Raw genomic sequence first — 72,089 nt, 5'->3', positions numbered from 1 at the left:
CAAGTCTGAAGAAAATTATAAGTACAAACAAGCAAGATATTTGCATGTGCCCAAAGAAACAGAGACCTGTTATAATTTATGCTCTGCTTGACTTTGACGAGTGATCAGTTGGTTGTAGCAGGAAAATGATGATAGATTAAAACCAGAGAAGTCACATGGAAACCTTATATCAGGTAAACAAAGACGCTTCAATTCAGAAATTTGATGAATCAAGCTATCAAACGCACTAGAACAGTGGATCACAGACTGTCGTGTGCATCAGAATCACCTGGAGGGTTTCTTCAAACACAGGTTGCTGGGTCCTGTCCCCAGAGTTTCTGATTCAGTAGGTTTGGAAGTGGGGCAAGAATTTGCATTTCTAACAAGCTCCCAGGTAAAGCTGATGCTGCTGGCCCAGGGACTGTCCTTTGAGAACCGCTTTTCTGGGACATCTCCAGGCTTTGCTATTTATAGACATCACATCTGTGCCACATTGTGTTTAAATTTACTTAAAATTCATCAAGTCTTCTGGTTTATAAATGACTAAAGCTGACGTATGCTTTTGGACTACTGGACTGAAAGTCTGGCATTCGTTTTGTGAAAACAGAAGATGTGCTGGTCCAAGCAGGAGAGATTATTTATTAAATACAGCCCAGGTTGTCTGTTCTCTTTTAGATGCTGTTGTCTCATTCAGGCTGGACTGGTGATGTGCTCACCTGGTAGCATCAATATCTTGATTATCAAGGTATTGACTATTCCCCTCCTGTGCTGTGCCCTGTGACATGGGGGCTGGAACTCGGCAGGCTGCCTCTCTGCTGGGTTCTGCCAACAGGAGGCACTAGAGGGCATCTTTGAGGATGGAGGAGGAAGGATTTGCTCCTTCTGGTCTACTCCTGTTCCTGTCAGTGTTGTCCCAGAAATGGTTGTTCATTCTGGCCATGGCAGCTGGGTCCAGTGTCCAGTTTTTTCCCCACTCTCAGAATCATGCTCACTGAAGTCCCTCAGGGACGAGCTCCAGACAGCCGGTGCCATTTCCCTCAGAGATCTGGGCTCTAGCTCCACGGGGTCCTTTCTCCAAGTTCCAGAGACACCAGCGCTTAGTCAAGCAACACACTTCCTTGGAGGTCTGGGTCCTCACTCTGCAGGGTTACTATTCCAGGCTTCTAGTTTCTAATAATTCCACTTGCTTCTTTTTGTCCCCGCAGCCTGCAGGGTGGCCACTGCCTCCTGCAGTAACATCTCTGGGTTACCTCAGGGTTCCCTTTGCTTTTTCAGTCCTTCCATATTTAAACAACTCCCTGTATTAAATTCTGTGTGTTGAAAGAGCACCTTTTGGGTTTTTGCTTTTCTGACTGAACCCTGATACCAGCCGTGTCCATCTCACTGTGACATTTGTAATATTAGTGATATTAGCACTCTGCTACGGCTTTCAAATCCCAGAATGTGGGTATTATCATTTTCTTTAAAAGCTATCCAGGAAGCATATAAACTACTGTCTTTCTTTCGCTGTAGTTCGACAGAGCACTTGAATCGGAATCACTTGGAGTGCTTGCTTAAGATGCACATTCCTGAGTCTCACCCCCAGACAAATTTGCATTTCAGACAAACTTTCTAGGTGACTGTCCATGATGGCTATGATGATTAATTTTGTGTCGACTTGGCAAGGCTATGGTGCTCAGTTGTCTGGTCAAACACCAGTCTAGATGTTGGCTGTGAAGATATTTTTAAGATAGGATTTACATTTTAAAAAATACTTTATTTTTTTAAACAAAAGAAGAATTTATGGGTTACTTTATATTAACAGTGATCACAAAATATTGGCTACATTCCTCATGTTGTATAGTACATCCTTGAGCCAACTTACACCCAATAGTTTGTACTTCCCAATCCCCCTCCGCTATATTGCGCCCCCATTTCCCATAGCTAATCCTTAGTTTGTTCTCTGTGTCTGTGAGTCCACCTCTTTTTTGTTGTGTTCACTAGTTTGTTGTGTTTTTTAGATTCCACATTTAAGTGATATCATATGGTAGTTGTCTTACTTTGTTGTGATTCACATTTAAATTAGTAGACTTTGGGTAAGGCAGATAACCCTCCATAATGTGGGTGGGCCACATCCAATCAGTTGAAGGTCTTAAGACCAAAGACCAACATTTCCAAAAGAAAGGATCTGGCCTCAAAGCTGCAACAGAGGAAACATGCCTGAGTTTCCAGCCTGCTGGCCTGTTCTGTGGATTCAACTTTTACCTGACTTTCCAGTCTTCTGGGCTTGCAAGCAACCATAATCTTGTGAGTCGACTCGACTCCTGAAAATAGATACCTTTGTCTCTACCTTTCTCTCTCTGTATATGTGTGTGTGTGTGTGTATGTATTTAATTGATTCTATTTTTTCTGGAGGACCTGAGGTGGGGCTTAGGCATCTGCATTTTAACCAGCACTCTAGGTGATTATGATGTGCTGGACAATGCAGTTTTCTAGTGAGAGCTTTAGAGAGCAGAAAACTCTGTCAAAGTGGTCACCAAGTGCTTTGAAACAAATGGTTTATTTGTGCATTCATCCAACAGGTATTTCTCATGGGTATACCATGGGCCTAGGAACTATTCTGGCATGCACTGGGCATACTGTATTGTATGAGATAAATCTCAGCAACTTTCCAGAGGAGTCCTCACTCTACAGGATTCTTAAGGTGGATCTTCTTGGCCAATTTGAAAAAATTAGGCTTGTCTACATTTTAAAGTTCTACATCTATCCTCTTGCCCTTCTTGTGTACTAAAATTTTGACTTTAGCCATAATAACTATGCTTTTATGGTGATTCCATGCTTTAAGAAAATTTTCTTTAGTCTTAGAGTCAGGCCTTTTGGCATTTAATTGTTAAAGCCCTATTTTTTTTTTTTAATTTTTAGCGAAGATATTGTAAATTAAATTCAAGAAGTACTTACTATGTGCAAGGCATTATATTAAATATTTCCCCCTTTGGGGGTTCACAGTTTAGGTAGGAAAAGACTAGGATCCTAAACTAGCCATTAAAACACAGCAAAGTTGTCCTAAAGGCGTGTGTGCAGTGTCCTGGGAGGACAGAAAGGGTTCCATCCTGGAGCTGGCTGTAGGAGACAACCTCTGCTCTGGCTTAAGTAAGATTTCTTGAATTGAGAGTTACAATGTTGTGTATAAGCACTGAAGAATCAAGCTACAGGGCTCCCTAACGTTCCACTCTGCACCATAGGTCCTGACTTTAGTTTCTGCTGCCTTCTGTTTACCTGGTATCAGACTCATTGCTGGGGGTGGTGTGTGTGGAGCTGAGGGGAAGGTACTGAAAATAAAGTTGTTCGGGGGAGATAACACTGAATCTTAATCCTGCATTTTTTTTGATCTTCCATTATCTTCTGGGTTTCCTTTGGCTCTAGACTCCAGACATTTGAGAATGAATCTTAATCACCATATGAAGTAAAGTTAAGGTAATAATGATTTTTATTGATAATAAGGCATTTTTCTTTGAATGTTGTATTTGGTAAATGCTAGGTTCCAAGTTTCTCATAAGGAACGAATTTTCCAAGAGACCCCAAAGGAATGTGCTGCATATTTCACGCACAGACCAGGAAGAGCTGGAGTAGATTAGTACCCAAGGAATCCGTGTATCCTGAAATACAGATTCATTCAACATATTCAAACACAGGTTTCAGTTACTAGATCCTGCTTCAAACTATCCTTCTGAAGATAATTTTTGAAATGACATGGTCCATGTTCAAATTAATGAAGGTGAAAGGAAAGGTCATGTTTGATTGAGTCACCAATGAAAACAGGAGAATTTCTGCATCATAAATCTTTTATGCCACATCATTTTAATCACCCTTTGTGAAGATGATGCCAATAAAGGCATCCAAAGTTTTGATCCTTCAGTCATTTCGTTTTACTAAGGAAAGAAGCCCAAGTCCTTATCATTTTGTATTTGGACTCTTTATTGAAGGTGCACATGCACAGACACACAATGTGCATATAAAAATTACATGCACACACACGTGATGATACAGTAGCCTCAAAATACATGACAGGAAGCACAGCCCCTGTCACAGAGTTGGGAAGAGTTGGGGAGTGCTCACTCACGTTTAACTGATCTGTTACCAGACTCAGATTTGGCTGCTCATGGCCCGAAAGCCAATACTCAAGAGATGAGTGTTGGCTGGAAAGGGAAAGTTGCTTTATTCAAGAGTCTGGCAACCTGGGGAGATGACAGTCTTGTGTCCAAAAACCAACTCCAAAGATTCTGCTTGACCATGAAAATTTTAAAAGGGAGAATCATTTGAGGAGGGGTGAACTTTCTCCTGATTGGCTGGTGGTGAGGTAGCAGGGTGATGCTCCAGGAATCTTGTGCTCTACTGGAAGTAACCATCCTCTGCCTGGGTGGGAGCCTTAGTTCCTACAGAAGGACTCAAAGGTATTGTTATGTATATTCCTTGAGGAGGAACCGGGACCCTGCCCCGAGGCTGCACTGTTGTTTCTTGACTGCCCCTCCTTTGTTTCTGCCTTCCCTCCCTTCCCTGATGAGCAGTTGTTGGAATCTGCCCTTTGGAACTCAGGGAAGGTCAAGGAGGCTGAGTGAAGCCTATTTCCTACAAACAAGAAACAGGGGACACAGAAAGGATCTGTACCAGTGAGACAGGAAGGAAGGGGGCAGGGCACAGCCATTCAAGGAATGACACAGCAGTTAACACCAAAAAGGCAGAAGATTCAGTTCCCAGCAGTTCTTGAGGCCCAAGATGGTGGGAGATCTGACTTCTAGCAGAACTTGAGCTTCATTATATGTTCAGTGTAATACATTAACATGGTAAATAACATGCCCACAGGCGCCATGATAGTTCCAAGGTTAACCACAAAATGTCAAAGAGTGGGCAGTGGCCAAATTCCTGGGAATCCCAGCCTCTTCCCCAGGGTGGTTGGAATGATCCTCCCACTTGTTAGCACATGAAGCTACCAAGCCCATAAAAAATGGCAGCATCACACCTCGCGGAGGCCTCTTTTGCTCCTCATCTTCAGAGACGGCCCACACTCTGTCTATGGAGTGTGTATCTACTTTTACTTTAACCTGAGCACCCAACTCCCACACTTCATGGCCTTTCTCTTGCCTTTGAGACAGCCTACACTCTATGCAGTACTTATTTCTCTAAATAAATCTGACTTTACTTAACTGTCGCTTGCACTCAAATTCTTTCCTGCACAAAGCCAAGGACCCACACTTGGCGGGGCACGTCCCAGGGGCTCAACTGAGACCTGGGACACAGCCCTCCTCTAGCCCCACATTTGTTTTTTTGTATCACCAGGGAGGACCCCACAGGGTCCTGCTCTGTTTCAGATTCTCTACATTAAAAAAGACACTTCAGTCACCCCTGAGCCATTCAAATTGGGTTAAATAGAGAACTGGTGCTCTGGACATAGAATCCATGAACATATTAGCTTAAAAATTGTGCTCAATATATTTTACATATTCTCAAGGGTTCCTGAGGTCAAAACCATTTACAGGAGGCCCTATAGTTCCAAGACATAATTTGCCCTTTTAAGTCCCCTTGTACACGAGTGTACAGTGGAGTTTTCCCGTGGCTGCCCAACATGTGTTATCACACAGATTGAGGGCAGAAGCAGATGCGAAAAGTCGGCTGCTTTTGATTAAGTCAGACATTAAAGAGACTTGCAAACATGAAAACAATGCTACTTTCTCACTCATTTTCTTTTGCTTTGGCAAAGACAGTTAAAGTTTCATCAGTAATGTCATTTAGGTTAACATCTAATGGTTTATTATAGAAATTAAAAACAAATAAATATTTAAAATGTGCATTTCCATTTTGAATTCAGTGAATATCCATCAATGTAGTCAACATGAATTAAAACTTTTTTCAGAGTTTACTGGAGCTCAAAGACCAAAGGGTTTCTTAGCGGAGGTGGTGTCTTGGTTGGGTCTTCAAGAAGGGTGGGGTTTAGAAAGTCAATATGGAGGTTGGTGTTTCAGGCAGACCTGGAGGAGCCTTGTGTGGGGAATGGGAGGGTTGGTATGGTCTAGACTATAGTCAGGATCAAAGAGTAGGTCCAGGACCGTTGTGAGCCCAGCCCTGACCTTCTGGAAGATCTTTCTTTGACAATACAGGAAATGGGAACTGAGGAACGTGCTCTCCTTGGGGGCTGGGTAGCTTTCTTAAATTTTGTCCTTTGCAAGGAAGGGTGATTTGAGCCTCAAACATTCAAAGGCCTTTTCTCTGTTGTTTCTTTGGTAATGCAAATATCTCAAACACTTCATAAAGTTCTACTTACTTCTAATCAGTTCTGTGAGCCAGTAACTGTGCCTAAGTTCTTTGTGAAGCATAGTTTTCAGATGTATTGATTACTTCGCTTCCCACCTCTCTCAGCCTAATGGGGCTACCTCCTGGCCACCTGGAAAATAGATGAGAAGGTCACACCCTTAATGCACTGAACTCTGCCCTGAGTTTGCTGTTTGTTTGTTTGTTTGTTTTCTTTCCCCTCTTTCCATCCCTCCTTTCTTTCTCCCTTTCTCCCTCCCTCTCTTTCTTTCTTTCCTTCTTCCTTCCTTCCTCTCTCTCTTTTTTCTTTCTTTCTTTCTCTCTCTCTCTTTCTTTCTTTCTTTCTTTCTTTCTTTCTTTCTTTCTTTCTTTCTTTCTTTCTTTCTTTCTTTCTTTCTTTCTTTCTTTCTTTCTTTCTTTCTTTCCTTCCTTCCTTCCTTCCTTCCTTCCTTCCTTCCTTCCTTCCTTCCATCCTCCCTCCCTTCCTTCCATCCTCCCTCCCTCCCTCCCTCCCTTCCTTCTTTCTTCTTTCCCTTTTGCTACTAAAAGATTTTATACAGCACCACAGTCTTAGGCTGATCTTTTGCTCTGTGTCACTTTGGGCCCTTCTTGCTCAAAAGCCTTCTTCTTCTCTTGTGATCTGGCATCACGAAAACTGTATGCTTTTCCAATTTTGCACCACCACCTGAATTTCTCAAGAATCAATTTGTAAATCAGGCAGTTTTCTCTAGTTCATCTCTTTCTTTTTAATTCCTTGCTAAACATAATCAATAACAACCAACAGGTAAGACTAAGGTTCTGTTTTCTAGCCCCTCCCTCACAAGGTCATTAGGGACATGGGGGTCTATGTCCCAGGTCACTGCAGGAACAGTGAACCAAATGTAATAACATCACCGATTTCCCAGCCTCTGGTAGCAGTTTTTTCAGTGACTGCTCCTTGACTGTCAATGTCACGTATTTGTTTGTTTGTTTCTTTGTGTTAAACATCAGCATCCCACGCTGGGTATCAATCTACGTGTTTAGTCAAGATAGACAAAAATCATGATTTATTTACAAACCTCAGTGGCTTAACACACTGGCTACTGCCAAATTGCTCTCCGAAAGGGCTGTTCCCACTGAGGGTTCATGAAAGGTTCCTCTGTTTGTCCCCACATTCTCTGCAGTCTCCTGTTGTCCAGCTTTCAAAATGTTGTCAGTCTAATGGGTGTGAAGCGAATGCTCACTGTTGCTTTAATTTGCATTTCCCAGATGGCTAATGAGTTTGCACAGCTCTTCAAAAGCTTGTAGTCCGTTGGGTTTCTTCTCTTATAAATTGTTCATTCATATCTTTTGTTCATTTTTTTTTCTATTAGCGTTCTTTGTTGGTCTGTTTCTGTTGATTTTTAGGGGTTCCTAATATATTCCAATTGGTTTTAGACACACATGTTTTTCCTCTGATTTCTCATCTGTTTGTTAACTTTCTCAATGGTGTACTTTTAAAATTTTTATATAAGTAAATTGCTAACTTATTCTTCTTATTATTTTGGTTTGTGATTTTAGGAGTTTCTTTAATATTTCTTCACTTAGGTTATAAAAATATTTTATATTTTCTTCTATTAAGTTTCTAGAACTTTCCATTAGCTCTTTATCCATCATGAGTCTACCTTTGCTGTAATACTGGATAGGGATTTCATTTTATTTTTATCTGCAGGGTAAGCCAGTTTGTCAAAAGCAGGATTTTGTCTCAGACCTGTTTTTTTTTTTTATATATTTATTCCTCCCATAAGCCTAGAACAAATAATATGCACCCAAGAAATATCTGTTGGTTCACCAAATTAAAAAAATAATAAAAAAAATTATGCTCCCAAATTGTTGCCTCAATTGATGTATTCTGGGAATTACTTATCTTAGATCCTGTCACTTTCAGTGTGGCTGGCCCCAAGAAAGTATTGCAGCCCACAGAGTATCCTTCCAAACTGATGCCTTTGATGACTAGAGTTTAACATTTTGAGCTTTAGAGCTTAAATGGAAGGTTTCTTGTTTCCTGTTAAAAATGTACCTACACCTGGGAGAGAAGAAAGATGGTGAGAGGAGTCCAGGAATGCAACAAGGTTGGAATATAGCCGTCTCTGGTATAGGCATCCATTAAGCCTTATCAGCTTGAATGGGGGAACTGGCAAAAATCCCAATATTTTGACTTTTATTAAATATTTGAATCCCACACATAAAAATGTGCATATCTTCTCTCACTTATCTGTAATCAACTCTCAGTTCGTCTCCCACACTTCCAACCCGTCTCACTCCACGCAAACCCTCATAATCTCACCACCCACTGAGGGCAGATGACTTTGTCTCCTGTTTCACTGAACGTGCTGAGGTCACCCAGCAGAATGTTTCTGTTTTACCTCAACATTCCTGTGGGTCCTTCTGTTATTCTGGAGACACAAGTGCGCTTCCTCCTTTATAAGGCTTAACTCTCCACCTGTGTGCAGACCTCATGCCTTTCTTTCCTCTTTATGATTTTGCTCCATCAGTTATCCTCTCCTTTGTGTGTTCCTTTTCTTTTCCTATAAGCACATTCACGTGGCTCCTAAAGTGAGCCAACCTCACTGCTTCCCTGGGTGGTGGATGAACTGGCTTTTTGCTTAACATCAGCTCCAACCTTCGCCTTGTGTTCCTTCCTGTTCTGTAGAGTTTGGGAGGTTAAAGGCTACATTTGCCTGAGTAACTTGAAACTGAGGTTTTGGATATGATTTAGGTTCTGTCAGTTAGAGGTGCTTGCATGCTTGCATGAGATGTGGGAAATGGAAATTAAAGGAGACATGAGGCGAGAATCACAATTTGGTCTCTTCCCTGGAGAGCCACAGTGCTGGAGGTGTTTGCTTCTCCGGGGGCAGCTGTAGCAGAGGCGTCTGTGTTGCCTGTCTATCTTCCCGGCTATGGAGAGGTGAGGACAGAAGACCCGCTTTGCTGGAGTGGATCGTGGCAGAGATGATGGGCTTCTGTGGCCAGCAGCCAGAGTGATGGCTTCCAGTTTCATCTGGGAACCTCCTGGTTTTACGGCATCTTGGTCATGGCAGGTGCAGCAGCCTCCTTGGTGACCTGGTTTTGTGTCATGGCTTTGGGAGTCATTTCTGGAAACTTTGATTGAATCTGTCCTTTCAAACTTCCCATTTTTTTGCAAGTCAACTCATAATTTGTCATAAAAATGCCCTTTCTACTTAAACTGGCTAGCAGATTTGGGCCTGGTCTTCAGAGGCTTCTGTATGATAGGCTGGCATCCCCTGCAAAGTGGATGGTCACAGCACTGTAGTCCCCTCCTGGGGGGCCATGAGGACAGTGGGGAAGGGAGGGTCTCCTAATGGGCTGACCACTCACTGACCACTGTACGTGGTTGCACATTTGACCTGGAAGAAGAGATGTCCTGATTCACAGAACTAATGGTTTGGTTAGATTCTCGAGTACTTGTAAGGAGCATAATGGGTAAACAGGTGACAGGAAGGTCTGAGGAAGAGATATATGGAGACACTTTCCCAAATAGGCAGAGCCTAAATATATTTATGTCCTACAGGAATACTTAACAAAGAGCTGCCTCAGTAAGCACGATCTAAATAATCGTCGTAGATACGATGGTTGGTTCTATAGAATTCAGTCTGTTTCTTTCGCCGGGCACTTTTGTCCTTGTTCAGTGAACTCATGGACAAGGTGGCTGAAGCAGCAGGCACGGGGTGACGCGTGGTCTCAGCAGCGTGGACGGCCGTGCAGCAGGGACCGACTCCCCAGCCTGCCAGCACTGGAGACCAGCACCCAGCCTTTAGGGCGGCATCCGTCCCCAGGGAATCAGCCTGCCACTGTAGGTAGATTTATCACACTGGACCATGTCTATGAGAGAAGGGGCGGCACTGGTTCTCATGAACATACACATTTACTCTGGATACAAATTCGCCTTTCCTGCTTCTGCCCAAATCACCGTCTGTGAATTTAAGAATGCCTTATTCACCATCATGGCACTCCACGCAGCATTGCTTCTGACTGAAGCCCTCATTTTATGGCAGATGAAGCAGCAATGGGCTCCCCTCATGTGCTTCACTGGTCTTACCAAGGTCTCTGATTCCCCAAAGCAGCAGGCTGGGAGAATGGTGGCCTTTTGACGAGTCACTTGTGGTGCCAGCTGGGAAGAAACATCTTGCCTGGCCTCGGGAATGTCCTCAAAGTGATGACTATGCTCTAATTCAGCACGCAAGACAGGGTGTTTTCTCTCCCATAAGCAGGATTCATGTGTCTAGGCAGTCAAGGAGTGGAAATGGGAGAGGCTCCTTCGCTGCTATCCCTGGCGTTTTGCTAGCAAAATGTTTGCTTCCCATCCCTGAGACTTCGGGTGCTGCCAGTGTAGAAGGCTTAGTTCCCAAAGGAAGAAGGGTCCCACCGGGGGATACAGCAAAGGTTCCATTAAGCTGGAAGGTGAAGGTGCCACCCGGCCACTGGGGTTCCTCATGCCTGTGAATCAATAAGAATTACTATAAGGATTACTGTACTGGTGGGGGGTTACTATCTGGGGGGATTTCTGTATGGGAGGATTACTGTGTGGGGGGACTACTGTACTGGCAGGGGGATTACTGTACTGGTGGGGGGAATACTGTACTGGCGAGGGGACTGGTTCTGACCACTGAGACCAGCTCGTAAACAATAGGGGTAAGGAAGAACACGTCTGGAGTTCAGATGATTCCCTGGGGAGCCTCTTAGGACTCTTATGTTCGGTGATAAAAGTCAGTGGACGACTATGACATTAGGCCAGACCCTCCGGGAAGGAAATTTTGGGTCACCTCACCAGGCAGAGAACTATGAGCAGCTAAGGTGCCTGCTGAGGGTGAAGGGAATGGGGAACAGGTAGTAGCAGAAGAGAGTCATAAATGTCACCTTAGACCACAGGACTAGTTCAGTGAAAAGTATTATAATATTGTGAGTATTTTTCCATATATATATATATATATATAAATACACACAAATTCTTTGCGGCACTTTCGTTTTCTTACCGTATAACCTTATATCTTATATCTCAGTGGTTAAGGGATGGGGTATCAAAGGGGACGTGTGACTCAACTAGAAGAAGAACGAGCATCACCTAAAAGTGGGCAAAGGGACTTTGTGTCTTCTTTTGGGAGAGAGGGTTAGTGTTTTCGATTAGACAAGAGTTGCAGCATGTTAGGTGGAGGCATGCCTTTGAAATTCTCTTTATTTGGAAGTTAAATATAATCAAAAGACGTATGCACTCAAGGCGGACTGTGATGGCTTTGTCGTGTGCCGACTAGGTGAGAACCAAGCTTCCCCGAATTTGTTTCCTCTGTGGTTTGGGGTGAGGACGAGGTTACAGCTGACTGCAGAAGAAGTATGCATGCGATCGGGAAGACGGGAGTCAAGCGATCTGAGGTTGGCGGGGGCGGTGGAGGCACCTGCTGCCCCTGCACAGGGAGGCTGATGTGCTGGTTCACTTTGTGGGCACGGGGCAGCTGCTGGGCCCACATTCCCCCAGCTTCTCTCAGATCTCCAGCTTCAGTCTCTCGGAATTGTAGGTCAGGTGTGTGCACGGCTTGCTAGTGAAGGGCACCAGCTCCGTCTGTCACTGGCGTCATTGAGGTGGGAGGTGGTGAGAGCAGGTACAGCTTCCGGTATGCCTTTGCAGGTTCACAGCTCCACAACCATCTTTTCTTTGCCTGCTGGTCCTCAGACCTGTGGCAATTTCAGGCCTGCACTAGATGCACAGAGGCTGTTGCCTTCCATTGGATTTTTTTTAACCGGTTCTACTGCATAAGGTCTTTTCCTATAATAAGTCAATTTCTCCTGTCACTCACGGTGGTGTTGCTTCTCCGTTAAACCCTGACTAATACAAACGGATGCAATCTTTTTTTTTTTTTTCTCTCAAACCAAACCCTGACCAATATAAATTGCAAGACAGTATTCCATCTTTCTACTTTGTTTCACAGACAGATGTTACATGACGGAATTCATTTAACTGAAGAGTTCATTTTGTGCTTTGTCTTCATGACCAAATACTTGCTTCCTCATCCCTTCTCATGAATTCATACATACTGCATCCATCCGGGGTTTGCCAGACATCGTGTGAATCTAGCAACAGGTAGGTTTTCTGACCTTGAGAGCTTGTGGGAAAAAAAAAATGGACATGTAAATGGCAAATGTGGCTTTTATTGTCACAGCTCCACTAAACTGCTCTTTAAAGGTCACTGAAGATTGACAACTGAAGATTCTCTAATTACCAAACCTGGTAGCTGTTTGCTTATCCACATCCCACTCACCCTCAGAAACAGTGGGCACTGCTCACTACTCCCTAGAAACTGAGCTCTGTTGTATGAGCAGGACTGTCATTTGTCTTGTTCTGTGCCGTGTCCCCAACACACAGAACAATGTCTGGCATGAGGCGGTATTAATAAATATTTATTGAATAAATGATTGAATACGTTTGCTTCTTTTAAAAAACACCTTTATTATGTTATGATTCCTGTACAGTAAATTACATATATTTCAGATGTACAATTTGAAAAAAATTTTTTTGAATTTTTTTTTTTTTTTAGTTTTTTTTGGGGGGTTGGGGGAGGTAATTAGGTTTGTTTATTTACTTTTTTAAGAGGTGATACTGGGGATTGAACCTAGGACTTCGTGCATGCTGAGAATGCACTCTACCACTTGAGCTATACCCTTCCCCAACACTTTGATGAATTTTGATAGATGTACACACCAATGAAACCACCACCATAATCAAGATAGCTATCATTTCTACCACTCCCCAAGAGGTGCAAATTTCAAATCCCCAATTTATTCCTTCCCTGATAAGCATAAATTTGTTCTCTATGTCTGTGAATCTGTTTCTGCTTTATTGTTTTATAGATAAGTTCATTTGTGTCCCTTTTTTATTTTAGATTCCACATACAAGTGATATCATATGGCATTTTTCTTTCTCTTTCTGACATTTCACTTAGAATGACGATCTCCGGGTCCACCCATGTTGCTGCAAATGGCATTATTTTATTCCTTTGCTTTTTAAGGTTTGCTCTTTCCCTGGTTTCTGAGATGTTGTGATCTCCTTGTATTTCTTATTAATTTCCCCCTCCTTTTTTTGGGCATATCTTCTAAATATAGGCCTTCCTCCATATTCATTCTCTGCTTAATTCTTCCTTCTAGATTGTATTTGTTTATTAAACAAATATTTAATGGGTACTGAATACGCACTAGGAATTATGTAGGAATAAGTCATTAATTTTCCTGTCATTCTCTGGTTGCACTTTTTCTGTCTTGCACTATAGTAATTCTTTACTTGTTTACTGCTCCTAGAAATTATGCTGGTTACTTGTAATCCAACAACAGGGAACAAGTCCAGCCTGCTTCTCCTCTGATTTCACCCGACTAACTTCAAACACCATCTCCATGAAGATGAATTCCAACACTTTGACTAGTCATTGGGCAGTTTTTAAAGGATGCTCTTAGCTCAAATTCAATATGTCCATAACAGAATTGGACATCATTCACCCAAATATTCTTACTTATAAGCACCCTTTATCTGGTCACCCTCTGTCTTTCACAGCTCGCCAGTCATCCAGTCTCATTACTCCATTCTCATTTCCATCCCGCTCATTGCTCCTGACCTAGTTTAGGACTGGTCGGCTCTCGCCCCGCAAGTACTGTCAGCCATCCAGCTCTGTTCCCTGGAAGACCCCCTCACGCCCTCCTTCCCTCTGCTGCCCTGAGTCGTTGGCCTCAAAATCTCTCAGTGGCTCCACATCTCTTGAGCAGAGTGTCCTGAGCACAGCATCTCCCTCTTCTGTCCTGAAATCTCCTCATCTACATTTATCCATTTATTTCACTATTTACCACCCTCCCTGGACTCTTGGCCATTTCTTGGCACTTTACATGGAAAGGGCTGATGCTGTTTCCTGTCTAGGGTGCCCTTCACGCCTTGTCCAGGTGAAATCCTCTTGATCAGTCATGTACTGGCTGATCACCACCCAAGATAAGCCCAGATTAACCCAGTAGGCGTAAGTCATTTATTTTCCTTTCATTCTCTGCTTGCACTTTTTTTCTGTCTGGCACCATAGTCATTCTTTACCTATTTACTGCTCTCAGTAGACTGTCAGCTCCTTAAAATGCTTTATGTCTCTGCAACAGCATCTAATGTAGGCACTGATGATGGTAGGTGCTCAATAATGTGTATTTAAAAATGGTCAGAGGTGAGAAGTAAAGCACTTTACCAGGGAAGAAGGATGAATACAAAGTAAGGTGAGAAGAGATGCCACCAACTGGGACCAAGCGCAGAGCCCAGGGCCTGGGAGTGGCAGACACAAACTTGCCCCCCCCCCGCCCCGCCCCCGCCCCGCCGGGATGCTGGGGAGTCTGTGTGAGGAAAAGATTGGAGTTCAGCTAGAGAGGTTCGAAACGCTTCTGACCCCAGAAATCGATTCTCATATTGGAGCTTGTGGAAATGATCACGTTTTGAGAGATTCTGGTCTTGACTGGTCCCAGCATCGGCCACTTCTACATTCTATCTTTCTTTATTTCTCCTTGATTTTAGAGCCTTTCGAGCACCAATGAACAAGGTAGCTGACTTGAGGAGGGATCATAAGGGTTGGATGTGCTTGCTACTTGATGCCTGACTTTCTCTAGCATCTCTCTCTGTGTCTTCTCCATCAACAAACACATCCTCCAAGTAGAAATTAAGAATCTTAAGTGTTATTGTCTTGTAAAGGTTATGCATTTGGTGGAATATAATCTCTTTCTCGTTCTGTCTGTACACGCATGTGCTTGCACAGACACACACACACACACACACACACATGCAAGACTTGAGCCAATGGATCTGGGTCTAAATTGTGTTCTGCTGCATCGACGGAAAAGGACACTTTCAAAAGTGTTCATTCATGATCCGGTGACTCACTGAGGAGTGGCTTTCCTGGGCTTGTATACATGATCAGGCCTCTTTGATCTGGTAACTCCATCATTTTGAAAAACTTTAATTTTTTCCAAAACAGAAGAAAAATGCAGTTTGCTTTTTGGAGCAGAGAGAGTGGCGAGGCGAGTTCTTTATGAGTTCTTGCAAAATACAAGGCACAGCAGCCCAGGAAGGAGAGGGCAACTATAGGCCACCTGTTGACAGCTTTCTGGACAAATTGGAAAAGTGTGTTCCAGCGAGAGTTGCGATTGACAATGGATAAAACCACATCCTCTACAGAAAACATGAAACTTGGGAGTGGGAGAGATTTTATTTCCTCGTCCAATCATCAGGATTGCAGAGCTCAAAACCCGAGAGAGCGCAGTGAAGTGTTTGGTGCTAGAAGATGTGTCATTTTCATTCCTGTCTGCTCGTTGCGTAGAGGGCCAACGCATTTTAATTTAGGATTACTAGCACTAGATGATCTTCGCAAAAAGGGGCAATTCTTACTGCACCTATTGTAAGGGGCATTCCGTGGTCATCCTTTTTTTTTTTTAAATAACAACTGATTGTGCCAAAGGGAAAAGGGCAGGGAGGAATAAATTAAAGGTTGGGGATTGACAGACACACATTACTATATATAAAATAAATAAACAACAAGGACCTAATGTAGAGCACAGGGAACTATATTCAATTTCTTGTAATGACATATAATAGAAAAGAATCTGAAAAGAGAAAAATGTGTGTGTATGTATATGTATAACTGAATCACTTTGCTGTACACCTGAAACTAACATTGTAAATCAACTACACGTCAATGAAAAAATCTAAAAAAAAAGTCTACATACCACAGGACAGGAACTACTCCTCCCACCATTTCAAGCAGCTCAACAGTGTTGCACTCAGCGGGAGATATTTGGTTATCCAGCTCGAATATTCCACTTTTGTCCAAAGTCTGTGGTGTAATCCATTTGGAGTTTGGTTTGAGGTCTGCCGTGCCTGGCGACTCAGAACTGGGGTCTGATATCACACGTGTGCGTGGCTTGTGCACACATGCTGACTCAACAGTGGGTCTCTTCTTCACTTGCAGGTGGTAACCCTCAGTTACAGGACTCAGCCCTCAGTGGAATCCAGTCTGGTTCCCTGAAGCCCTGTGTCCTTCCCTAGAGTAGTTTGGTAATGACACTTTATAGCTTTGCACCCATGATCTAGCATGACTCTTCACTGAGATCACATTTTGAGTCCCCAAATATGTCTAGAAGAAATAGACTGTATTTCAAAAATAAGTAGGAAGAAAGAGTTAACTCCTGTTGGTGTGTTCATCTATTTTAACAACATTTCTAAAGACCTGGCTTCGTGTTTTAAGCACTGATTTTCCTTTAGCACCCAGCCAATAGTCAGTGCCATCTTCATTTTAGCAAGGAGACTGGTTGCTCAGACACCAGCATCTTACCTCATGGCCAGGACCGGCCCTTCAGCCTGTGGGAGGGTCGGGACTCCTAACCTATAGATATTATTCCTTTAATCACTAACAGTGTATTTTCCATGACCGCCTTCAGTTCACGCTCCACAAACATTAGCCAGGTAACAAACAGAAAATACGACATTGAAAAAAAATCAGAACTTATACTTTTTGGCACATCTGATTCTTACAAGGGGTGGTGGGGGGAGGGGGTGGGAGACCTTTCCAACAGCATCTGGACATAAAAATGAACCGCCTAATCAGAACAAGGCTTTTTGAAAGAAGAAAAAGTATTTCTTATTTACTTTAGGTGCCTGTAGTTTCAAACTTGAGAGTTTTATATAAAATATCTGAAAAAGAAACAGTGGGTGTAATCAATGTGCTATACATCGGGCAGTTACATAACTTTGTTGAAAAGGAAAAGGAAGAAAGCCCTGAGGTCTGATTGTGTGAGACACTGAGTCATGAGAGAAGGAGAAAAGAGAAAGAAGGTAAAAGCTCGTTTTTGCATGTTTTGTTTTTTCCTCCCCAGTCTTGGCAGATGCCGAGGTTAGTTATAAACAAGGCCTATCTGAAATCTTTTTTTTTAACTGAAGTATGGTCAGTTTACAATGTTGTGTCAGTTTCTGGTGTACACCATCATGTTTCAGTCATATATATACATACATATATTCGTTTTGATATTCTTTTTATTATAGGTTACTACAAGACATTGAATATAGTTCCCTGTGCTATATAGAAGAAACTTGTTATCTTTTTTTACATATGGTATTTAGTATCTGCAAATTTTGAACTCCCAATTTATCCCTTCCAGCCCCTTTATTTTGTTTATAATTTAGCAAATTTATTTTTAATATGGATATTGTTATAGCAAAATATAAAATTAAATGATGAAAGTTTCTTCTAAGAGTACAATTTAACTTCATCCTAAAAAAGTTCATCTATTTATTTATTTAATTTTTTAAAATTTTATTTTGTTGAGTTATAATCAGTTTACACTGTTGTGTCAATTTCCAGTGTAGAGCACAATTTTTCAGTCATACATGAACATATATATATATTCATTGTCACATTTTTTCTCTGTGAGCTACCTTAAGATCTTGTGTATATTTCCCTGTGCTATACAGTATAATCTTGTTTATCTATTCGACATATGCCTGTCAGTATCTACAAATCTCGAACTCCCAATCTGTCCCTTCCCACCTCCCTCCCCACTGGCAACCACAAGTTTGTATTCTCTGTCTATGAGTCTGTTTCTTTTTTGTACTTATGTTCATTTTGTCTTTTTCTTTTTTTTTCATCTATTTTTTAAAAACTATACATACTCAGGTGAAAAAAGGTTCTTTGACTTAAACTTACGAATTCAGAGTTAAACTCATGACTTCAGAATTAAACTCTAGAAATAAATGCTATGGCCATCTAAAAGTTTATATTGACAAACTGCATACATTTTCAAATTATAATGCAATATTTGTACACAGAATAACTACATATATATAACTTCACTTACATTGCTGATATATAATAGTTATCCAAACTGTCTTGAGAAATGAGGTTTAATATAGATTCAAACTAAGTAGAAGATCAGTTTCAACTACAGCATTTCTTTCACAACTGGTAAGAGATAATCCAGACATTTGCTGCATATAAAAAAAGCCCCATGCTTCGTCATCTCTGGGAATTTCAACATACTTTAGGTGACCCTGAAGGAGCTCACTGCTGTGCTCGCTGGTCAAGTTGGAGGAGCTCTGGTCCAGAGGAGGGGACTGCCCTCCATCCACTGGCCTCAGCGCAACTCAGGTGGGGATCTGGCTGAGTAAGTGAGTGCAGCCTGGCAGTCTGGGAGGCCTGAGTGGAGGGGAGGGGACAGCACAGCTTTAACACGAGGCCCACTCCTGGGAAAAGGACCATCAGGACTCGATGCTTGGTCCCCTGGCTGGTTTGTAAAAGCCCCTTGTGATGTGCTGATTCTCATGACCTCTTCCAGGAACTTAAGCACTGTTAGCATCTCCGCCATCTCTTCTCATTATAGACTGCAGGGATCTCTCTCTCTTCAGTTCTTGGACGAGAAAATTGATTTCCTTCCTCGAGCTCAGGTTGACCATCGTCAATTTCCTGTAAGTGTCAGCGAGGCTGGGTATGTTTACTGGCTCCTCCTCCAGCCTGGTGTTCCTTACAGTTGTCTCCATCCTGGCGCACTCCTTTTTAGCCACACACAGCTTGTCGATGAGGTGGCATTTCTCCTCAATCTGTGCAGCCAGTGTTTTTGCCAGTTGCTTTTCATGTCTTCCATTAAGTTGACTTCTGATTGAACAAATCTGCAAGTAAATAACACACCCACCAACAAGGTGAGGACAGACCTCAACGTTGTCTCCCAGCGGAGGCTCTGGAACATGAGCTGAGAACACAGGCCATTGGGCAGCAGCAACACCAGGACCACACTCAGCTTCCTAAGGATCAGCCCAAAGCTAAGCTCCACAGAGGATGGCAGCCCCTCCAGGGCACTGACCCACCCAGGGCTCTGCCCAGTTACCGTGGATCCACCGGCCACAACAAGCCCCAGGGGACACCCCAACATTCCACCTGGAACCCAGCCAGCAACTGACATCCTGGATCGGTCAGTTATCCAGTCAGTGTCTGAGCCTTCCCAGCCCCTTCGAAGAAGATTTTACAGGGATCGCTTCACTTGTGCTCACTTTCCTCCTGTCATTAGTGAACCTCTGTCCCTTGAGATGTTGTGTGAAATCAGTGAGTCTCCTTGGCTTTTGCTCCTGCCTCTCGCATCGCACTGCTCCCTGGGAGCACCTTGGGGGCAACCTTTGTGTCCACAGGGCATGATGGTGCTAACAGACCCCGGAAAAAGGGGAGGTGGATAGCATGCTCTTCCATGGGATTTTTGAATAACCAATTTTATCTCTAATGTGTTAATATCTTTGTTCAGTTCATTCATAAAGCCAATTTTTCCTTTTTTAAAAGATGTTTATAGAATACTAACTTGTGGTTGCTGGGGGGAGGAGGGTGGGAAGGGACAGACTGGGAGTTTGAAAATTTGTAGATACTGACAGGTATGCAGAATAGATAAACAAGATTATACTGTATAGCACAGGGAAATGTATACAAGATCTTGTGGTAGCTCACAGTGAAAAAGAATGTGACAGTGAATATACGTATGTTCATATATAACTAAAAAATTGTGCTCTAACTGGAAATTGACACAACATTGTAAACTGACTATAAGTCAATAAAATAAAATTAAAAAAAGGATATTTAATTCATTTAGATAGACTAGAAAATCATTTGCCAGGTGGCACTGAAGGTTAACTTACCTTTTCTGGGTCTCGGTTTCCTCAACTGTAAAAGAAGGATTTGACAAGTTTCTTCCCATCCGGAGACAATACGAGGCTACATTTAGTTTATTGCTAATCCGAACAAATGATCGCATTTTCTCTAGTAAATCGTCAGGGTGACTCTGCTCCTTACCTGGGTGGCCTTGCTAGTTGTTCCGGTCTCATGAGGGCACTGAGCTGTCAGTGTGGAGGTGACTTCTAAGCCACTCACTGTCTTTGTTAAGTGAATTTTCATTTTTATGTATGCACGTATGTATGTATTTTTTTTAGTTACTCATCCCTCTATGAACAATACTTAATAGTTCCCCTAAAGAAGTATTGGGGGAAGTCATGAGATAGTCGTAAAATTCTGCATGGTTTTCAGAGCAGCGGCAGTGAAGGTCGGTTACTCTCAGCAGCAGCTGCTTGCAAAGCTGTGTGATGCCCTTGATGTTAATTGCTTTTGGAGAAGTAACAATGAGTTATTTCTCAAAGTGTATTTTTTTCCTCCAAATTGAGAGCTTTAAGGGAGTTTTATATTTGGTTCCTTAAATCTGAGCTGTCCCTGGTGACTGACAAGGCCCTTGGGCTGACAGATCTGACATCATCGCCCACCACCCCGACTCTACGTGCCAGCCACCCTGCCTTCCCTCTGTCCTACAGAGGCTCCCAGCGGTTCCCACGTTAGAGCCTGAGCATTTCCGCTTGCCTCTGATTGGAATGCTCTGTCCCCAGATTTCTGTGGCTGCCTCTTTCTTGTCATTTGAGGCTCTGCTTAGATGTCACCTTCTCAGAGAGGGCTTCCATGGCCACCTGATTCAAAACCCCCCACCCCCACTTCACCTCCAGTCCGATCATTGCCACCTTATCACCTGGTTTCATTTCCTTCACAGCAACTCATGCTAGGTAAGACAATCTTGTTCACTGATTTGTTTGTTTATTGTTTGTTTCTCCCTTGTAGAATGTTCTTTCCTTGAGCACAAACTTTGTTTTGGTCACTACCGTACTCAACAAATATTTTCTCAGTGGATAAATGAGTGAATACTCTATGCCACTGCTGTCCAATAGACCTTTCTGCAGTGACGAAAATGTTGTATATTTGCACCAACCAATATGGCAGCCACGAAGTCACACGTGCCTCTCACACACTTGAAATGTGGCTTTTGTAACTAAGCAATTGGATTTTAAGTTTCCCTTAATTTTCTTTTATTATTTCTCTTTCTATTTCTTTTTTAAAAGTTTTTTATTGATTTATAAGCATTTTACAATGTGTCAAATTCCAGTGTAGAGCACAATTTTTCAGTCATACATGAACATATATATATATTCATTGTCACATTATTTTCTCTGTGAGCTACCTTAAGATCTTGTGTATATTTCCCTGTGCTATACAGTATAATCTTGTTTATCTATTCTACAAGTTTTGCTTAATTTTAATTAATTGAAATTTTAAATCGCCACATGTGGCTAGCAGTTACCGTATTGGTCAGAGCAATTCTATTCTGCCTTTGGTGTTTAGTGATCAAATCAACAGCAAGATGGGGTTAATAGCAAGAACAGTAGCGACTTTGGAGCGGTTTTTTTTTTTATGATACTTTGTCTTTTTATCTCTCAGTGGAATCAGTGGGGGTAGAAAAACATCCAACAAACTCATGCAAACCCACCTTTTGAAATTCAGTTTTTAGCATCACTGCATTAGCTGCTGTATGCTTTCCAGGGCCAGCCTCTTTATTATACATTTTGCTTCTGTTAATAACCTATGAATTGTGTGGAGTTATATAACTAACAGCTTCTTCAAAGATAGGATAGCAAATGGCTTTCAGTGACAAGAGCCCAAACGCACCACTGAGTTTTAAAAAATTCTGCATCTTTTCCGAGAGAGACAGTCACAGTTACATGGAACCCTTAACTTCAAGGTGCAATTTATGCAGGGAAAGCGAGGGGAACCAACACCCCCATTTGTAGTTCAGTCAGAACAAAGGTCTTTTGTGAAGAGACTGTTTATGCACCCTCGACACTTTCAAGGCATCGTTTGGGGTGTATTACCTCACAGGTGATTTACATTTTCTGTTTAGTATCACTTCTTTCCCTCAGTCTGTGGAAGGGGGTTGAATGGAGAATTTTTTCCAGGTTTGCAGCTTTCCACTGCTGAAGCCTGTAGAAGTGCTCCATGTATTTGGAGGTGGGCTGCTAAGGGAATAATAGTTTTAAGACGGCTGACTCGTCCATCGTTTATCATCATTATATGGTGTCTGTCAACAGAAAACCGTTTCCCAGAATTCCACACGGAGTCGCTCCACATAGAAGCATGGAGTCTTGTGACAAGAAAAAAGCATTGCAATGAACAGTAATTGGAAAGGGGGTGGGGGAGGATAAACAGAAGCTTTTAGGGCTAATTCATGGCTGGCGTCATCTCCATTAGCATTGGGACTATTTGACGTGGAGTTCAGAGAACATGACCAGGGCTGGTTTCCATCTGTCATGGTGATTAATGGGAGTATTGTTAGGTAATAATAGTTTAATAACATAGCTGGAGCCAAAGAGGCACACCAAAAGTGTATATGTAATTCTAAAACCAAGAGGAACTGTGGATAAAATCACAAGAGCCAGGAAATTGGGGTCCTGTTCTCAGCTCTACCACTTAGCAAAGGACAGCGAGGGAGAATTTTTTCTACACTGAAAAGGGTTAAAATAGTCTGTCTACTAATGAATGGGGTGAAGAGAGCTGTCTTAATTCTCAGGAAGGATGGCATCTTGGTGATTTTCAGGTACCTACATCTCAAGGACTGAAGAAGTTTGTTAAACCGTAACTCTTCTGAGATCCAACAGTTGGGATAAGTACAGCCCACACATTGGAGAGGGAAATAGACCCTTCCATGTGTCGACAGATTGGATTCATCTTTTCCAAAAAATATCTCAGTTACAATATATGATATGATCCCACAATCAACTCAATGACTATCTACCATTGATTGCAAACCTAAATAGTTAAAATCGTCTTGCTTTTCTGGGTCTGCAAGAGGCAAAATTGGGTCAGCTAGGAACAACAGATTTCAATGAAGTTGTCCTTTTTCTCAGGTGGCAGCAGCTCTTGAAGGACCAGAGACCCACATGACCCACGTGTATTCAGAGCCTAGACTATGTGGCCTTTTACACTAGCCTGTTGGAACTTTTCAAGGGAGAAATCACTTTCCATAGAGACAGCTGGGACGTGAGACTGTTCACCTGTTGGCTTCCCTTTCTGACAAGGGAAGAGCCACCTGACCTAGCAAAGCGCTGTCCAGTTTTTACTCAGAAGGTTTCCCCTGAATGGAAAGAGCTTTCAACAAGTAAGGGTGGGCTTATGGGAGAGGGGAGGACAGAACCTGGCCACGTGCCTTTCTGGACTGGGCGGCGTGCTCTGTGGGTTATTGCTCAGTGTTTAGTCCTTCGTGGTATCAAGATAGCTTGAACCCCACTGGGAGGGAGGCAGCCCGACACACTGAAGCTAACCAGAGACACCTAACAGTAAGTAAGGGATGGCGATCCAAGGGAAGGAGTTAGAACTTTTGGGGCTTTTGTCCTCAGTGGTTTAGATTACATGTCTTTCCCATTTACTATGGCTGATGCTCAGGGAACTGGAAGGAAATTTAAAAGTCCCAGGCCGAGTGTAGGATTTTATTATATTTTTGGAGTGATGGTGGGTTCCTTCTCTGTGCCCGAGCACAGGTGAATGGCTATCTGTGGGCGGTGGAGGGATCATTTCTACTGACCCAAATCAGGGGACAGGTGGTGCTGGACGTCTGCCGTGGAGGCTTCTATTTAGGTCTGGTCTCATTCGCGATGTGTGTACACTGCACACAGATGAATGGGGGGTTTGATTTTGGTGCAAGTACCAGGTTTTGTGTTTTCTTTTCCTTCTCCTGTGTCCATCCAAGGGAAGGAGTTCTGATCAGAATGGATCAAGGTCAAGGATATCACGTGGCCCACAGTACAAGGCCGTGGTGCTTTGGTGTTAATTGGAGAATGAGTTCAAGGTCTGGACTTGCAGTGGTCTCCTCTTGGACTTGTCCTTCTTAGCTAGCTTGTCCTGCCCTTGAGAGGACGTCAGACCAGCTCTAGGCTCTGTAAAGCAACTCTCACTTTCCCTTCATTTCCCTCAGCACTTTCCTCCACTGACCTTTGCTTGTCATCAGAGTGATAGGATGGAGACAAGCCTTCCATGTGGGCTGGGGGCCAGAGGCCCCACCCTCCCTCTAGCCTTGACATACATAGAAGAACGATCGTGGGGTTTAGAGCAAAGGCCTCTGGGTAACGAGTGCCTTTGCCTGGTTGTCCTCTCTGAACAGGCACTGCTCTCAGAAGCACCGAAGGAACTGGCTGGCTTGAAGGATAACAGGCCCCCAGCCACTATTCAAATTTCAACTTACCAAGACATGGTTTCTAAAGCAAACACTTTCAGTGTCTATTTCAAGGCTGCTCAAGGTACTCCAATAAACTGCCTCCTAGTGTCTACTTCAAGCTGCATGGGCATGGATGGATCTGCCTTGGATCTTAGACTCCAAAACTGTGAGAGGATACAGTGACGTTCCCCTAGTGGTCAAGTCACAGGGATGGACACCTTTTTCTCTCTACTGTTCACTCTCTTTTGTTGGATAATTAAAGCTGTGAATCAGCAGAGTTGGCCTGAAGAGTGCAGTGGGCGTTGGCTTGATGTCAGGTGCTCACCTCTTGGTCCTCCCTCATCAAAGTGCACAGCCATCCAGGTCTTTTCCTTCTAAACTGAAGAGGTTGACGGGGATAACGTCCAAGTTCCCTTCCATCAATGCAAGGCTGAGATAACCAAGCGGAGAGCCGAGGCCATTCGAAAACTAGTAACCAAAGACTCTTTTGTTTGAAAAACCAACATTAGAGTGCACGTGCTCACACACTCACACACTCACACACACACACACACACACACAAATCTCTAGCTGTTTAGTTTAAAAAGTTAAAGTTTAGACTCCTTATTAGGTAAGTAATTGGAAGAGTTTCCTATCTGCCGTTAGCTGCAGCAAAGGCATTTTGGGAATGTGTGTGTGTATATTTTACTTGAAATTGCTAGATATTACTTTAATTCTTGACTTATTTTTTTTAAAACGAAGACCACACCATCCACAGAACTAGGATAGGTTTTTTTTTTTAATATTTTGTAATACATTCATTTAATTTTCATGCTTTTCTCTAGAAGCATACTGTATTATTCTTTATATTAAGTGCCTATTCATTCGTGTTCATCTCCCCAGGTCCTTGTCTCTCTTGATGAGCTGTTCTTCTTACTGCTGTCCTGTGCTCAGTTCTCGGAGACCTCCGGGAGGCCAGTGGTAGCATGTGCTGTTGGGACTGTGGATGTGACCCCCCTTCCGACCTGTTCTTCGGCCAGAGCCAATGCCCTTTCTCCACCACTGGTCACAAGCGAGCCCAGGGGAATATGGATGGCTCTGTGCAAATCCACTGCCACTGTTGGAAACAACAGTTCGAAGTGGGCTTTCCCCTTCTGATGATGGGTGGGTAATAATGAGATCATTGTTGTCAGGCTAAGAAAATATGAGAGTTTGCCAGGAAAAATTGTTTTAGCTTCCCCCAATAACAGTCACATGCAGAGAGCTGGCAAAGGGCAGCAGAGGGAGGCCGCTTCTCTTGCTTCTCTTGTCTGAGTTCCTTCAGATCCACCCTGATTGTTTTCTACCGCTGGACATAGAACAATGTCTAGTCATGGCTAGTGTACCAGAACGGACACTTACCGAGTCCCAGATACTCCTGCAGAGCAAGATGCTTGCTCCCCAGTGTAGCAGTTCCAGGAAAAAAGGCTCCAAATGTGACCTCCATTCTCCAGTTATGACCTATTATTATACTTTACACTATTACAATTTCTTGACTGAAGGCAGTTCTCCCTTATTAGTATGTGATGGTTATTGGTGTGTTATACCATAAAGCTAAGAGTTTGAAAGTTTCCAGAGCTTTATTCCTTTCTGGGCAGGAGTTGCTGAAGATTTTTGATCTAGAATTTTTTGGTGAGAAATTGGTAGAAGAATCTGTTATGGAGAAGAGGGTTCTGGTAACCCCACCACTAAACTCTTTCCCAGAGAGAGAAAATGAACAAGTCAATACTGGAGAATATGATTAAGTATTTTTAAAGCTGTGAAAGTTTAGAGGTATGTGATTAGAAAGAAATTGCCCCCTTTTTCTTTTTTTTCTTTTTTTAAAGTTTAACATTTTTTATTGAGTTATAGTGATTTTGCAATGTTGTGTCAAATTCCAGTGTAGAGCACAATTTTTCAGTTATACATGAATGTACATACATTCATTGTCACTTTTTTTTTTGCTGTGAGCTACGATAAGATCCTATGTATATTTCCCTGTGCTACACAGTATAATCCTGTTTATCTATTCTGCATTTTGAAACCCCAGTCTGTCCCTTCCCACCTCCTGTCCCCCTGGCAACCACAAGTTGTATTCTATGTCTATGAGTCTGTTTGTTTTGTATTTATGGTTTTTTTTTTGTTTTTGATTCCACATAAGTGCAATCTAATATGGTATTTTTCTTTCTGTTTCTGGCTTACTTCATTGAGAATGACATTCTCCAGGAACATCCAGGTTGCTGCAAATGGCATTATGTCGTCAGTTTTTATGGTTGAGTAGTATTCCATTGTATAAATATACCACATTTCCTTTATCCAGTCATCTGTTGATGGACATTTAGGCTGTCTCCATGTCTTGGCTATTGTAAATAGTGCTGCTATGAACATTGGAGTTCAGGTGTCATTTTGAAGTAGGGTTCCTTCTGGATGTATGCCCAGGAGCGGGATTCCTGGGTCATATGGTAAGTCTATTTCTAGTCTTTTGAGGAATCTCCACACTGTTTTCCACAGTGGCTGCACCAAACTGCATTCCCACCAGCAGTGTAGGAGGGTTCCCTTTTCTCCACAGCCTCTCCAGCATTTGCCATTTGTGGACTTTTGAATAATGGCTCTTCTGACTGGTGTGAGGTGATACCTCACTGTAGTTTTGATTTGCATTTCTCTGATAATGAGTGATATTGAGCATTTTTTCATGTGCTTATTGATCATTTGTATTTCTTCCTTGCAGAATTGCTTGTTTAGGTCTTCTGCCCATTTTTGGATTGGGTTGCTTGTTTTTTTCTTATTAAGCCGTGTGAGCTGCTTATATATTCTGGAGATAAAATTTATATGGAACCATCAAAGACCTAGAATTGCCAAAGAATTACTGAAGAAAAAGAAAATGGCTAGAGGAATAACTCTCCCAGACTTCAGACAATACTATAGAGCTACAGTCATCAAGACAGCATGGTATTGGTACAAAAACAGACATATGGACCAATGGAACAGAATAGAGAGCCCAGAAATGAATCCACAAACTTTTGGTCAACTAATGTTCGACAGAGGAGGCAAGAATATACAATGAAATAAAGACAGTCTCTTCAGCAAATGACGTTGGGAAAACTGTACAGCAGTATGTAAAACAATGAAGCTAGAACACTCCCGTACACCATACACAAAAATCAACTCAAAATGAATCAAAGACTTAAACATAAGACAAGATACAATAAACCTCCTAGAAGAAAATAAGGCAAAACATTATCTGACAAACATCTCAAAAATGCTCTCCTAGGGCAGTCTACCCAAGCAATAGAAATAAAAGCAAGAATAAACAAGTGGGACCTAATTAAACTTTCAAGCTTCTGCAAAGTAAAGGAAACCGTAATTAAACAAAACGACTATCTACCGAATGGGAAAAAATTTTTCCAAATGAAACCACCCCCTTTATCTTGTATATTGATTTTTAGTTTTAATCCCAGCCTCTACTTACTTTCCTCTAGGTCAAATTGCCCTCCATTAAAGCAATTTTAATTGAGGCAGAGAACTGAGGTAACAGTTTTGTCCTCAACAGAAACATTTTTTTAATATTGAGACTTAGAATTTCACCCTTCTAAGACCCAGCGACTTCACATGCAGGGGGTACATTGCCTGGAAGTTAACTCCGCATGAACGCGTTGCTAAGAATTTTTCAAACCTCACGTTGTATTCATTTTTGTTGTTGAGTGTGTACCCGCGAATTCTGGCATGTGAAATCGGGAGCACACCGTAAAACATACAGTGTATATAACCTGGCTGAGTGCAAGGGCTTTTGAGAAATTAATAAGCAGAGAGTTTTTACTTTTTGTTTGTCTTTGCATTCTCTGTGGATTATAACCCCAAACCCCCATACTCCCAAAGTTGGCCTGGCCATCATTGCCCTCAGTAAGATCTGCTGAGAATCTGGGCGGCATCTTCTCAGTGTTGAAAGTCTTTTATAACCTGGCTAGGAATTAGGCAGCTTTTAAATTTGTCAGGTCTCCGGGTTCCACTAAGAACTCATTTCAATCTTTTCTCACTTGAACCTGAATTTTCACCAGCCCTTGGTGGATTTCAGTTGGAATTGTTACAGAATTACGTGAGGATGGAAATTAGTTTAATGTGAAGAAACAATGGAAGAGATACCACATTAGATAATCTATGATTCACATTGGATTTTACTGTAGGCATCAAGTCATTATGAATATAGAAACGAATTGTTAACCTGACAAAGCAGGTCACAGATGATGAAATTAGGGCATATTTTGGAAAACTCTAGTAACATTAAAAACAACACAGAGTTTTATGGCTCCGAAACAAATTGCCTGCATCACCTGAAGCCAGGTTTAGTTGAAATAACTAACTAATTAGATAAGAAATCAAGAATGAAAAGAAATATAAAGCTCCAGTTCAGGTGAAGAAAAGCTGTATATAAAATTGCTATGTTACATTTGTATTAAGGTCTTGTTTTAAGGTATGTGAGAAAGGAAATTGCAAATTAAGTCTGGTGCGACATATACCAAAGCCAAAGTTTTCAGACTGTACAGTATTGTTTGGCATTAAAACGTTCTTTTTCCTAAACTCCCTCCCCTCACCCTCAAACACAAAACAAACGCTGTTTATCATCTTGGAGCTGGACTCCTGTCAAAGGTAGGTCATTAATTTGACCCTGCTTGACAGCTATTTTCCAAAAATAATGACTGATTATTCATGCATAGTTCACTTCTCTGGTAGAACACTTAAAATGGGGGAAAAAAAAAAGAATCAACTAAGATCATATAGAAACGTTGAGTTTTCTTTCGTTTGGTGTTTAGTTCCATGAATTTTCCATTTATAGGCTTGTGTTACCACCTCCCCCCAATCAGGTTACAGAGCAGTTTCCTCACTCCTAAAACCTCCCTGTGCTCTCCCTCCCCAGTCACACCCATCCTCCGTCCAGTGGAATATTTTTATAGTTTTTGTGCCAAGGATTGTGTGTCATGGAAACCTGTCCCTAAGCAGTTTCTTCTGGATCATCAAAGAAGTGTGCTCTCTCTCTCTCATCTTGGCAGTTTGTTGGTATGGTCAGTTCATCTTTCTTCTTCTTTTTTTTTTTTTAAATTGAAGTATAGTCAGTTATAATGTCAATTTCTGGTGCACAGCCCAATGTCCCAGTCATGCATATACATCCATACATTCATTTTCATATATTTTCATTTATAGGTTACTACAGGATATTGAATATAGTTCCCTGTGCTATGCAGAAGAAATTTGTTATGTATCTATTTTACATATACTAGCTAATATTTGCAAATCTTGAACTCCCAGTTTATCTCTTCCCATCCCCTCTGCTCCCCCGGTAACTGTAAGTTTGTTTTCTACATCTTTGAGTCTGTTTCTATTTTGTAGATAAGTTCATTAGTGTCTTCTTTTATCTCTCTTTCTTAGATTCCACATATAAGTGATATCAATGGTATTTTTCTTTACCTTTCTGGCTTGCTTAGAATGACAATCTCTAGGTCCATCCATGTTGCTGCAAATGGCATTATTTTATTCTTTTTCATGGCTGAGTAGTATTCCATTGTATAAATATACCACAGCTTCTTTATTCAGTCATCCTTGATGGACATTTAGGTTATTTCATGTCTTGGCTATTGCAAATAGTGCTGATATGAACACTGGGGTGCAGGTATCTTTTTGAATTAGAGTTCCCTCCAGATATACGCTTAGGAGTGGGACTGCTGGATCATATGGTAAGGCTAATTTTAGTTTTTTGAGGACTCTTCAAACTGTTTTCAATAATGGCTGCACCATTGTCAGTTCACCTTCTTGAGTGGGTTATACAAGTAACAAGTTTCTCCCAAACTAAACGGGATTGGATTGAGTATGATCATCTGACCCAAAGGTGAGGTGTGCAGAACATTTGCTAGAGTAGCACTTGAGATCATGGATCTAGCTGCTGAAAGGGAGCAATAGATCTGAGAGCCTGAGACCTGGGGTAGGTGGGATTTAAACCCAGGGAATGGACATGAGAAAAGGACACCCCAAGTTGAGGAAGTGTGTTAGCCCAGTAGAGAGGTTGGAAGGTTCAAGACACTGGTGAAAGCAATGGTGGTCCACGTGGCTGGTGTGACACCTATTAGTGGTGGGGGGCAGAGAGTGGAGCACAAGACTCGAAGGTCTGCCAAAATAAGGATGTTATTTATTGATGGTGGTAGAACATTGACTCATTTCTGAGCTGGTGAGACATGATCTGAAATGTGCTTCCAGAAGAATAATCGTGGAAGACAAACCAGGCTTTGGGGACAATAATACTTGGGGCATCCAGAGAAGGCTCCCAGTGATACCACAAGTGGTCTTTTGGATGCTCTGTAGTGAGGATGAGCCAGATGTTAGTATCCGAACCAAAGTCTCTGCTCGTGCTTTGTGCTTGGGGGTATGGAAGCATGGAGAGTAGCTTGCATATTGTTCTTAAACCATCTTTTGATCATTGTGTTAAGTTTAGAATAAAAAAAATCCCCTTTAGATAGTGTTAGAGAAACATACCAGATGGTATTTACAGGATAATTAGATTCAAGAGTCCAGGGCCTAGAGGAGAAAAACTGTTATCTTCGCAAGTCTTACTCTTGTCTGAGTGGGCTGCACATTGTACATATAAGAAAAAATAACAGACTCATTACTCAGATCTGCAGGAACCCATTTGTTTGTTTGTTCATTCATTCCTTCCCTCCTTCAAAAAGCATGCTTCAAGCACATGTCTTATGTGCAAGATGTGGGCTCTTGAAACCCAGTTTGCAGGTCAGTGTAGCCTTCAGAAAACCATGGCCACCTCCTGGCCAACTCAGCTTAAGCCAGCCTGGCTAGGCTGGCCAGCTCTGATCTTTTTGATAACCAGAGAACTCAGAGGACTAAAAACAGACTTACCAAATGATCCAGCAATCCCACTCCTGGGCATATATCCAGAGGGAAACAATTCAAAAAATACATGCACCCCAGTGTTCACAGCAGCACTATTTACAATAGCCAAGACATGGAAACAACCCAAATGTCCATCAACAGAGGACTGGATAAAGAAGATGTGGTATATTTATACAATTGAATACTATTCAGCCATAAAAAAATAAAATAATGCCATTTGCAACATGGATGGTTCTAGTGATTGTCATACTAAGTGAAGTAAGCCAGAAAGAGAAAGAAAAATACCATATGATATCACTTACATGTGGAATCTAAAAAAAACCAAAAAACAGGACAAATGAACTTATTTGCAAAACAGAAATAGACTCAGACATAGAAAACAAACTTACGGTTACCAGGAGGAGAAGAGGGTGAGAAGGGATAAATTGGGATTTCAAGATTTGCAGATACTAAGTTCATTCTATATAGCACAGGGAACTATACTCAGTATCTTGTAGTAACTTATGGTGGAGAATTATGAAAATGAATATATGTATCTTCATGTAAGACTGAAGCCTTATGCTGTACACCAGAAATCAACACAATATTGTAAACTGACTATACGTCAATAAAAATTTATATACCAAAAAAATTTTTTTTAATTAAAAAAAAATCAGAGAACTTTCCACTATTATCAGTGTCCTTTGGGGCATTGATTCTTTTTGTTTGTTTGTTTATTGAAATGTAGTCAGTTACAATGTGTCAATTTCTGGTGTACAGCACAATGTTTCAGTCATGTATATACATACATCTACTTTGTTACCTTTATTATACGCTTTCTGGGGGAGGGTGTAGCTCAAAGTGCTAGAGTGCATGCTTTGCATGCACGAGGTCTTGGGTTCAATCCCTAGTACCTCCTCTAAAAAAAAAAAAAAGTGAACCTAATTACCTCCTTCCCCCCAAAAAAACCCTTAAATATTATATGCTTTCTTCCTCCATTTCCTGTTAACCTCCAGGTTCCTGAACCAGATTCTTGAACTCTTCCCTCAGCTGGCCTTCTGCCCTTCTGCATGATCTGCCTGGTCCTTTCTTGCCGACCCAGCTCATCACTTAAGCTGGTCCTTCCTCTCACCTACGTCTGAGCTCCTATGGGCTTACCTGGTGCTGACACATGCCCTACTTCCGATGTTACCTAACTGGGGCGTGTTACTCCCGGGGACCTGTGGTCTCATTTATTTCAGACACTGACTTGACTTTGACCAGTGGCTTCAGGTTGCATCTTCCACCACTGTTTGCACTTTTCACTTTGTAACATCAAGTTTTCAGGCCTCTATGCCCCACTCACTCCAACAGAGGAATGTGACACCTGTTTTACTCCAATGGCACCATGAGCTGGTTTTTGGCACATTTGGTTCAAGGAATAGTCTTTTTATTCTAGTTTAGTCCCAGGTTCATAATTAGAAAACTAGATTTAGTTCTGCTTTAGACAGTTTCAAGAAAGCTAAAAAAAAGAAAAAGAGAAAGACTTGACTCAAAATTGTGTTAAAAATGCATTCAGTTCTGGGGTCAGGAAATTAGAATGGGTTCTTCTCATTTTAGACTCCCGATATTATTTGAGTTTTTGCTTGGCTTGAAGAGAAAATAGACGTAATGGATGTGCTAGCTGTTGTGACTAAGTCATGTGTCGCCTGAGGGGCTGGACAAGTGCAGAAATTAAACTGAATTTCTAGTGATTGACTGTGACTCTGGGGGATAGAAATGTTTTACAAGCTGACAGTCTCATGCCCGAGCCCGGGGAGGGCCGGGAAGATACTAACACGTGTGGTCTGACACCACACGTTCTTTTGGGGACAAAGAAGACAGTTAACCTCTGTTGTTCCACACAGGGACCTTAAAAACTCTGCGGAGCATATGTTTTCCTCATTTCTCTGAGGACTACCAAGGAGAGTGGAGCCTTAATTAGGAAACCACTGTGGCTCTGATGCTCCGGTCGAACTGATTTCTTGAAAAGGCTATCATTCTTCCTTATGTCCTTCTCAAAACTGTTTCGTGAGAGTATTGGAAGCTCTCTCAACTCCAGGCACACCCCCTCACACTTCGGCATGATGAAGGATTAAGAGGCTGTTTTCCCCTTTATGAGAAAAGTGACTATTGGAGGGTTTCCCGATGGTAGCAGGGGTATCTTGTCACTTTGGGGATTCTTTCCTCAAGACAAGCAGTTCCAGGAATATTCTGCAAACATGGCAGGGGTTGCGGGGAGGTTGGGAGGAAAACAGGGCTGTGTACAGTTGGAGCTCTCCATGTTCCCGGGACACTGAGGACATCTTCACTCACTGATCACACTCGACCCACTCAAGTTTCATCACTTGTTCTGCTCACATCTGTCCAGCAGGCACAGTGAGATTACAGGGACCAGCCTGGCTCTCCCGGGAGGACTGTGGATGGGGGCTAGGAAAGATGCATGTCTTACACAGCAGTGGCTGCTGGGAATGTCTCTGCCTGCTGTGCAGTTATGGCTTTGCACACAGAGGACCTGATAAAAGGCAGGTGTGCGGGGAGCAGGCTCTGTGCTCGGAGACCCCGGGGGGAGGGAGGGAGATGACTTGGCGTACAAGGCTGCACTTGACAGACATCACACCTGTGCTCCTCCCCTCCCAGCTCAGGCAGCATCGCCCAGCCAAGCTCTCACTCCCTTCTAGGCTCTGGGGGAAGTGTTCTGCGTTCCCTTTTTCATTCCATTCCTTCTGGTGGGCTCCACTAATCTTCCCACTTTGTAGATGGGGAAACCAAGACTCAGAGGTGTTGAATAACTTGCCCAGGGTCACAGAGATAATGCACCTAGAGCCTGAGTTCAAGTCTAGTTCTAGTGAGGGAACCTTAGCTGATAGCCAGAAATTAAGACATTAAATTGCCTGGTACCCAAAATTGTAATGACAGGTGTGAGGTACTTAGATGACAGAAGTGCCCTGGAGTCAACAAGTCAGCTTGCTCTTGGTAGCCGTTCACTTCTCAAGGCCAGGTGCTTGAGGTTGATGTCAATTTATTCCTTCAAATCTAGTGTTTCCTTTCTGATGTCTGTAATTTTTAAAGTATTTTTATTTTGGATGTTCACTTTAGTTATGGGACTACAAACACCAATTAAAAAATGTCTGTGTGAGAGGGTCTAGCTAACTCAGTGGTAGAGTGCATGCTTAGCATGTACAAGGTCCTGGGTTCAAACCCCGGTACCTCCATTAAAAACTAAAATAAGTGGACCTAATTACCTACCCCTCCTTCAACAAAATTCAAATCAAAGAAAAAAGTAAAAATGTAAAAAAGTGTCTAAATGCTTTAAATACTTGGGAAGAGCAACCACAAAGATCCCGCCTTTCCTCTGTCCTTCAGCTCCTAACAGTGTTCACTCAATTCTTGCTTCCGTTTCCGCAGCTGCTGGCTTGGCCGGCAGACTTCTGAGTGCCGTGACATTGAAGGAGGAGAAGATGACGAGAACAGAGTAAACTAACTCGAGAAGCTGTGGATCCTGGTGGCTTCCCAACCGCAGCCGCGGGACGTCCTGGTGCATCGTGACGATGCTCGGAAGGAGCGGTGATGACTGGGTCTCCCCGCCCTCAGCGGCCCTGCTGTCCGGGATTGTCCCCTCGCCGCTGCTGCTGCCAGGGCCCGGTCTGATGCCTACAGTCAATAGCTGAGCCGCTCACACGACTTTGCAGAGCACGATGAAGGCAGCTGGGTCCTCGCCACGAAGACTAGCTAAGCAGACAATGGCACATCCCCGTGGCTCCGCGCATCTCCCAAGATTTGAAACATCTCCAGCTACAGAAAGTGACACAGGATGGGGAAACACAGGTCTGCTGATGTGGGTTTTGAAATCGAACCAATTGTTTAGAGCTGAGGGGCTGAAGTTCTGCAGACTCAAAGGGTGAATTACATTTATTTATTCAACAAACATTCACTGACCATTCAATAGATGACAGGCACTAGGCCAGGTGCCAGAGGCCGACCAGGTCCCAGAGTCATAGAGCTTTCATGGTACTATGGGAGGAGATTAGTAAAGGGAGGTAGCGGAGTGATGATGCAATTTCTATCTGTCATAAACGTGAATAGGAATGCACGGTTATTTTTCAGTGAGACGTTAATTTTATTCATTTTAAATCTTGAGCTGCTTCAACATAGGAGAGACTGTTTTCTCTTGCCTCCAAAAGTCCAGTCCAGTGTGTTCGCATGCACTTACAGGTGTATTATACCCACCACAATATATTGCTATGCTTTAAATCCTCCAAGAGGAACAGCTTTCAATGTGCTGAGATGTTTAGAGTTGGAGGGGTGCTTAGAAAAACCATGAAAAGACATGTGCATCTTGAGAGAGGTGCACATGTGCCAGTTCAGTTGTGTCCCTCCCCACCGGGGTGACGAACTTGAGGAACTACGGGGAGATGCTTGCCCGGAGCCTACACTCTGCTTCTGGACCGCGTCCTGAGGACCCGTAATCTCAGAATTCCCTAGACCAGTGGCCCTGAGCCCACTGCCAGTGCCTGCAAGGGCTTCTTCCATAGGTCTGTCTCTTAGAACAATGACTGTGCTGTCCCCGGGTGCTGGTGTGCGCACCCATGCATACAAGACCCCCTCCAAGTATAGGATGGAGACGGGGGAAGAGGTGGTGGCTGGACCCCTTCAGATGTTAAATATGAACCTACGTGTAGCCTGGTGATTTTCTCATTTGGCTAATGGACAAGAGAAGGCAAGGTGATTTTCTTTGTGTGTGTGTGTGTGTGTGTGTGTGTGTGTGTGTGTGTGTAATCTTTTCAACTTTTTCCATTCCTACCCAGAGTTACCCTTGGACAATTTAGATGGAAGCAAGATACCTTTTGTTAAATAAGTGATTCTATTTATCCTCTATAGTTGAAGACTTTAGAGGAAAAAGAAACTACAGCCCTTATTTTGTGCATCATTGTATTCTTTGAAACAATGGATCATATCTTAATCCTACACAGATTCTTAAAATGAGGACTCCATCTGGAAGGCCTAATCTTCCATGGAAATGTCTGGGTCACACATGTCCATCCAGTCTTCTGCCAAGTGCTTAACAGAGCGTGCAGTGGCTGGTGAGCTCTGCCGGCGTCCTCTGGAGAGACCTAAAAGGCCGAGTAGGCGCTCAAGGGAGACTGACATGCACAACATTTGGGTCCAGGCCTGATCATTCAAGCCATTTGCTTTAAATAATTGCAATTAGACACTCTTCTCTTCTTGCCTTCTTTCTATTTTTAATGCCATTAAATTGGAAATAATTGAGGATATTTTACTCTTTCAGGTATACAGTTTTCCTTTGGGTTTATTCCTGGCATAAAAGTTAAAATTAGACAAGAGTTGCAGAAATCTTGAAATCAATCATCTAGTGACTCTGTCCTCGGATCGCTCTGAGAAATACAGGAAATGCACTCCAGAAAATCTTCCTTTGTAAGTCATATTGTCCTAATGTCACCGCTGAGGGCAGTGTCTCTGGCTTGGAGACCTGATGCGGAATCATGGCCTGTCAAAGCTGATGGGGGTCTGAGGGGTCATGTGGCGTCACTGAGGACTAGAGAGGGCAAATGCTTGTCCGAGGTCATGGGGCAAGTGTATGGCAGGAGGGGACCCTGGATTCCAGGAAGTGCTTTCCCTCTTCAGGTCATGTGACTGCAATCAATGATCAGGTGGTTCAGCCCTGGCCTCTGAAACCCAAATAAAAGCTCAAAACACAATACCTTACCCTGAACCTTGTGAGAGTGTGTAAGGAATCATTCTGAATAAATTAGGAGCTCCATTTAGGGCTGATGTGACTCTTGGCTCATTCTAGCCTCTGGGATATGAAGTCAGCTCTTGTTATTTGCAGTAACCATGTCCTGTAAAGTCACGGTGACACTGAATTGGTGAATACCAAACCACTGCTCCTAAGGGAAATAAGGACTGGGTTCCTGTGAGCCTCTGGTCACATTCTCATCAACTTATGAACACACAACTTGTTTTATGTATGTTTCTGCTTAAAGACACCTTATTTAATATATATTATTGATTAGCCGACATTGAACTCATAGCCAACAGCGGTCTATAGCTCATGCCTGAGTGAAACTTACTTAACACCCACATTTTCTCTGTAAGGCACATCGGGCTTGTGCTCAGAAACACTTGACAACATTTCAGCACTCTGCTTGAAGGCTCTTTTAAACAGCTGAATAACCAGCCAGAAGCACAAACGTGTAAAGACCATGACACCAACTACCTTGAAAAGGACATTTGCTTGTAGTCTGAGAGCTGAAACAAGAAGGCAGAATGTCGGCTGGTTCAGCCTCACCTGGGATCCTGTACGTTGGGGATTCAAATTTTCAACACCCCATGCGTGTTCATAAATGACCACAACAGATGCTGTGAGTATTGATTTGAGGGTTACAAATAAATTTTAGTAGGTGAGTTTGCAAATACAGAGTTTGTGAATAATGAGGACTGATTGTATACCAAAGCTTACATATATCACCACATATCATAATCTCATTCATTATTTTTTAGCTTTTAAATCTGGTTCCACAGGGAGCCCTTTCAGCTCCACATGGGTGGTGTAGTTATGGTGGTAGCCTCTACCCAGGCACCCACAGAAGCCATTCCTTGAAGTGCACCTATTTCCTAACAGCTGTGTTACTGAAAGTCTCCTGCTTTTTTAACCACAGAGCTTTACCAAGAGTGGGGACCCATCCCAGGCATGTGCCCTTTTCTCCCTCCAATTAAGCTCCCTTCTTAAGAGGTGAATATCTATGTATGCCTGCCCCAAGGATGCTGTCTCACATCTTTTCCCCTTAGCCTCACTTAGAAGTACTCAGAGTACCATGGCTAACCACAGCCAAGTCGGTAACCTGCAAAACTTCATCTCTTGTGAGACATTTCTTCTGAGCTCCAGATCTGTTTCTCTAGTTTCCTCTTTGGCGTCTCCACCAGCATGATCCACGGGGATGTCAGCATGTCCGGAAGAGTACTCATTGCTTCCTGCCCCATCCCAATGCCTAGTCCCTCTTCTCTGCCCAACTAGTCACCAGAGCTTGAAATCTACACATTATCCTTAATTTCTTCCTCTCCTTTACCGCTCTCATCAGATATCCTATGAAGTCCCACAAAATCGCCCTTTGTACTGTCTCCCTCATCTGATCATGCCTCTTCAATGTTATTGTCACAGCCCTATTCCAGTCCGCATGGTGTTTGGCTGTCAGTTTTGCATGTCTCCAACCAGGTCTTTACACTGTTCCTAGAGGGATCTCTTGAAAACGCAGATATGACCGTATCACTCTCCTTTGAATCTTTCAGTAACTCTCTATTGACTACTGGATACAATTTAACTTTGATAAGATCTTTCACAATTGAACTTGTTTCCTCTACTGTTTCGTCTCTCATCACCCCTTGTGTACCAATGTAATACAAGATAAAATAAGATATTTCTATTTGGTCTTTGTCCCTGGTTCAAGACACAAGAGTGGATAAAACCCTTTGAATTTCCTGAGTCATGGGGTGAGAGGAGTGTCTTTTGTTATTCACAATCAGCCCCTTTCAACCATACAGAGTTTATGTTAATTAGGTGACCCTTAGTGTGCCCCTAGACAGCTTCTGGTTGGGGGCTTATTGCCAGAGGAACTAACCTGTGATTAGAGGGTTGGAAATTTCAACCCCACCCCTCTGCCTCTGGAGAGCTAATCACCAATGTCCAATGATTTAACCAATTATGCCTACATAAACCCCATAAAACCCCCTAAATAACAGAGAGCGTCTAGATGGTGAACACATCCACAAGCTGGGAGGGGACAGGCACAGCCCAGCTTCACAGGGACACAAGCTGCTGTGCTCCGGACCCTTCCACACCTCACCCATTGTGTCTCTTCATCTGGATGCTTATTTGTATCTTTTATAATATCCTTTATAATAAACTCGTAACAATAAGTACTTTTTTTTTAATTGAAGTAAAGTCAATTACAATGTGTCAATTTCTGGTGCACAGCACAATGTCCCAGTCATGCATATACATGCATATATTTGTTTTCATATTCTTGTTCATTAAAAGCTATTATAAGATAGTGACTATAGTTCCCTGTGCTATACAGAAGAAATCTGTTTTCATCTAGTTTTATATATCATGCTTAACATTTGCAAATCTCAAACTCCCAAATTTATCCCTTCCCATCCCCTTTCTCCCTGTAACCGTAAGACTGTTTACTGTTATCTGTGAGTCTGTTTCTGTTTTGTAGATGAGTTCATTAGTGTCCTCTTTTTTTTTTCTTCTTAGATTTCACATATGAGTGCTATCTTATGGTATTTTCCTTCTTTTTCTGGCTTACCACACTTAGAATGACCATCTGTGAGCCATTCTAGCAAATGGTCAAACCCAGGGATGAAGTTGTAGGAAGCCCCGATTTACAGCTCATTGTTTAGCAGAAGCGCAGGAGGCCGAGGACTTGCATCTGACATCTGGGGTGGGGGCAGTCTTGTGGACTGAGCCCTTAATCTATGGGGTCTGTGCTCATTCGGGGTGGTTGGTGTAAGAATTGAATTGAAATGTAGGACACCCAGTTGGTGTTCAGAGAGTTGGAGGACTGGTGTGAATTAACCAACACGCTTTCACCCCTACTTGGTGCCAGAAGTGAGGAGAAACAGATTATAACTGACTACATTCTTTGAGGTTCTTGAAACACCCCACGCTCTTCCCACCTGCTTGCTTTTACCTGTGCTCTGCTCTCTGCCTGGAATATTCTTCAGGTCCTCCTTCACCTTGTGGGCTCCTACTCACTCGTCAACATGTGGCTGATGGTTTTCTGTGAAGCTTGCTTTGACATCTGCAACGTAATTAGTTCTCCCTTTGAGCTCCTAGACACCCTGGAATAAACCTTAACTCTATTACTTTATATTGGAATTTTAAAATAATGGATCTGTTTTTGGACACGTTGCGTTTTAGATGCCCAAGGTACACACAGGACGAAATACTCAGCAGGCTGTCACACAAAGTCAGGACACCTAAGTCCCATGACATAAAGCAAATGCAACAAATCCAGGGCTTTATGGCTCCCCCAAGAGCTATTATTTCATCTTTGCAGGAGAGATCTCTTTTTTCCCCCCTCCTTCTTCCTGCTTTTTGGTTATTTTCCATTCATATGGCTACACTCATATCTGAGCCACACTGAATTAATTTGACAAATAAATGTCATGAGTTAAATTGTCAAATACCCTTTCCTAAGTCCAGAGTTACAATAATTTCTGAGTGAGTACTGCTGATTTCATGCCTCCTTTTGCCTATTACACATTGAAATTATCCCGCTTTCTCTCCATGAAGTTTCCAGGAGCAGCTTTGAGAAAGCTGTTCTTGGTCTCATTAATCCCCCTGAGAGGACTGCCATGTTTTGTGATCACCGGGGTACCAGAGCTGGAGTCTGGGCTCAGGGGTCCCGGCCAAAGGGCAGAATAAGCGTTTCCGAGCTAGTGATTCAAGCCAAAAGCATTGTGTTCTTAGCAATACTCTTTCCTTGGAAGACAGAAACAGTGCAGGTTGTGGTTTGTCTGATTTTATCTCCATTTCCGGGGTGGGGGGAGGCAAGGGGCAAACTACCTTTCCTGTTGCTCTTTTGTTTTTTATTTTTCTCCTCCACGGAGCCTTGAATTGTGTTATAGAATTTGCTACAGAGTAGGGAATCAAAAAGAAAAAGAAAAAAAAAAAAAAGGAGTCTGTGAAGCTAACCTGGGATGAATTTTTTAAAACTCTGCTAGGCCCCGTTGTCTCACAATGGCAAATTCTTTCTTTGTCACTCCACCCAATGGGACTCCCATCTCATGTCAATATGCCTGTAGAAGATTTCCTAGAAAGAGGTATTTATCCTTCACTTTCATCACACTTCCTTTGCCTGTGATTGAGCAGAAAGAAAGAGAATCTTTAAGTTCCTGCACCGCTGCTGGGAGGCCCGCTGTTGTAAGTCTCCCACACTTGTTTGGAGGAAACAGCTCCATTCTTCCCACCAGCTTTGATTTGTAGCAGGCACTTGCTCCAAAACATCTAGAGGGAAATTCACATTAAAGTTGATCAAGGTCCTCAAGTCAGTCTTTCCCCACCATAATATTCTATATATTGAAACGTTGGTTTTGTCTATGTTTATTGCCACATTGTTCTTAGAGGCTCTTGGTTATAAAAAATTGGGAACCCTCCTACACTGTTGGTGGGAATGTAAATTGGTGCAGCCACTATGGAAAACAGTATGGGGCTCCTTTAAAAACTAAAAATAGACTTACTATATGATCCAGCAATCTCACTCCTGAGCATATATCTGGAAGAAACTCTAATTCAAAAAGACACTGGCACCCCAATGTTCACAGCAGCACTATTTACAATAGCCAAGACATGGAAGCAACCTAAGTGTCCATCAATAGATGACTGGATAAAGAAGCTGTGGTATATTTATACAATGGAATACTACTCAGCCATAAAAAAGAATAAAATAATGCCATTTGCAGCAACATGAATGGACCCAGAGATTGTCATTCTAAGTGAAGTAAGCCAGAAAGAGAAATAAAATATCATATGATATCACCCATATATGGAATCTTAAAAAAATGAGACAAATGAACTTATCTACAAAACAGAAACAGACTCACAGACATAGAAAACAAACTTATGGTTACTAGGGGTGAAGGAGGTGGGAAGTGATAAACTGGGAATTTGAGATGTGCAGATACTAACTACTATATAAAAAACAGATAAACAACAAGTTTCTACTGTACAGCATGGGAAACTATATTCAATATCTCATAATAACCTTTAATGAAAAAGAATATGAAAAGAAATATAACTAAATCACTATGTGTATACCAGAAATTAATACAACATTGTAAACTGACTATACTTCAACTTAAAAAAAGGAGATGCAAAAAAAGAGGGAAAAAAACCCTCTATTCCATTGACTCATCCTTTTGCAGTTTTTCTAGCCAAAGAGAGTAAATAGGTTATCCTTGTGAGTTTACAGGTTAAGCTGAAGTGGAAACATTTTATCGACTTTATTGTCCTGATTGGTCATAAGTGCTAGTCTTAGGCTGGACACTCAGTAGGACAATTCTGACTCATCCCAGAGGATGTTTGGAAGTTACTTGGGTTCCTCCCATGCCCGTGTTCAAATCATGTGCTTGCTTTTAGGCTCTGTAACGTTTTCACCAATATGTGTTGGGTTCTTTCTTGTATGAACAATAAACTCATTCCTCTGGGTATATTTAAAGCAAAATAAATACTAATTTATTTTTCCCCAAATCGAGGTTGGCATTATCAATAGCTAGCTAACGCAGCATTTGATAAGGATCAGATCAGCCGCTCTCAGTTTGTTTACCTTGGACTAAGGCAGTCTCAACAATGAGCTTGGTTTTGAAATAACGGATTTGAAATAAATAGGATATTTTAGTAGAATTTCAAATATAAAAAAAATAAAACCAACTTGGCTTCAGCTCCTGGAAAGGAGATCATATTCTTTTTCAAATGTTATTGTTAAAAGTGCAATGTATTGTTATCTTGTTTGTGACAATCAGGAGAAAGTTTGAAGGGATAATGGTGCATCACTTTTTGAGTTTAGTTTCCTCATATCTGAAATGAGATTAGCAACTAGATGATTTACAAAGTTCCTTTCAGTGATATGAATCTAGTATGGAGCTGTATTTGAGAAAAAAAGCAAAACCAGGAACATCTCCACAGTCATATAGGATTTAAAAGACCATTTTGCCTCTTGAGTGGGAAAAAAAAATAGAAACATTAAGTTATGAGCAGATTAAAGGAATTACAGACATAGATCATTGTCAATAAAATAACTTACATAGGCTTCTGTGTGTGCCAATATTCCATCATATGAATTAAATATAACTACAAGTCTGGCTGAATTTGGTTGTCTCCATGGTCCCAAACACAAGGGATTGGAGAGTTCCATGTTGCTGCCTTTTTTAGGCCAATCTTGATACTATGGTTAATTGCAGTGACCATGTCCTTTGCACAAATACACTGCAGCTGATAGGGACATAGTCTGTCAACCAGTAAGCTGAACGTGTAATGCCAAGAGAGAGACAGTGTATGTTAGGTCTCCAGGATACATCACTAGCGTAACGGGGCTCCATTAACAAGATAAGTCTAGTCCAGACATTCTGAAATGATGGGAACAATTGCCCAGAGGGCTTTTCTCATGCCTCACCCCTACCCCGGCTTTATTAATCAGAAAAAGAGACCCAAGTCCCGACCAAGGACTACGGTTCACATTAAGTGGAAGAATCCTAGTTTTTCCATCTCTAATTTCTACGATTGTGCAAATCTCAAATTAAAAACATTGGGAACATTCAAAATGTTCGTCATGTATTTTTTAAGCCACAATAACAGCTCAATGTAGTACATTATGTACAGAGAAGAGAGAGAAAATAACTTAATACCAGCTTTATGAAATTAACTGACTCCAGATAGAGAACTAGCTACCAGGTCAGGTTCCAAGTTTTTGTCTTAAGTATTAATAGTCTTTTCAAAAAAAAGAAAATTGATTCTTGAAGAGTCAAAGGAGCTCAGCGATGCCCCAAGCACATGCATAGTTTACATGGACACCCTGCCCCTCACAACATGAACATAATTGGACACATGTCTACTTAATGCAATGATTTTTGGAAACAATTTTATTTCTTTCTCAGCGTCTTGTTGAAGTCCAATCCTCCCAATATCTCTTTCTGAATCTCTCTCTCTCTCCCTCTCCCTTTTTAGTAATAAGCTGTTTCCTGTTCTTACTATCTGAACCGGGATCACCCCAAAATTTGATTATGTATTCAGACATTCCAAGTTACCTGTTTTTTTTTTTATGGCAAGCGATGAACAAATACCACAAAATGTGATGACAATGTCACGAGATGTTTGAGAATAACAAACATCTAGAGATTTAAAAGTGAAATGAATAGTGTTTCCATCAAAGCAGTCATCTTTGGAGACAAGATGTTTGGAATACGCTCCAAACAATTTTTGAACTTCCGTTTTTGGAAAGTACTTGAGAGCCAATGAATGAGCAATTCCAAAAATTTGCTCTCATGGTTATACAGTCTATCTTTTGTCCTAAAAGACATGTTACCTAGCTTGATTATCTGCCTTGTGCAGCAGGCTTGACTCCTTTATTAGTCAGGGTTTGGGCCAGAAACATATTACTGATTCACATTGTGTGTGTGTGTGTGTGTGTGTGTGGGTGATTGAGGAGTCTGTAATAAAGGGTCTATTTACAAAAGATGTGAGGATAATGGGAAATCAACAAGAGATAGAGGGGAGCCCTTATGCTCTGTGGAGCTGGGGACTTTGGAGGACGAATGCAGCCACATCTCTGAGCTTACGCTCTTCTTTGACTGCCAATTTCTGATGGTGTTTCCCTTTGGCCAAACTTGAGAGAAAGCCAGAGAGCTGGGGAGCCTTGGGACAGCCCATACGGATCAGCCTCCCAGGACACAGAGCAGAGTGGAGAGGCGTGAAGAGTGGTACTGGAGGGGCAGATGGAGACCATGCAGCCCAGCCATTTATGACTTTCATCTGTTAACAGTAATCCAGCTCACTTCACTGAGGACTTTTGGGGGATCGGGTGTGGCTTCTGAAGGCAGCTCTAAGGGAAGGGTCTCTTACATAAACCAAGAATGTAAACCGTCAGAAGAAATGAATATGTTTTAGTTTATATTTTTTCACAATTCAGCCTTATTCCTTTATGGTCATGATTTGTCTTCTGATAGGAACACATTTGAATGGCTTTTGATACATATAACCTATGACATTTTCATAGTCTGTTAGGTAGAGCAAATATATTCTTTGTTGAGACTTTGCAAGAGGGAATGGAGAAACACAAAATGTCGCATTGAAAGTACACGTATCTCTTCTTTACGGAGTCGTCTGCCTTCATTGGCTTTGTACGTAAGTGAAATAGTCCTGAAAATCTAACTTGGATTTGGCAATACAGGGATTAAAAGCAAAAACTGTATATATGTACCTGTTAATAATTCAAATCTGCCTGCTCTTGGCAGTTTTTGCTTCATTGAACTGATTTCAGTGCATTGGCAGGCTTGAGGATCTTTTATTTTTTGCTGGAAATTAGGAACATGGACGGTGATTAGAATGGCAGAGATAGAAAAGACAAATTATACTGAAGGTGCTTTGGAAAGCACTGGAAGTGTTGGTCCCCAAGGCTTGACTTGCTGGGATTACCTAATTGGGCTTCTAATTCTCTGGTCTGATCAGGTCATCTCTCCTTAAAAACAGGAAATTTTATTCATGGTCATTTTCACTGATGATTGAATAAAAAGTGGTTCAAAAATTTTAAATGGGACACCAAGAGAAGGTGTTTACTGTACTTTCTCTCAGGTGAATTGGGTTAGAATAAAATGTGTTCTCAAAACTTGTCTTTGGCTGTAAGAAATATCCAGGTCCAGAAGGTTGCAGTGGTGAATTTTAGTAAATATTTGAGGAAGAAAGACCAATATTACACAAACTTTTTCAGGAAACAGAGAAGATTTGACTTCGTCCCTATGGGCTTTAGAGACCGACATAACTCTGATGCTAAAATCTGTCAAAATTTTGCAAAAAAGCAAAGAAAACTGCAAGCCAATATCCCTCATGAACATAGATACCAAAGATTTCATAAAATATCAGCATATTAAATCCAATAACATGTAAAAAGAAATGACAAAGTAGGAGTTATCCTAGAAATGCAAGGTTCCTTTAATTCTTGAAAGGCAGTGAATATAATTCACATTTATCAAATATGAAAAAGAAAAATCAAATAATCTTTTAAATAGATGCAAAATTGATCTTTCGCTTTTCTTTACATCTGAACTTATGTTCCTTTATTTTGAAAAGGGAAGGAAAACAGAATAAAGATAAGCTCTCTACTTTAGTTTAATAAACTCTAAGATGATTTGTCCATAAAGATTAGACTTAATTTTTTAAAAGCATATAGAGGAAAGTTTATAAAAGTCCTAATAACTCACATTCTAGGGGTGAATTGGACCTCAACTTGGATCAGGAATAAATTCCACATCCATATGAGCAACTCCCACAGCTGTGTTTTTCCATCCTTATCCTGCCAGAAGTGGGCTTCCACAGTGTCTGTCCAAGATACTGGAATGTGAGGGGCTTTGGATGTGCTGGGTCAACCTAAAAGGTCATAGAGAAGCATCCAAATCAGGAGTGTGGTTCAATGGGCAGTAACTCTCTCCATCCATCCACCCACCCATCCATTCATCCATCCATGCACTTAAATAGTGAGGGCGTACTGCACCCAAGGCACAAAACTGAGGAAAGCCACTTCTCTTATGAGATGTAGATTCTAGTGGGATTACACGTAGTAATAATAAGCTTATCTTTCTCTTAAACTTACTGTTTTAAGATCAGAAACCCAAGGACTAACTGTGGTGGTGGTTCTTGGTCTGCTGCAGGACTGCTGGCTTGTAAGTGGGCCAAAATATAACCCCTAGCCTTGTTTATTTCATTTCTGACCTACGACCATCTACTTCATCTTCCCTTTCCTTTCTCATCTCAGGCCAGGGCTCTGCGTGTTTCAGGAGCTGCCCTACCCTTCCTCCTGGCCTGTTTGATCACAAAGCAACTTTGATAGAACATCTGTTTCCCCATCACAGGGCAACTGATTCCAGATGGTGAAGCCTGATCGTTTAAGAACTATGGATGGAGGTACTTTGGGGAGTAGTTTTGATTTTGTTTTCCACCGCCTTCTCAGAGTTTTAAGCAGAATGCTTAGGCCTGGTTTTCCCTGAACCTTCATATAGTCAATAGCTCTTTTGATTGATCTTACTTGGTGTCATGGAAGAACATGGAATTTCTTTGTTATTGTCTTAGAAAAGTCTCAAATAAAGATTTGAGGGTCTATTAGGGTAGCATCACTATTAAAGCAAGGACAGTAATGTAAATTAAGCTGAATTCTCTAGAAGTTTCTGTAGCTATGTTATTATTTTGCACCTCTTGTGCTATGAGTGATGTGCAATGGTATATATGACATGATACCATGTATCTCCCAGGGGAAATGTTTCTTCTAATGCTGTTTTTTCTTGTTTTGCTTTGGTTGTTAATTCCAGGGTTCCTCTGCGATTTTCTGAAGCTTTTTAAGGTTGAAATCTGAAGCACTGTTATTTCTCAAGTTTTTTGAGATTCAACTGAATATGTGTAGCTCTTGACACCGAATTATTCCTGTATACAATTTCACCATGACGATTAGGCTTCATCTTATCTCAAAGTTCTTTTTACTAAGTGGACATTTGTCTTTATAACATAATACTGTAATGGCTATCTAATGAACTATCTTCATCAACATTGCCTGTGCTGAGTATTGACTTTGTATTAATCACTCTCACCTAAGTTTCATTTTTCGCTCCGTATTTTGGGTTAGCTCTCCTCCATATTCAAGAAGATGATTGGGTTCACAATAAGAAATATGGAGCCTTTTGTTGGGTGGCTACCCTCCTGAGTAGTCACTGCAATTTAATCTTTAATTACATATTTCTATTATACCTTTAGGGTGTGCAAATCAACTACCCTCTGAAAATATTCAGTTTTTATTCTGGAGATAGTTAATATAGTGGTCCTTCAGGATTTTTCTGAGGACTACTTTTTCCTGCATTTCTGGTTGAACAATGGCCAAACTACAAATAACCCAGATTTAAATAACAGGCAGTATCATAAAATAACTGAGGACCAAGTCATTCCAAGGAGATTCTGCAAATGCAACTGCTCTATTGTATATTTTTGGTTATTTATTTTATTTTATTTTTATTGAAGTATAGTTGATTTACAATATTATATTAGTTTCAGGCGTATAGAATAGGGAGTCAGTATTTTTAGAGTTGATAGAAAGTATTAGATGACAATGGCTAAAACTTCCTGTGTTGTACAATATATCCTTGTTGCTGATGTATTTTATATGTAATACTTCACATCGCTTAATCCCATACCCTTCATTTGTCCCTCCTCCCTACCCTTTGATAACCACTAGTTTGTTTTCTGTATCTGTGAGTCTTTTTCTGTTTTGCTATATACCTTCTTTTGTACTATTTTTTAGATTCCACGTATAAATGATACCATACAGTATTTGTCTTTCTTTGTCTGACTTATTTCACTATGCATATGGACTATTCTCTAGGTCCATCCATGTTGCTGCAAATGGCAGAATTTCATTCTTTTTAATGGCTGAGTAATATTCTATTGTGAGTATGTACACCACATCCTCTTTATCCATTTGTCTGTTGATGGGAACTTCGGTTGTTTCCATATCTTGGCTATTGTAAATAGTGCTGCTGTGAACATTGGGGTGTGTGTATATTTTTAAGTTACTGTTTTTGTTTTTTTTTCTGGTTGTATACCCGAGAGTGGAATTGCTGGGTTTGACTATCCTTTAGATGAAAAACATCTTAAAATTCATAAGTGAACCAAGCCAATGTAATTGAATATTATTGATTGAAAGCTGATAGGCAGGTAAGAAACCAGCATTTGCTAAGAGTATGCTATCACTTAACCTTCCAGGAACATTTTTAGGGAAAATTCTATTTTTTTGGTGATAATTTGCTTAAGGTCAGGAATCTCATTAGGGACAAGACTAACATTGTGACTTGGGTTTCTGGAGTGACTTGTTTAGGAATAGCAATCCTGGCTCTCTTTAGGGAATTTCCTTCCACTTGGAAAATTACCGGAAACAAGAGAAAGAGGAAACTACTCGGTCATCATGATTGGAAAAAAAGTTTTATGGAGTTTATCAGTTCTGGAAAAAATTACAACAAACGAGTAATTTTACTAGAGAGGAAGAGCAGAGAATCAAAATTCTCCCCAAGGCCCCTCATTTCACCTTTGGAAGAGGATTAAAGCTGGTATGCAGCAAATAAAACTTCCAGCCTAAAGTCTGCCAAAAAGTCAAAGAAGATTGCATCGTTTTTTTCACTCTTGTCAGTGCAATCTTTCTAGCTCGAGGAAAAAGACTATCAAACCATATGTGGTTCGACATAATTCCTGATGTCACTTGTATGAACTAACAGCATTTCCTGACATGGGTGTTTTACTCTGAAAACAAACTGTGTATTCAGGCTAGAAAGTGACTCTTCTCAAGTGTATGTAGTACTTTTCCTCAGAGCTGGACTCTGCCTTCTCCTTGGTCCTTTGATGGACAGAACTATGTCCTAAATCTGAAGACAGTGGTACCACATCTTTTTCTCTCTTTATCTTTTTGAATATCGTAAACTCTTGTTTTAAATACTTTTTCAAGTGGACCCATCCCCTCTAACTGTTGAGGTGCCATTTCTCCCGTTGTTTGGTGGTTTGCTCCTCAAAGTGTGACTGGTCAGACTTTGTTGTTTGCTGACCTGCCACAGAGGTTGCCTTGGGAGCCTCATGTCCCCTGGGCCATTGTTTCCCTGTTGAGTGGCTTGGAGTTGGTGTGAGTGAGGACCCAACCGACTTCAGTGTTTCAGCCTACTGTTTAGGTTAACGTGTCACTCTTGGACTTCTGTGGCTCTTGGGAGTAGAATTGAGACTTCACTCCTGAGCATGGCCTGGAGTTAAGACCTTGATGCCAGCCCAGGAAGGTGGGCAGAGGTATTTCTTTCTTTATCTTGTGCTTATACAGGGCAGCTCTTTATGCCCCCAGCTTTATTTGGAAGGCACAGTTCAATCCTTCCATTTTTCTCGGGACTGAGTCTTTGTATTTTGTATGTTAAACCCAGACCTCAGCCCTCGAACCCAGATCTGAGACTGATCTTGTGTGGTCATTTGCTTTCAGCTCATCACACTGATTTTGAGTTCTCTCTCTTTTTTCCGTTATATGGAAATTCCTCTTTCCTGTTTGCACACTCAGCCTCATCTTCTTTTGTTATTATTGTTATTATTTTTTTCCACCATGTCTGGGTGTTTGGAGTAGAATGGAGGTTTCCTCTGTGTTGACTCTGTCTACCATATTGGTGGGAAGTTTCCTGTGGTGGAATATGTGATATCTTCATTCTGTTTTAAATGATCTGGTTACCTGTTGACTTTCCTGAACATATGTTATGCTAACGTCTTAGTTACACTTAGGAGATAAATATGTAGAGCGGTAGCAGACTATGTATGTAAAGTGCTGGCTCATTAAGGAATAACTTATTGAATCACTATTGTCATTAAATAGATATGAATTCAGAAACCACTTTAGCCTAGAAGATGATGGGCAATATATTTAAGCTCAGAATTTACAAGAATACTTTTGCAGAGTTTGAAAGCACAATTTGTAGAGTTCCTGTGGGTTGAAAAAGTTACCTAGACTCTTTTGAGCAATGAAACTTTGGCAAAGAATATGTTTTAATGAGGCTTTTTTTTTTTTTTTACACAGAGGGAGAGAAGACTGGCGTTCTACTTGCTGTATATAAACCCCACTATAACCTCTTAACAGGTGTTCCCAGCATAAAGAAAACTACTGTTCTGTTCTCCTTTGAGACTTCTTATATGTCATACTGATTCAGATTCAATCACAAGAGTAGGGTAGCAGATTACACAATTAAATTGGTCCTTTTCACCAGTTTCAGAGTGAGAAAAGAAACTAGATTCCCATTTTGGATCTGTAAGCAAATGGTTTTGAAATTTTAAAAAATATATTTGAGCTTCATAGCTTTCTTCTTCCATGGTCTTGGAAGGAAAAACATTTAATGTTCCTTATTCAGGTCATCTACTTTCAGGTGAAATTTAGTTTTTTAAGGTTGTGTCCAGTGAAAAGGTTTCTTTGGTGTACTTGCTAGAAACACAATGCTAACAATTAAGGAGGGTCAGAACGCTGTGATTCTTTGGAACAGACCATTCCAGAACAGAACTGAAACCATGTGCCTATTTCAAGAATATTTGCAAAAAATGCATGGAACACATTTTTTGACTCATCTTGGGTTTAACGTCAGTGGGATGAAAAAGGAAGGCTAAAATAACTGTCTAAACCTGATTACAACTCTTGACCTGGTAAGTATTTCTCTTGTGAAGCAGGAAATGAGATTATCATCTTTTCAGAGGGGTCAACACTGGGGAAGGATTAGAAGAGCGTGTGGCAATCAAAATAAAAACAAAACATACCCCCTCTTCGGCCCTAACACCTCATAAAAGTGAAGTCCCAACCAAAACACTGAAAACCCAAGAGCTCTAAACAAATCTTAATACACTGCAAGATCCTAATAAAATACGTAGTGCTATGTAAAAATTATCAGGATGTTTTGAAAACTGTGGGACAGCTGGCCAGGTGGGGGCGGGGGATAAAAGGTGGAAAGAGTAAGATTCCGTCATAGTCCTAAGAAGTTTCCCAAAACCTCTGCAAAAAACCTTAAGGCAGGGTCTGTGAATCCACTCCACCTAGTAAAGCATCTTTGCCTGTTTGGGTTCCTTTACTTTCGGGGCTCATCAGTGAGCCTGCTCCACACGAAGACCTTACTTTAAAGCATATAAGAAATCCTTGTATGGGGAAATAAAAACTAAGTTTGGACAAAGTCATGTGGTGAAGATCACAGCTTTCTCCTTTCGTAGCTTGGGATGCATTTTCATGCCTATCAGCAGAGGTTTTTCTCCAATCAGCTGGTCTGATTTCAAGGAGAGGAAGTTTGAATAATAAACTCTTTTAAATGCATGAAATCATTTCATTGTAAAGAAAGAGAGCCATTGATGGTTTTGGCCAAAATTATGGCCAAAGTGATATTATGGATCTAGGTTGGGACATGGCCATATTCTAGGGACTTATAAGGGTACTAGCATGATGTGCCAAATCTTACCGCCTTGAAAAGAAGTAGCCTTGATTGAATCTTCTCGTTTTTCTGATTTGGGAGATCACCTCTTCCTTTTTTTTTTTTCTTGTTTTAACAACAACAACAAAACCAGAAATGAAGTTTCTTGGGGAAACGGGGGGATTTTAGTAAAAGTGAACTAATCTATTTCATACCTTCTCTCCCCAACTCCCCAGGACAGAATTTTAAGATTTCCCTTTTTCTACACTAAATCCTCTTTTTCTCTTCAAAATAACCAACTCATAGGCTTGTCATAGTGGAAGAAAAGCTGTTCCGCTGTGCTATGATAAGAGACAGACACTATATGACCCAAGATTTCCACAGAGAGATTTTTGCTCTCCTGTCTGAAACAGAACACAGTGCCTCTACAAAGCATAGGCAAATCTGAATATAAGAGTATCAAAATGGAAAACACGGTTTCAAGAATTCTTACCATACCCAATATTTTCTATGCAGTGTCTTGGATTTAAAAAACAAAATACAAGCAATGTTAGCATGGGAAGGGGCTGTAGAGGTAAGATAATCTAAGCTTCAACATTTAATGATGAGAAATTGAGGTCCAGATAAATTGAGTTGAGAACCAGTAAGTCTAATGGTTTCTTCTACAAATTCTCCTGGTTTCTATGTTTGATTAATTTTTTGTTTTTGTGAATGAATCCAAAAGATGGTTACTACAAGACAGAAAGGGAAGAAGTGTCAGTCATCCATAGATTTTGTGAATCCCAACCACATCTAAAGTCATCAAGTCAAGAAATAAAAATATACGATGATAATCTAATTAATGATTTGTGTCATCTTTGGAAAGAATTGTGCAAGTTTATTTCTTCAAAAATTACTCTATAGACTTAAATAAACTTAATAAGATTCATTTTTATAATCCTTGTCCCCTGACTCTTGACCCACAGTTCAAATCCTGGGTGTAGAATTTAGCTTCCTTTGATAACAGACATCCAATGTGACAAAAGGTATTTCAAAACGTAACGAAACATCTGGGTTTTGTTGTGGAATGGTATGTATGAATCTCTTGACGACGTTGGGAAAATGGCAAACATGCCAGGATTATTGCTTTGATTTGGTGACTAAACACAGGAATCCTTTCTCCAATATGACAAATATTGAGAAATTTGAATTTCCCAACTTCTTTCGTAAAAAATACAGAAGTGATTATTTTTTGCAAAATATCTTTATAAAAGGAAGATTTCAAGTGATCATCTGTGAGCCTATTTCTATATTCAATGGTTCTTAAGCCAGGAGCAAGTCCCCCCCCACCCCCACCTCTTCGCTCAGCAATGCTTAGAGGCATTGTGGTTCTCATGATGGAGGGGATTTAAGAAGGGCTTTGTGGATGAGGTATTGAGGCAGAGCTTGAAGAATAGAGAGAATTTCAATGGTCTGTGTGTCTGCCTGAGTCAAGACAGACTGGTTGAAATCTGTAGGATGTGTTTGGAGAATGATGAGCAGTTTAATTTGCTCAGTGTCAGAAAAGCTGAGAGGCATACGCACAGAACCCAGGATGGAATCAGAACATCTGATGGTTTTTGAGCAAGCAGGTGGCATGATCAGAACATAGATCACATGAAGGATATGCTGACAAAGGCACAGAAAATGGGCTGGAATAGAAAGCTGAAGGGGCAGGAACAGTTGGAAGGTGTCCTCATGACCTGGGCAAGACTGGCTGAAGGAACTGGGCAAGGGGGCACTGATTGCACAATAGTGCAGAATTAGACTTGATAGGACTCCATGTGAGTTGGTCATTTATTGACTGTGGGGGCCAATAAATGAGGAGGAGTTGGAGAGGACACCAAGGTTTTGAACCTGAGGACTTGGAGGTCATAGAGCTATTCACAGGTTTCACAGGTACAAGGACGTTAAAGGGAGAAGCTGGTTTGTGTCAAGATGATTTCTTTTTGAACAGGTTGAATTAAAGATGCTTGAGGACATCCAAGTGAAATCCCCTAGCTGCTGGTTGGAACCATGGGATCAGGGATTGGGAAAGGAGATATGGGTAAAGGGGCAGAAATGTGGTTGTCTTTTTCACAGAAGAGTGATTAATATGGATAAAGTCTGATCATAGAACTTTGGTTGGAAAAGATTAGTGAATAGAAGCCAAGGATGTTGCTAAACACCTTACTAAGCACAGGATAACCTCTTTCTCCTTTCCATGGAAAAACATTTACCAGGCTTAAATGTCAGTATTTCTGAGGCTGAGGAACCTGTTATAATGCTTTCTTCTTTCTTAATATTTCACTTGTCTGTATGATTTGTGATGGTCAGCTAACCATCATTTATACACCCCAACATGGCTTAAACCCAGCACATGATAAGCCCATCTGTTTCAAAGTATGATTTTACAGATCAGAAAGCGTCGTGCCTGGCAAGCCTTCTGTCTCCTCCTGACTTCAAAATATCTTCCTGAGAGATCAGTTCACTACCAGTGTTTTACAAACATTAAAGTTGTGCACACTCTACAACAGCAAAAACACGATATAAGAATTACTTAAGAAGCAAAATTAAATGGCTGAACTCTTAACCCTGCCCTCACCCCACCGGAAATATACCAGAGTCAGCCTGTACTCTCGCTAGCCCTTTAGTCATTAAAAAAAATTAAACAAGAATGAGAAGGAAATAGACTCCATTCTCCTCCTTGCCTTAAGCCTGTAAAATTGTAGTGCATTTGGGATAAAGTATTTTGCATTTTATGACCACTTCAGTTTACTATAGAAGAGAAACGTCAAACATCTTTATCTAATTTGTTACATTGCACATTGTCCAGGTTTGGCTGACGATTGGAGTATATTTGCCCTTTCCCATACATTTGAATAGAAAAGGAACAGATATATTTACCTCCTTGTATTTGGAAATGTTCATTTGTAGTTGTTATGTTAGAATCATCTCCATAGGTCTGCATTTTGCTTGTTTCCATAGTAAGCATGCAGCCCTATAACTTCCTTAAAAGGTCATCTATTTTTTAATCAGTGAATTAGAATTTCTTGCCTTTGTACTCTGTATTCTGCTTTTTTTCTTTCTTCTTCTTTTTTTAATCCTTGGTTTGTGAATGAAAGCAGGTAGAGGGATGAGAGGATGGCACACATTAAATGAAACATGTGTTTAACCTGTGAGAAATACATATGGGCTCCCTTTGGTTATATAGTTCTTCCCTAAGAATATTTATTAACCTATGAGGTGTAATGAGCTAAGCAGAACATTCAGGTGTCCAGCCCATTCAGTGCAGTGAGCATTATCAATAATATCACCTAGATCACTGGACAAAACCTGCATTTTCACAGATGAAGAAGATAAAATTGTCTTATATAGATAAGGCTTCCTATATGAGGAAGGGAGCTTGCCTTGCTTGTCTGAGAGCTTTTAACTCTTGAAAAGAGCAGGGATTTGAGTCTGAAAACAGAATCAATGCTCTTAATCAGAGGCTGAGAGCCTCCTATTTAAACATAGCAAGACAGACCACGATTGATGGTTCAGGATGGTCTATTTTCTCGACGTCTTGAGGTTTCTTCGTTGTCCCGCTAACTGCTAAATCCAGCCCTTTGTTCTGCTCTCTTACTTACATGTATGTCTTTCAGCATTTGGCATTGTTGTTGAGTACCCCTCCCTCATTTGCTTCCCTCATTAAACCCTCTTTCTGATTTTTATCACCAATTCTTCCATCTCTTTCTCTGTAAGTTTTTCTCTAACCAAAGTTCTATGATCAGACTTTATGCATATTAATCACTCTTCTGTGAAAAAGACAACCACATTTCTGCCCCTTTACCCATATCTCCTTTCCCAACCTCTGATCCCATGGTTCCAACCAGCAGCTAGGAGATTCACTTGGATGTCCTCAAGCATCTTTAATTCAACCTGTTCAAAAAGAAATCATCTTGACACAAACCAGCTTCTCCCTTTAACGTCCTTGTACCTGTAAATAGCTCTATGACCTCCAAGCACTCAAGTTCAAAACCTTGGTGTCCTCTCAACTCCTCCTCATTTATTGGCCCCCACAGTCAATAAATGACCAACTCACATGGAGTCCTATCAAGTCTAATTCTGCACTATTGTGCAATCAGTGTCCCCTTGCCCAGTTCCTTCAGCCAGTCTTGCCCAGGTCATGAGGACACCTTCCAACTGTTCCTGCCCCTTCAGCTTTCTATTCCAGCCCATTTTCTGTGCCTTTGTCAGCATATCCTTCATGTGATCTATGTTCTGATCATGCCACCTGCTTGCTCAAAAACCATCAGATGTTCTGATTCCATCCTGGGTTCTGTGCGTATGCCTCTCAGCTTTTCTGACACTGAGCAAATTAAACTGCTCATCATTCTCCAAACACATCCTACAGATTTCAACCAGTCTGTCTTGACTCAGGCAGACACACAGACCATTGAAATTCTATTCTTCAGGCTCTGCCTCAGGCAGTATCTTATCCACAAAGCCCTTCTTAATTTCCTTCCCACAACTTTTGGTCCTTATAGTTTCCCCATCATCCTCCTGCTATTTTGTGTCTGTGTCATGCCACTTTTCCTGCTCTGTTTTTATAATTTTTGTTAATTTACCTTGGTCCTTCTTGCCTCCTCTTATGTCATGAATCTTTCTCTGGCAGGGAGCATGTCTTCCTTAGCTCGGTACCTTCACCTCTCCAGCACCTAGGACAGTGCCTGAGACATAGTAGAAACTCAGTGACTTTTTGTTGAACTAACCACAGCAATACTAGTGGGATGTCTGGCGCAGAGAGCAGGAAATGTATGTATAGAAAGGGTCTCTGATTTCCTGGTGCTTCTGGAAGTGCTTCTTCAATGTATCATTCACCACCTGGCACAGATCTGTCATCTCACCTTTTCTGTGCCACCAAACAGCAACTTCTCTTTTCTGCTTAGAAGCCCAGGTCATCTCTGGAGATACATGTTGACATTTTCCTGAGGCTTCATCAAGTGAAAATCAGTCCGGCTGTAAAGTAAACAACACAGAGTTCCACTTGAGAAAAACAGAACAGAGAAAACTGGAAACTCTCTGTTGGTTAGAGGTACCCATCCGTGTTGGCTATTGACTGAATTGGGTACAAGTGCTCCCAACAGGATGCAAATGTTAAGCAAAATTTTACAAGCATTGCACTCTGCTTCCTCCTCTCTTATTTTTTCAGGTGCCTCCTTTTAGTCCTTACCTCCCCAAATCTTAAAACCCCACTAAGACCAGCAATCCTTTGAACTTCTTAAAAAAAAGGGACTAAAGATTTTTAGAGCTGTTGTAGGTTAACAGTAAAATTAAGATGAAGATACACAGATTTTTCCATATACCCCCTGCCCTCACACATGCATAGCCTCCCCCCTTATCAGCATCCTCCCCCAGAGTGGTACATTTGTTACGACTGATGAACCTACACTGACACATTGTAATTAATTGGAATGTTGTACATTCTATGGGTTTGGAAAAACGTGTCCTGATATATATCCATCATTATAGTATCATACAGTGTAGTTTCATTGTCCTAAAATTCCTCTGTGCTCTGCTTATTCATCCCCCGACCAAGAACCTTTAGCAACCATTGATCTTTTACTGTCTCCCATTTTTTGCCTGTTCCACGGTTTCATACAATTGGAATCATACAGTAAGTATAGCCTTTTCAGATCGGCTTCTCTCACTTAGTGATATGCATTTAAGATTCTTCCATGTCTTTTCATGGTTTGACAGCCCATTTTAAAAATGGTAGAATAACATTCCACTGTCCGGAAGTATAACAATTTATTATATTTTTCACCTCCTGAAGGACATCTTGGCTGTTTCCAACTGTTGGCTATTTTGAATAAAGCTTCTATAAACATCAGTGTCTTATAGTTTTCTGAATTCAGGTATTTTATCTCCTTGGTTAGATTTTTTTCCTAGGTATTTTGTGATAGTTCATTGTTAGTGAATAGAAACACAATATATTCCTGTAGATTAATTTTGAATCCTGCAACTTTACTGAATTAATTCATTATTTCTAATAGTTGGTTATTTTTTTTTCTTGGTGGCAGTCTTTAGGATTTTCTGCATATACTATGTCATCAGCAAACAGTGACAATTTTATTTCTCCCTTTCCAATTTGGATTCCTTTATTTCTTTTTCTTCTCTGATAGCTGTGATTAGAACTTCCAATATGATGCTGAATAAAAGTAGCAAGAGTGGGCATCCTTGATACATTCTTGATCTTAGAGGAAATGCTTTCAGTTTTTCACTGTTGAGTATGATGTTGGCCGTAGGTTTGTCATATATGGCCTTTATTATGTTGAGGTATGTTGAGTTCCCTCTATTATGCAGTTTGTTGGAAGTTTTTACATAAATTGATTTTAAATTTTGTCAAAAGCATCTATGAGATGCTCATATGATTTTTATTCTTCTATATATTAATGTGTCACATTGATTCATCTGTGGATATTGAACCATCCTTTTATCCCTAGGAAAAATTCTACTTGAAAATGCATGCTGTAGAATCCTTTTAATGTATTGTTGAATTTGATTTGCCTTTATGTTTATTAGTGATATTGTCCAGTAATTTTCCTTTTGTGTGTGTGTGTATCTCTGTCTGGTTTTGGTATTAGGATGATGCTGGCCCTGAGAATGATTTCAGAAATGTTCATTTCTCTTCAATATTTTGGAATAGTTTCAGAAGGATAGGTATTAACTCTTCTTGAAATGTTTGATAGAATTCATCTGTGAAACCGTCTGGTGCTGGACTTTTTTTGATGGGGAGTTTTTTTTTTTATTATTACTGATTTAGTTTAATTACTGGTAATTGGTCTGTTCATGTTTTTTATTTCTTCCTGGTTCAGTCTTGGAAAATGTACATTTCTAGAAGTTAATCCATTTTGTCTCGGTTGTGCATTTTATTTGTGCATGATTATTTATAGTTCTCTCTTACGATCCTTTGTATTTCTGTGGTGTCAGTTGTATTTTATCTTTTCTTATTTTTTTTTTATTTTAGTGGGGGGGAAATACTTAGGTTTATTTATTTACTTATTTAAATGGAGATACCGGGGAGTGAACCCAGGACCTCGAGCATGCTAGGCATGCACTCTGCCACTGAGCTACACCCTCCCCACTGTTCTCTTGTGATTTGATGACCATCTAGTTTTATCTTTGGATTTCTTTCTCTTTTTTTGTGTGTGTATATCAATTGTGTTTGGTTTGTGGTTACCATAAGATTAACATAGAACAACATATACACACACACACACACACACACACACACACACACACACACAAACACATAATTTTTAAGTTGATGATCTCTTAAATTCAAACATATTCTAGCTACTCTGCATTTTTACTCTCCTGCAATGCATCTAATGTTTCTGCCATCATATTTTACATCTTTTTGGTTTGGGTATCTCTTAACCAATTGTGGATGTAGATGATTTTTGCTGCTTTTGCCTTCTAACCTCTTATCACCTTTATAAGGGGTTGATCTACTACATTTACTGTACATTTGCCTTTACCAATGAATGTTTTCCTTGTGTAACTCTCACATTTCTAGTTGTAGTCTTTTCTTTTCCACTTAGAGAAGTCCCTTTAATGTTTCTTGTAAAGCTGGCTGAGTGGTGCTTGTGTGCCCTTTTGGCTTTTGCTTGTCTGTGAAACTCTTTCTCTCTCCTTCATATCTGAATGATTGCCTTGCCAGTTAGAGCATTCTTGGTTCTAGGTTTTTTCCTTTCATCACTTTGAATATATCATGCTACTTGCTTCCGGTCTGCAAAATTTCTGCTGAAACGTCAGCTGATAGTCTTATGGAAGTTTCCTTGTATGTAACTAGTTGCCTTTCTCTTGCCGTTTTAATAATTCTCCCTTTTTAAAAAAAATTGCCATTTTAATTTTGATGTGTCTTGGTGTGGACATCTTTGGGTTCATCTTGTTTGGGACTCTGTGCTTCCTGGAGCTGGAAGTCTGTTTCCTTTCCCAGGTTAGGGAAGTTTTCAGCTATTATTTCTTCAAGTAATTTCTCTGCCCCTTTCTCTTCCTCTTATCATTATTTGTTAATTAATATTATAATTAATATTATTAAGAGACCAAGAGGTGTCTTAAACTATCTTCACTTTCAAAAATTCTTTTTTCTTTTTTCTATTCAACTTGGGTGATTTTCATGACTCTGTTTTTCCATTTTGCTGACTTGTTCATCTATATCATCTAATCTACTGTTGATTCCTTCTAGTGTATTTTAAAATTTAAATTATTGTATTCTTTAGTGCTATTTGGTTCTTCTTAATAGTTTCTAACTCTTTTTTGAAGTTCTCACTGTGTTTATCCATTCTCCTCCTGAGCTTGGGAAGAGTCTTTATGATTATTACCTTGAACCCTTTGTCAGGTAGATTGCTTATGTCCACTTCATTTAGTTTGTTTTCTGAGGTTTTGTCTTCTTGCTTTGCTTGGAACATACTTTCCCATCTTTTCATTTTGCTTAATTCTCTGTGCTTATTGCTACGGAGAAGTGGTTTTATGTAGGGGATGTCCTATGGGGCCCAGCAGCACACCCCCCCTCCTCCAGTCACCAGGGCTGTTGCTCTAGTGGTGCCCCTCATGCGGGCTGTGTGGGCTCTTCTTTTGTAGTGGGGCTGATTGCTGTGGCCACAATGGTGGGTGGAGCCAGTCCTGGGGCTAGTGCTGGCCTGCTGGTGGGAAGAGCTGGATCCTGGGGTGGCTGGCTGTGTGGCCTGAGGCTGGTGCCAGCCTGCTTGTGGGCTAGTAAACCCTTGGCATTAATAAGCTAGAAGGATGATTCCAAGGTGGTACCTGTCAGCACCAATCAATGTCTATAGTAGAATAAGCTCCAAAAAAAAAAAAAATGCTGCCTTTAGCATTTATGTCCCCAGGGGTATCCCAGTTGCCTCTTGCTCTCTCCAAGAGTTTTTCCAAAATCAGCAAGTGGGTGTGAGCCAGGCTATTTTCAAATTGCTGCTTTTGTGCTGAGACTCAGAGCATGTGAGATTTTGTGCATGCTCTTTGATAGTGGAGACTCTGTTTCCTACAGCCCTCTGGCTCTCCCATACTTGAGCTCTGCCAGCCTTTGAAGCCAGACATTCTGGGGGCTTGTCTTCCCCATGCAGGAGCCCCTGACTCCCAGTGGGGAGCCCAATGTGGGGCTGAGACTCCTTGCTACTTGGCAAGAACTCCTGCAGTTGTGATTATCCTCCTGTCTGTGGGTCACCTATCCAGGGGTATGGCTCTGGACTACATTGTATCTCCACCCCTCCTACCTGACTCACTGTGGTTCCCTTCTTTATATCTTTAGTTCTAGAAAATCTTTTCTGCTAGTCTTCGTGTTGGTCTCAAAAATAGTTGCTCTGTAAATAGTTGTGATTCTGGTGTGCCTGTGGGAGGAGGTGAGCTCAGGGTCTTCCTACTCTGCCACTGGCCACTACCTTTAAGTAGTTCAGGCAAGGGACTTAGCCATTTTCAATTTCCATGTCTTTATAGTAGTCTTGTCATGAGGATTAAATGTCTACACAAAGAAACTGATATCCAGTACACAGAAGGCTCTCCATCACGGGGTTGTTTCTGGAGGAGCTGTTTGCTTTTAAAAAAAAATTAATGAGTTTCAATAATCCTTTGTATATTTTGGATTACAGTCCTTTACCAGATGTGTTTTTGTAAATATTTTCTCCCAGCTTGTGGCTTGTCTTCTCTTCTTATTCTCTTGACATTGTCTTTTGCAGAGTAGAAGCTTTTAATTTTAATGATGTCCAACTTACCATTTTTTTAATGAATTGTGCCTTTAGTATTGTTTTTTTAAAAAATTCATCTACATAACCAATGCCATCTAGGTTTTTTCCTATGTTATCTTCTAAGCGTTTTATAGTCCACTTTGAGTTAGTTTTTGTGATGGGTGTAAAATCTGTGTCTAGATTTATTTATATTTTTTGCATGTGGGTGTCCAGTTGTTCCAGCATCATTTGTTGAAAAGAATATCTTTACTCCATTTGCATTGCCTTTGTTCTTTTGTCAAAGATCTGTTGACTTTATTTATTAGGGTCTATTTCTGGGCTCTCTATTCTGTTCCACTGATCTGTTTGTCTATTCTGTTGCCAGTACCATACTGTCCTGATTACTGTAGCTTTATAGTAAGTCTTAAAGTCTGGTAATATTAGTCTTCCAACTTTGCTCTCCTTCAATATTGCATTCACTATTCTGGATCTTTTGACCCTCCATATAAACTTTAGAATCAGTTTGTTGATACCCACAATATAACTTGCTGGGATTTTGACTGGAATTGCATCGTCTCTATAGATCAAGATGAGAAGAATTCACATCTTGACAATATTGAGTCTTCTTATCCACAAACATGGAACATCTCTCTATTTATTTAGTTCTTTGATTTTGTTCATCAGAGCTTTGGAATTTTCCTGATATAGATTGTGTACATATTTTATTAGACTTATGCCCAAGTACTTCATTTTTGGAGGTACTTATATAAATGGTACTGTGTTTTTAATTTTGAATTCCACTTGTTTACTGATGATATATAGGAAAGCAATTGACATTCATCTATTAACTTTGTATCTTGAAACTTTGTTATAATTGTTTATTATTTCCAGTTTTTTGGTTATTTTTTTCAGATGTTCTATAAAAATCATGTTATCTGTGAACAAAGACAGTTTTATTTCTTTCTTCCTGATCTGTATACATTTTATCTTTTTTCTTGTCTTATTGCATTAGGTAGAACTTCCAGTAAGATGTTGAAAAGGAATGGTGAGAAGGGTTATCCTTTGCTTGTATCTAATCTTGGTGGGAAGGTTTTAAGTGTTTCACTATTAAATATGGTGTAAGATGTAGGTCTTTGTAGATAATTTTTATCAAGCTGAGGAAGTTTCCCTATTCCTAAGTTTATTGAGAGTTTTTATCATGAATATGTGTTCAATTTTGTCAACTGCTTTTTCTGCATCTATTGATATAATCATGTGATTTTTCTTTTTCAACCTATTGATGTAATGGATTATGCTAATCGATTTTTTTAAATGTTGAATCAGACTTGTATGTCTTGGGGTAAATCCCACTTGGTTATAATATGTAATTCTTTTTATACATCATTGGCTTTGATTTGCTAATATTTTGTTGAGGATTTTTACATTTATGTTTATGAGACATACTGGTCTGTAGTTTTCTTGTAATGTTTTTGGTATAAGGGTAATACTGGCTTAGCAGAATAAGTCAAGAAGTACTCCCTCTGCTTCTATCCTCTGAAAGAGATTGTGGAGAATTGGTAAAATTTCTTCCTTAAATCTTTGGTAGAATTCATCAGTGAACTCATCTGGACCTGGTGCTTTTTGTTTTGGAAAGTTATTAATTACTGATTCAGTTTCTTAACAGACACAGGCCTGTTCAGAGTGTCTATTTATTCTTGTGTGAGTTTTACAAATTACGTCTTTCAGGGAATTGGTCCATTTTATCTATATTATCAAATTTGTGGGCATAGAGTTGCTCGTAGTAACGTTTCATTATTATTCTTTTAATGTCCGTAGAATCTATAGTGATAGCTCTTTTTTTCACTTCTGATATTAGTAATTTGTGTCTTCTCTCTCTTTTTCTTAATTAGTCTGGCTAGTGGCTTACCAATTTTATTGAACTTTTCAAAGAACTAGGTTTGTTTTATTGATTTTCTCTATTGATTTCCCATTTTCAACTTTACTGATTTCTGCTCTCTTAGTATTTCCTTTCTTCTCCTTACTTTGGGTTTAATTTGCTCTTCTTTTTCTATTTTCCTAAGATGGATAATCTACCATTTTTAAATTGTCCTTCTGTTCCCCCTGACCTAGTGTCCTGGATTCCTTTCTGTTATGGATTTAATTTTGTCTCCCTAAAATTTATATGGTGAAGTCCTCACCACAGTACCTCAGAATGTGACCTGAACTGGATTCTTGTAGAGGTAATCAAGTTAAAATGAGATCATTACTGTGGGCCCTAATTCAAAATGATTGATGTCCTTATTAGAAAGGAAAATTTGGGGACAGACATCCCAGGGAGAATGCCATGTGAACCTGAAGATGACCATCTACATGCTAAGGAGAGAGGCCTGGAACAGACCCTTTCCTCAGATCCCTGATAAAGCCAACTTGATTTCAGACTTCTGGCTTCTGTGAAGCATATATTTCTGTTGTTTAAGCCACCCAGTTTGTGGTATTTTGTTTTGGCAGCCCCAGGAAACAAAAATACCTCCTTTTCAGCAGAGATGCTATTGTTTGTCATCATTATTACTCACAAATCCCTTACCCAAGTCTACTTTTGTCACAGTTGTCTAGAAACTCACCCCTCTCCTTACTATTCTGGTTAAATCTAATTCTTTGTCTATTCCAGGCATGAACTTAGCAGCAAAACACCATGGCAGCAAAATACATCCATGCCTACTGGTCTCAGTTGTTATCCGGGTCCCTGTCTCCCTGTTAACCTCAAGTGGCTCAGCTTCCATACTACATCTTCCTAGTGTCCACTCAATCCCTCACCATCTAAAAGGACCACTACAGATCTTCTGTCCTCTTTTCAATCTTCCAACATCCCCATCTCAGCCATATGCTCTGATGATGACCTTGCTGCCTTGCTCACTGAATAAATGAAAGCAACTAGAAGAGAACTTCTGTATGCTCCCCACCACACTCACCCACCCACCCACCTATATCTATATCAAGGTACTCTGCTTTCTCTCTTTTTATAATGGATGAATCATCCATGTTCTGTCTTCAGCCCACTCCTCCCTTTATGCACCATATCTCATTCTTCTTTGTCTACTTAAGAACATGGTTTTAGTGATTATCTCTGGCATCTTTCTCATCAGCCTTGTTATGGGCTGAGTTGTGTACTCCCCCAATTCATTTGTGAAGTTCTAAACCCCAGGATCTCAGAATGTGGCTGGAGATAAAGTCACTAAAGAGGTAATTAAGTTAAAATGAGGTCATTAGGGTGTGCCCTAATCCAATATGATTGGGGTCCTTTTACAGATAGGAGATTAAGATACAGATGTGCACAAAAAAAAAGACGATGTGAAGACACAAGGAGTGGGGAGGGTATAGCTCAGTGGTAGAGCACATGCTTAACACATTCGAGGTCCTGGGTTCAATCCCCACTACCTCCATTAAATAAAAAGTAAAAAAAAAAAAAAAAAGACACAACAAGAAAATGGCCATCTTCAAACCAAGTAGAGTGACCTCAGAGGAAACCAACCTTACTGACATTGTAGAATCCTAGCTTCCAGAACTGTGATAAAATAAATTTCTGTTGTTTGAGCCTCCTAGTCTGTGGTACTTTGTGATGGCAGTCCTAGCAAGCAGATACAAGCTTACAAACATGCTATAGTTTCTCTCACCTTAAATAGCCCTACCTTTTCTTGATTCCTCATCTCTCTTCAGCTACTTCTTCATTCCTTTGTTCCTTTACTGAAAAACGGAGCTTTCTGCTGTAGCTCTCCACTTCCTCTCCTCTCAGTTTCTTTTCTACCTCGTTTTCTGATCTCTATGCACTGTCCCAGGGCTTAGTCCTAGAGCCTCTTTGATTTTTTCTCCTTACTTATTCTTTATGTGAGTTCATTACAGTCTCATGGTCCTTAGACACCATCTATAAGCTAGCAACAGCTCAATCCATCTCTCCAAATATATCCAGAATCTGCCCAGTTCTTACCACTTCTATAACCACCACTCCAGTCCAATCTTCCAACTTCTCTCATCAGAATTATTGCAATTGCTGCCTAAATTTCGTGCTTCTCTCTTGCCTTTGCCATGGCCTACCACCTTCATTTTAACCTCAATATAGCAAATAGGTTGATCCCTTAAAAATATGTCAAATCCTATAACTTTGCCTTAGATATCTCCAATGGCTCCTATCTAACTCAGAACAAAAACCAGTCTTTTAGGCTGTAGAATCTGCTCCCCCACCCCCTGAATTCATTGCCTCCCTGAGCACATCACTTTCCTTACTCCATCATCACTTGTTCAGCTCCAGCCATGCTGTTTTTCTTACAGTTTCTTAAGGATATTGGGCGCTGTTTTACCTTGGCGTCTTTGCACCTGCTAACCTCTCTATCTAGAACGCACTTCCCTTGAGAGATAGCACTTATATTGTGCTCACAATGGGCCAAATCTATTCCAAATAGACTTGCAGCTATGAAAATACTTCTCGGATATGAACGCACCTCATCCGCATGTCCTCCTTTCAGATCTCTGCTCATTCTTCTCCTTGCCTGAAAGGTCCTTTCTGACTCCTTACATAGAAAAGTAACTCCCTCCCTGTCTGCCTCCCTCATCTCCCTATTCTCTACACTTCATTTCTACCCATAGCTCTTATCATTATCAGTCATGAAATATATTTACTTGTTTGTTTCCTTATATGTTTTTCTTCATTAAGTATCTGTAAACTTCCTGAGGCCAGGAACTTTATGAGTTTACTAGCTTGTTGAATCACTGACTGACTAACTGAATTTTATACTTGATGCCACGTACAAATCAACCTGTGATCTGCAATCCATTAACAAGGTCTCCTGGCTCTCTCTGGTGACCCTAGCATTGCATGTGCCTGCCAGCTCCTGTAGGTATGAAAGAGACCAGAGGGGCTTTTGAAAAACATTGAAGTCACTGCTCTCAGAGAACTTTTTTGTCAGGTTGCTGAAAGTGTTCTCATACACATGACATAACACCATAATTTTGCTGGGTGCAGTTAGGGATGGATTTTAGAGAGCTGACCCAGTCAGGACAAATTCTGTAAGGAAGAGTATTTTGATCCTGGTCTTGAAGGATTTAGTAGAAGCTCAGTTTGAGCAGGGACACAGAGGTGGGAGAAAGGCCAAGGTTTCAAGAGCGTACCTTTTTAAATGTTTGGGTATGTCACATATACATTTAACCTCTCTTTGGTCCTACTACACAGATAAAGAATACACACATACACATGTTTACAAAACAACCTACTAGTTTGTTCAATGTTTTGTAACTTTTGAAAGCTAACAATAGATTAATACCACCTTTCTGAGATAAATCACATCCAATCTCACTGAATTTGTTTCCTCAGCTGTAAAATAAGCATAATGACACCTGCTCCATCAGGTTGGTAGAAGAGTTAGTACAACTTGTTGGGTTCAAGTTCTGGCTCTGCTACTTTCTAGCTATGTGACCTTGGGCAAGAAATGTAGTTTCTCTAGGCCTCAGGTTCCTCATGTGTGAAATGGGGGTAATAGTAATCAGTTCCTAATAGAATTGTTTGAAGAATTGAATGAATGAATAGGTGTGAGGTACTAGAGCAGAGGCAAAGTCAGGGCTCTGTAAAGGTTGACTATCATTATTCTTAGGTGAGGATTAGCTATGATAATGCTTGTGAAAGTGATTTATCACATTGCACAAATGGAGGAGGAGTTTCAAATGTGTATGTGTGGGTGTGTGCCTTTTTTGGTCCTTGCCACAGCATTGAATAGTGGTAAAAAGATAATAATAATAATAATAATAATAATAATAATAATATCTGCTTTATTGTGTAGTTTTGTGGCATAAATGCAACAATACGCACAAAGTGCTTTTTCCATTGACTTGACATAGTAAGCACTGAATGAATGTTAGCAATTATTATTAGCTCTTATGTGTGATGGATTCAAGTAACTGAGGCCGCAGTATACCAGCACTATTAATTCTCCAAGTTTTACATCACAGTCTGACTTGTGTGTCCCTTTTGGCTAGTAAAGTGGATGGTTAGAAGCTGGGTAATAAGTCCCAGCCTTGGATTTAGCTTATTCTGCCTCATAACATGCAAACACTTAATACTAATCTGGATTTTTCCCACCCTGGCTAATCATTGCTTCTCAAAAATGCTGACCAAATCTGAAAATAATCTTCAGATCTGCCATTAATTTAAGAAGTAATGCTTTCCAGTGTGGCTAGCTTTCTCAAACCATTCTCCCAATGAATTACATTCATTACTGTGGTGGATATTCATTTTTGTTAAATTAATCTTTTAAGAGTGAGTAATAACCATAAGAGCTGGAATATTTTTCCTTTCCGACTGGGGATGCAGTTTAGAAATTCCCATGGCCTGATGAGAATAGCAGCGTTCTGCGGAACCGTCATGGGGCACAATGAGAGGTGTCATCACTGCTACCTTTAAAGCAGTCGTGGTGATACTCGATGTGCTGTCCTGCCGTGTCACTGGTTACACAGGCTCTCCAGATGCTTCACTGAATCAGAGGATAACATTTACCTGCTAACTGGCTCTCATTTGGTCTTTCCTCCGAGATTGGTTAAAAGCTAAATTGTACTATGTGTGTGTGTTTGATGACAAATCAGCTTAATCCAAAAATGTCATTTACCACATATGCCACATAAAACAGCTCTGTTTCTAGAACTATACATTAGTACCTAAACTCATGTGTTTTCCATAGAGACACATCTCTAGCAAATATGTTTACTTTTTTATTGAAGGATAGTCAGTTTACAATGTTGTATTAATTTTTGGTATACAGCATAGTGTTCCATTTATACATATGTATAATTCCTTTTTATTTATTTTTTTCATTATAGGCCATGACAAGGTATTGAATGTACCTTTTATAGGCAGGATATTTGATTGAAATATTAAATTGTGTTTTATTTCCGTTACTCTAGGCTTTTGCTTTTGCCTCCGTCATGTACCCAGGCATTTATGCTCCCTTAGCTCAGGGGCTTTGGGGCTACAGATGAAAAGGAGAGATTGCCAGGTGTCCACAAGGCAGCTGCCTGTCTTGTCTTTGGCTTCTAAAAGCCCAGGCTCATTGAGAGAAATGATACTGGGTTTTCAGTGAAGGAGAATATGGAGGGGAGTGTTTTGAGAGGTGGAAGCCATCGTCAGGGAAACCTGAGGGAGATTAGAGTCCCTGAGATGAGAGAGGATATGGATGGGCGAGGGTGTCTGTTTGTACAGTGAACCCTCTGTGGGTGATTGGGCGATGGATAAAGACCCCACTGTGCGCTCTTCAACCTTGAAAACAGCAGTGAGGCTCTCTGAGGACCAGCGCCCACTGAGAGGGCGTCTCTGCGTTTCCTGGGAGTCCAGTGGCGTCAGCTAGGAGAAAGGACAGCAGGAATGGTGGCAGTGTCAAAACTGACACCTCACTCAGTCTCCTGGCAGTGGGAGAGCCCCAGGCTGGAGCAGGACTCCTTTGGGGATTGGGGAGGGATTTGCAATACCCACAACAGTTTGCCACTGACTTCGCTGAGTGAGAGGTCACAGCAGATTTATTGATTTAGAAAAATAATAGAATCTGAAATTCCTGTATCCGAGTGTTGTGAGAGGAAATCCATGCCTATTGCATTAATGAGCCCATAAAAGGAAGGTGGTAACAGTGAGCATATCCCCGCAGGTACCATGAAGTGTTGCGGCGTGGGTCAAGCGAGGTGCTCACTGTGGAACACGTCCCGGGATGTATACAGCAAGCCTGGTCCTCTCCAAGAGGGAGGATCTAGCCTTCTTTGTGTGACACTGTGCAGAAGAAAGCCTCTTAAATGACCCCCAAACCAGGAGAGCTCTTACCCACCATGAGTTCTCTCCTCTAAGGGGAGAGGCATGGAGAGAGGCACATTTTTTAAAGCGACAGTGACGACTGGGCAGTGCTCTTAGGTCAATCTTGAAGCGTTTGCTTTAAAGGACCTATTTCTTACTCCAGACTCTGGAAACACAAGCTTACTTTTGTCTCCATAGGTCACCAGAAACAGACGGAACTTGCAGGCGTGAGGAGAAAGTGCAACACTCACTGGACAAACCTGAATATCATTTAAAAATAGAGATTAAAAAGTAAAGGACACTTCCAACCTTATCAGCATCCATTTAAACTGCAGGTAAACTGATCTAAAACCTTTGCTGCCAGGGATCCGATCCTGGCTTTGTTTTAAAAAAAAGTATCATGAACCCTTTTGGCAGCCTGGTGAAGCTTGTGGACTCTTTCTCAGAATGACATTTTAAAGCACATAAATTAAAAAAGAAACAAATCACATTGAAACAGAATTATCAAGGCATTAAGAAGACACTATTGGGCTGTGTTAATGTTTTTGCTTCACAGATATCAGATACTAGTATGTAGCAACAGGTCTAACAATTAACATAGTTTTGAAGTAGTGGTGAGCAAAAGGTAAATTTTGAGAAATATGAAAATATCTGTGCTTTTGTTTGATGAGCAAGTCAAAAGAACTCTACTAATGGAAGAAAATATTCATTTTTTGTTAGAAATGAGTGAAAATAAAGATTAATTTTCCCCACTCAAATTTGTCCATGTCCCAAATTCTATCAGATTAAGAAGCTTCTGGTACATTTGGATGAAGATAGATAAATCTATTATGATGTGCGTGTGAGGGGGGGGTGTGGGTATGGGAGGTTTGTTCTAATTTAGACAAAATTTATGTTTTCTTCTCTGGCTGGACTATTTGTTTGCTACCTCCTGTGAGCTTTTTGTTTGTATTTTTACTTAGAAGATTTTTGTATTCTTTCTAAATAAAAACATAGGGTATAAAATACCTCTTTGAGAAGATTTTAGAGAGTGTGTTATGTTATACGAAAAGAAACTTCTCTGAGTCTAGAGATGCTTCAAGCTTTTTCCCAGGGCCATTGGATTTGGCGACAACATCAGTCACTCTGGAGTCAGAAGAAATGGAAGCAGTGATCCAGAACAAAAGGGAAAAGAAATTGTCAAAGGCTTCTGCCTGGGAGAAGGAAAGGGGGTCAAGGGTCGGGCTGCCAAGAGAGATAAGACCTCAGCCTTCTGACTTATTCTTGTCCTTGCGGAGAGGGTTGGATCTCTTCTGAGGGGACGGTGGTTTCATAATCAGAGCGAGCAGCATCACTGGCAAGCTGAAATATTGCTTTCAGAAGATTTGTTTCTCCAAGGGAGAACTGAATGTCTCTTACTGTGCTCTTTGAAGTTCCTTTGAGTTGTGGCCCTGTTTATTATTTTGCACAAAGACCAAACATCATGGACTTAGCTATTTTCCATGACGGGAATAGAACTCCACCATCAACAGCGGGAGATTGTCTAAGCTTTGCAGCTGTGCTTGCGCAGCACGAGCCCTCTGCTTGGACACCTGTCTGAAGTGCATTTCTGTGCACTGTTGGTTTCTCCTTCTTTCACATCCACCCACCCACCCACTTACACAGAGAAATACACAGACCTCATCCATTGTCTGTTACACGTATGTTCTATTATTTTTGTCCATTACACTTGAATGTCATATTTTTCAGTTAGTGGAAATGGTTCTGGAAAAAAGCAAATGTCAGATATTTTTACATGACCAATGCTGTTTTAGGGCAAAGCAAAAGCATGATTACATGGTGCCCGATGTGGCTGAAACACAAAATGACAATAAGTGTGCAGTAGACACAAGCATGGTAACCCCACAGTATGTAGCACCAGGGAGATGAAGCTTTTAAATGTCTCACTAGTACAAGCTGGAGCCAGACACAGAAGTGAAATAAGGGGTTTATGTTCAGCTTAGATTCTAAGTAGCACTTCTCTTCCCAAGTACTCTGGACTGTTCCCTATTGTGACATTTAAGCTGTTGCTTCCAAGCATTCTGATTTCAAGCATAAACATCATTCAGTGTATCCAACAAGCTTGTGGCCAGAGGAACCTCCTTCCAATAAAGACCTTGGAAGTAAGGATACAGGCGGAGCCATGGGCGCCTCATGTTAGAGACACTTAGCAGTGGGTTCAGGGTCATGGAAAGGAGAGATAGGCGCTTGGTCCTTGAAGATTCTTCCCTGACAAGATCTGTGTTATCAAGTCTCAGGTCTGCCATTCTCTCCCCTTTTCTAGAAAATCCCTTTCAGACGAAAAGTCAGCTTTAATAGATCTATTACAGACCCGTCTCTCAAGACATTTTATTTTGCAGAGAATAAACTGCTGGGCAGCAAATCTAACTTCATTCATTTGATCTTCAAGTTCTGCATTCTGGAGATTTACTGTCCTTGCATTTTTTAAGAAGTCTGGAAATTCCATTTTTCTCCTACTAATTGGGATTGTGGGAAACAGAAGCCTCCTTCCTCTTTAATTTACCTTTCTTCTCTTTGGATATCTGGATATTTTATTTTATTTTATTTTATTTTATTTTATTTTATTTTATTTA

At 40.9% G+C, this 72,089-nt stretch overlaps 3 long non-coding RNA genes across 3 annotated transcripts; all 3 read left to right on the top strand.

Moving 5' to 3' along the window:
* Window positions 1-19,237: 19,237 nt before the first annotated feature.
* Window positions 19,238-70,229, top strand: LOC140700800 (uncharacterized). The gene is made up of 5 exons (XR_012079498.1): window positions 19,238-19,385; window positions 23,042-23,292; window positions 36,521-36,666; window positions 37,348-37,613; window positions 69,676-70,229. It is a non-coding gene; the product is annotated as an uncharacterized lncRNA (long non-coding RNA).
* LOC140700801 (uncharacterized) lies at window positions 25,279-27,856 on the top strand. The gene is made up of 2 exons (XR_012079500.1): window positions 25,279-25,488; window positions 27,071-27,856. It is a non-coding gene; the product is annotated as an uncharacterized lncRNA (long non-coding RNA).
* Window positions 46,875-50,691, top strand: LOC140700802 (uncharacterized). Its single transcript, XR_012079502.1, has 2 exons — window positions 46,875-46,927; window positions 50,598-50,691. It is a non-coding gene; the product is annotated as an uncharacterized lncRNA (long non-coding RNA).
* Window positions 70,230-72,089: the final 1,860 nt, after the last annotated feature.

This window comes from Vicugna pacos, chromosome 2 (assembly GCF_048564905.1).
Source record: "Vicugna pacos chromosome 2, VicPac4, whole genome shotgun sequence".
In the NCBI taxonomy this organism is placed as follows: domain Eukaryota; kingdom Metazoa; phylum Chordata; class Mammalia; order Artiodactyla; family Camelidae; genus Vicugna; species Vicugna pacos.
The sequence above is the reverse complement of the archived record's forward strand: the minus strand, read 5'-3'. Positions and strand labels throughout refer to the sequence as shown.